This window comes from Carassius carassius, chromosome 26, assembly GCF_963082965.1.
Source record: "Carassius carassius chromosome 26, fCarCar2.1, whole genome shotgun sequence".
In the NCBI taxonomy this organism is placed as follows: Eukaryota; Metazoa; Chordata; class Actinopteri; order Cypriniformes; family Cyprinidae; genus Carassius; species Carassius carassius.
The window spans coordinates 7,063,886-7,124,833 of NC_081780.1; the positions used below are offsets into that span (position 1 = coordinate 7,063,886).

General features: G+C 37.9%; 2 protein-coding genes and 1 pseudogene across 2 annotated transcripts; 1 reads left to right on the forward strand and 2 right to left on the reverse strand.

Moving 5' to 3' along the window:
• Window positions 1-24,402: 24,402 nt before the first annotated feature.
• On the reverse strand, window positions 24,403-32,101 carry LOC132105646 (probable methyltransferase-like protein 25). The gene is made up of 8 exons (XM_059510932.1): window positions 31,853-32,101; window positions 31,505-31,672; window positions 31,255-31,373; window positions 30,572-31,180; window positions 29,785-29,932; window positions 25,812-25,906; window positions 25,549-25,578; window positions 24,403-24,534 (listed from the first exon to the last, which is right to left on the reverse strand). Exons 1-8 carry the CDS (start codon window positions 32,055-32,057, stop codon window positions 24,418-24,420), a joined length of 1,491 nt encoding a protein of 496 aa, XP_059366915.1. The 5' UTR covers window positions 32,058-32,101; the 3' UTR covers window positions 24,403-24,417.
• A 139-nt stretch (window positions 32,102-32,240) lies between these two features.
• LOC132105659 (thyroid transcription factor 1-associated protein 26 homolog) lies at window positions 32,241-36,304 on the forward strand (annotated as a pseudogene).
• Window positions 36,305-40,129: 3,825 nt separating this feature from the next.
• LOC132105383 (scavenger receptor cysteine-rich type 1 protein M130-like) lies at window positions 40,130-57,424 on the reverse strand. The gene is made up of 9 exons (XM_059510467.1): window positions 57,406-57,424; window positions 48,573-48,881; window positions 42,573-42,875; window positions 42,153-42,467; window positions 41,742-42,065; window positions 41,351-41,668; window positions 40,626-40,928; window positions 40,352-40,426; window positions 40,130-40,134 (listed from the first exon to the last, which is right to left on the reverse strand). The coding sequence occupies exons 1-9, from the start codon at window positions 57,422-57,424 to the stop codon at window positions 40,130-40,132; spliced, it is 1,971 nt and encodes a 656-aa protein (XP_059366450.1).
• Window positions 57,425-60,948: the final 3,524 nt, after the last annotated feature.

Sequence of the window (60,948 nt, forward strand, 5' to 3'; positions counted from 1 at the left end):
TAACAAATGGAAATGAAAACAAAATTAAAAAATAAAATAATAATTTTCGTTTTGTTGGGGTAATTTTGTTGTGGTATGTGTTACTTGTGTGTTTCTTTAATTGTTTGTGATGTGAGGGTTTGCAGCATGTTTTGTATTTGGTTTTGTAATGAGTATTTGCAGCACATGTGATCTCAGACTGATGAAGATGTTTTCTTAATTTGCTGGTGCTTTTTCTATTTGCATGTGTTTTCTGAAGTTGCAGCACGTTGAGCTCTCAGCCACCGTAACATTCTAATGTCCTTTAGCAAAATATTATCAGTGAACCATCAGTGAATGATATTTTGATATTTAATATTATGATATTATTAAGTTGAAGATATTGTAATCCATTAATGATGGGTGGCAGCTGAAAGGTGAACAATCTGAACTCAACACAATTATGTTTATACAAAGTTACTGCATGTCAGAAAATGACAGATTTTTGTTCTCTCAAATTTCTAAGGCTACACAATAGAAAAGATTTGTAAAAGCAAAGCATTTTCTTCTGTCAAAAAATTGCATTTGTATATTTCAGTACAGAATGTAACAAAACACTGTTTTGTAAAACACTGATTGCAACTAAAATAAAGGTGAAAAAAAAAAAAAAAAAAAAAAAAAGGTGAAGTGACATTCGGCCAAGTATGGTGACCCATACTCAGAATTTGTGCTCTGCATTTAACCCATCCGAAGTGCACACACACAGAGCAGTGAACACACACACACACACAGTGAGCACACACCCGGAGCAGTGGGCAGCCATTTATGCTGCGGCGCCCGGGGAGCAGTTGGGGGTTCAATGCCTTGCTCAAAGGCACCTAAGTCGTGGTATTGAAGGTGGAGAGAGAACTGTACATGCACTCCCCCCACCCACAATTCCTGCCGGCCCGGGACTCGAACCCACAACCCTTCAATTGGGAGTCCGATTCTCTAACCACCAGGCCACGACTTCCCCAGTAAAGTAAGACTGCTAAAACTTTAAAATATTTAAAAGGATTTGAGGCAGTGGATGTGGTTTGTGTTAAACAGCTCCTGTCTGTTTTCCTGGATCCTCCATCACATCATCATAGTCTGTTATTGATGAACAAGAGAACGATTCATGTATCGATACATACATTAAAATGCATGATAAAAAACTACAACACTAAGACTAGCAGTGAATTTAAATGAGCTTTTATAACCAAAGGAATTGATCAAGTGATTATAAAGACTAAATTAAGGTGTTAATAACATACCAAACATGTCACTCATATATTCTCTGACATTCTTCACATCATCATACTCCTCCTGAACACCCTCTGATATAAATGTAGTGATTATTAATTACATGAACAAATAGACATATATCAGGAGTGACCAATCCTGCTCCTGGAGGGCCTCAGTCCTGCAGAGTTTAGTTCTGAGCCCAATTAAACACACCTGAACCAGCTGATCAAGGTCTTCAGAGTCACTAGAAACTTCCAGACAGGGGTGTTGGGACGAGATGGAGCTAAACTCTGCAGGAAACTGACCCTCCAGGAGCAGGTTTGGACACCACTGGACTACATACTTTATTTGGCACAATAATTTGAAGAAAAATAAATAAAAAACCCTGTTCCAATCTAGAAGGGTGAAAATTAAATCCCACACCTGTTTTATCATTGGAGAACTGTTGTATGATGACGACATCATCTTAGTTTTCTGGTAAGTCATCTACAACAAAATAATGAAAAATGAAATGCATCCATCAAATGAACAACATTTAGGATATCGAAAATATGCATGTATATATATATATATATATATATATATATATATATATATATATATATATATATATATATATATATATATTTATTTATTTATACACACATACATACATAAACCTGTAGCATGTCTCAGTCCAGCGGTGATTACATCATCATAGTTCTCTGATGTGATTTGTTGCTTTTCTAAATGAGTTAAAAACAAAAAGAGAACAGACATTAGTCAGGACAGAAGGGAAAGATGGGATAGAAGTAGGGTGTTCAATGGATTGTACTATATTGTGGATCAACATATTATTTGTTCAACTGATAAAAACATCTTTCCAAAAAACCTTCAGTAATCAAAAACTTTTTGAAAATGATGTGCTCTAGAACCTTTGTACAGTGCATGCCACTGTACACATGCTATGTGAATATTTTAGAAAGTTTTTAATTATATATGCATAACAAAACACACAGTACATAGAGTTTAGCAGTGGGTGACATTAATATATTTAAGTCCTCCAACCTGAAAGATGCTCATCAGCATCTTCATACCCAGAATGCTGTTCTTCAGAAAGGACACTACCTTTTATGGAGTAGAACCATCAGACAGATGTTCACAATCACAAATCTGCCAAACCCCCACTGCCTTTGAATCACTCAACACTAATATTATGATTTCAAATAACACTCAAGGTCCCATAAATAAATCAGTGTGATTTATTCCACTCATCCCTCTGTATGAAGTGATTATCCTGTTGATGACTACAAATCTAATACTATGACAGTTACTCACCCTTCTGAGTGAAGAGACTGTGTCTGTTAGTCGATCTGTGCTGAATCTCCTCATAAACAGCCTCAGTCTTCATCTTCTGTCTCCTCTTAGAGAGAGCTGTGAGTGTAGACAGACAAACCTGCTGTCAGTTCACAACACATGACTGATCACACACTGAATAAGACACAATATGACAGTCTCTGGATCTCTCCTACCTCTCCTCATCACTCTGTTCTGCTGAATCAGTATAAGCAGTGGCACTAAGAGCAGTAAGAGCACAACTCCCAGAACAATCACAAGCACTGGGGGGACGGAGAGAGTTTGTGGAGGAGAGACTGATGTTGAGCGCACAGGAGGAGAAACTGGAGGAGAAGCTGATGTTGTTGTAGCAGGAGTAGAGGACACTGACAAATCTGTCTAAACAGATATAAACACATTAACAATAATGCAAATGATTGATCTAAACACAAATATTATCAGAACTGAGATGGTTAAAACAAACTGACAAACCTACACAGTTGAGAGTAACAAGCTTCTTGTGTGCACAGTCAGTGTGGTTTTTCAGGGAGAGAGAACAGTCCCACAGGTGAATCTCATTCCTTCTGCACTCGACTCTGTTCATCCACACAACACCTTCACCAGCACCAAAGACTGAATTCCCATCAGCCCTCAATGCTGCTCCACAACCCAGCTGCCTGCAGACCACCTGAGCATCGCTGATGTCCCACTGATCATCACAGACTGAGCCCCACACAGCGTTATGATACACCTCCAGCCTCCCAAAGCACCAGCCCTCATGCATGCCATTTTTTTTATCATCTGAGTCACTTTTCAAATGTTGCCAAATATATTTACAAAAAATAGCTACATTTGTTGCAAGGTGCTTGAAAAAGAAATTGCTTAAACTAGCAATAAAATTCAAAATTCAAAATTGAAAATTTGAACAGTCTGAGAGTTTTGTTTCATTCCCGTCACAATCAAACACATCAGCCCAGATTTCACCACTTCCCTCTCCAAACCAGTCTGATCCCACAACAGACACAGCAATCCCACAATTCAGCTGTCTACATAGGACACTAGCAGCTCTCATATCCCAGCATGCATCACACAATGTGCCCCATTTACTGAGGTAGTGACGTTCAACTCAACCAGAACAGGTGTCAGAGCCGTTTACCAGTCTGAGATCAGTGTAACTTGGATAAAAAAACAGAGAGCTTAGTTTAACAGCATGAAATATGAAAAATAAATATGTTTGAAAAACCGACTGGGACATAATAGTCCAATGTCATGTACAGTTGTATTTGAGAGATGATAATGTTGGACAGAAATATATATAAGCTTAATTTCCTCTGCACTGAATCTCTTGTGTCCACATCTGAGCGTCTCCTTTGTCAAAAGCAGCTGCTCCCAGCACCTGTACAGGAGCCCCACAGTCCAGCTCTCTACACACAACCTCTGCATCCTGCTGGTCAAAGACAGCATCACACACTGTGTACCATGTGTTCCCATGAATCACCTTTAAGCAGATTGAATTGGCTCACCTGAGCAGATGAATCCAGCATCTTCACCATAACCACAGTCACTAACAACCCATCCTCCTGAGCTGCAGTTCTTCAGTGTAGACTGTGATCCACTAGAGGACACATCATCCATCAAGGATATGTACTTATCTTGGTCCAAAGTGAGCATCACTCACAGCATCTACAGGTTCTCCACAGTCCAGCTCCCTACACACCACTGCAGCATCAGCCAAATCCCAGTCAACATCAAACACTGTTCCCCACTGACCTCTGTGATGAACCTCCATTTCAGGGACTTTAACTTCTGACCAACCTAACTGTCTCAAAATTTTTATTTGAAAAAGAGAAAAAGATTTAACTACAATAGTAGTAAAGACTTTACAATCATAAGCGGAATATGGCAATGCTGAGAAAAATAACACAGAAAAAGGTTAGTAAATAGAAATATATATTGATATCCCAAGATAGACAATATATTTTCAAATAATCTTTAAATTGTTAGCTTGAAAAAGCTTAAATTGCTTATAAAATATATTGAATAATCAATGACCTAGTGTCACTCAATTTTTTTTTGAGAGAGATTAAACAGGCTTCTATTCAGTTTCTATAGTGATGTGAGGCCACTGTAGATAAACTATTTATTAAAATGTATAATTTTACCTTTTTACGCTGTATGTGCATACTTACCAGATATTGTTATAGTGATTATGAAGGAGTAAAACAAGTGTCAGAAATCCCTCCATCTTCTTCTGCTCAACACACTGTCTGCTTGACTCACAAGTTTCTCGTCTGCTCCTCAAACACACTGAAGAAACTGGCTCCTGTCAGCCCCCTAAAGAGAGAGAGAGACACACAGCTGCCAATGACACTCACTGTTCCCTTATTAGACACAACAGAGGAAATCATCAAACACAATCAGTGACAAATCAGAAAGTAGCATTTAGATTTTCTCCATATATATCAATAAAGTGTGAGCGCTGATGAGCGGGACTCCTCCTCCAGCGTGAAGAGACACTTCACTGAGGACAGACTCGTGTCAGTCAGAAGTCAGTGTGGAGATAAAGTCACACTAAACTTAAAGCAGATTGATACAGAAACACTGCAGCTTATATTCAGCATCAAACCAGCATCACAACCTGATCACTGACTGCTCACTTCACATGATGTGAAATATGTTGTTGCTGCAGATCAAAAGACTTTTGTAATGAATCATGTGAGCAATTAAATAGGTCACTGACCTTTTAGGCCACTTTCATAAGTAACAAAATCATAATATGTAGTCTGTTAATATATAAGTAAACAGCATTATTTACATAATAATATTGGGTCATTAATCAAATATGTAATATAATTGGTTTATTTCACTTATTTATTTAGGCAATAATACATGTAAGTGTAATATATTTACACTTAAATATATATGAACACATCCTTATACAATCTAAAAATACTCACAGGAAGAGATACTCTCTCTCTCACACACACACACACACACACACACATATAAACATGCACCTGCAGTTCTGTGGTTTTCTGTCAGGAATTCTGTGGTTTGAAGCAGGAGGTTTAACAGGACTAATAATAGATGAACATCAACTGTCTGACAGACTCTTATTAATGCTATTAAATGAGATTGATGGCTCATGTCTCACCCCTCTGAGTGAAGTGATTGTGTCTGTACTGAATCACCTCAATGAAAAATATCTCATAATCTCAGTTCTGCAGGTAAAGATAATTTACAAACAAAAGAATATCAAAAGTAAAAGGACATTACCTTGTGTATTGATTAAATTTAGTTATGTCACACAACAGGCAACTGTGCTTGTTTTATATTGATAGATATATAAGATGAGTAAGATAATAATAGTTGATAGTTGATTTTAGTAGATTTGTATTTATTTTCTTTCTATTGTGAAAGTTACTTTTCACATCCCCCAAAAAAATGTAAGCATTTTTTCAGCATTATCCGCTCATGAACTCTGAGCGGAAAGCTGAGCGCCGTTACATCACTGATGGTCATTGTGTTTATATTTAGGATGTTTTTATTGTCACTGTGTTTGTGCTTTATAATGTAAGATCATACATTTGACTTCAGGGATCATGTAATCTCTTATTGACATAAAAATAAAAAATATATTTTTTTATTTGTATTAAAAAGGCAAAACAAATCCTACAAAATCCACAAAGGCATAACAGATTTAATACAGAAAATAGGGAAAAATATAAAAACCTGACAATAACAATATCGATATATCAATAACTCAGCATTTGTTCAGATGTGTTGAACTGAAGCAGTGGATGACATCATGGAGCAAAATGACCCCCTTCTTTGTTTGACTCCTCCTCCACATCATCATGATCTGTTATTAAAAACTAAATCTTAAATCATGTCAAATACCATAATTGAATAAATATTTGAAGTCTAAACAACTGGAAAAATATTAAAAAAATAATAAAATCTAAATAAAGATGTTAATATGAGAACAAAAGTGTTATAGTAACTTACTCAACAGGTTTGTCACATCTTCACTGACATTTATGACATCATCATACTCCTCCTGAACTCTCTCTGATCAAGAATGACATAAAAACATCTCATATCAGTTTATAAAACACTTTATCACTTTTGAAGGACCCCTTTTCCCTTCAGTGACTACACAGAGTGAATATCTGATACTCATGTAAACATGAAAAGGACGATAAAAATGTAGTTCTGTGCATTTCACCTGTTTCCCCTTGAGAGATCCGTCTATTAATGATGACATCATCATAATTCTCTGGTGCGTCCACTACACATAAAAATAGGAGTCAATTTAAATGTAAACCCATTAAGGCAGTAATTTAAAATCTGTAACAATCTTGATTTTGAAGGATTATTATTATTATTATTATTATTATTAATAATAATAATAATATCTATATATATATTTTTTAATTGATTAAGTAAAACCTTTTTTTATATCAGCGTTCTGTCCACTCATCATGACATCATCATAGCTCTCAGGTGTGTCTTCTACAAATTCACACATTCATCACAGAAACATATTCATTACATTAAAAACCAATTTGAAATATTGGTCTTAATTTTATTTAAAAGTATATTCTATGCTGTTGTAGAGTAAGAGAGTGACACCTGTCTCACGATCTGGTTTTAGTCCAACAGTGATGACATCATCATAGTATCCCGGTGTGATTTCCTTCACCATCTCTTCTGCATCAACACACAATATGTTTGGATACAAAACCAAAATATGTTCTTGCTGCAGGTCATGAGAATGAGAGTTTATCAAACATCTGGTAGTGAATCATGTGATTAGTTAAATAGGTTATACTGTACTAAATAGGAAAACTGTTAATATACAAGTAAACAGCAGTATTTTAACAGTATGCAATCATTAATCAAATATATAAAATAATTAGTTCACTTCACTTATTTATTTATTCATTTATTTTATTTATGTGAATTCATTAAAAATGAGCCTTTTTAATAGGAATGTGGAATGAATGTGGACTTCAGCTCTCTAACCTGAGAGAAGCTTATCAGCATCTTCATACCCAGAATGCAGTTCTTCAGAGATAAGACTCACTGTGAAAGAAGAGTAGAAACATGTTCATCTTTACAACAGACTGAATCCTGATTACCTTTGCATCATAAAGAAGACAAAACGGCACAAATATTAATTATTTATATTTAAAAAGCATTATAGGCAGAATTCCCTTTTTTGGGTCTATTAACACACACACAAGTATCCACACATGAACCCATTCCTCCTGATGGGAAGTTCGGATCATTTTAGCAACTCAGACCCTTGAGTCTCGTTCAGCAAATTGAATGAATCTTTTTTCGAGTCATTTCGTTATATAATTAAATATAATTAAAATCTTATGTGTAACTTCCCTAACATCTCTACTAGTACTTACGCAAACGTTGATAACTACAAAGAATACAAAACTATAATGCTATAATAAACAGAAAATATCAATTCATTGTTTACCTGGGTCTTCAGTCTATGACTAGCTCACCTCACCTCTTATCTGAAAAGTCTTCAGGTTTGAGTTGTTCTTTTATCACGTGCAGCCCCATAAACTTTGACCATGGATGTATAAAAGGAGTTACCCTGGCAACGAATCTGTTTGTATATTTTTTTATATAATTTTTTTGTCTTTATGATTTTGTACTGCATTAATGTTTTAATATTTGTATTGTTTAATTAAAAAAGGCTGTATAAAAGGCTTTAACCAACTGTTCATTCTTTTGTCATGTGATGTGACAGCATTGGATAGAGAAATTAATTTACAAGCTTCCTTACAAACAGGTGCAGTCATTATTCTTATCATCATCATTATTATAATTATTATTTACCCTTATAGTTACTGCATTTTTGGTCTCAAATTGAAGCTTTTTACTTCTTACAGTTTATAATTGTGTGAATTTCTGTCATGATGGTTATTTTCCATACATTGAATTTTGTAACAAAGGTACATTTGGTTATTATTATTATTACGCCTATTTCCGGCTCAGACTGCATAGGTTAAAGCTTTTGGGTCTGCCATGTGATGAATGAACGACTCAAAAAACCCAAAGACTCATGAGATGAACTAATCAATTCTCTTTCTGGCTCAGACTGCATTGACTGAAACAGAACTTTGCGCATGCGCGACTGAAAGAATCACTCCCAGAACGTCTTGTTCTTCCCGAGTCACATTAAAGATTCATTCAAAATGAACGAATTGTTCAAGAACGACTCATCACTATTCCTCATGACAATCTAAAAATACTCACAGGAAGAGATACTCTCTCTCTCTCTCTCACACACACACACACACACACACACACACACACACACACACACACACACACACACACACACACACTCATATTCATATATATATATATATATATATATATATATATATATATATATATATATATATATGAATATGAGTGTGTGTGTGTGTGTGTGAGAGAGAGAGAGAGAGAGAGAGAGTATCTCTTCCTGTGAGTATTATATATATATATACATAAGCACGGTCCTTACCTCCACTCAGTCTGAGAGGAAGATTCTCTAAATACAACATTCACAACAAAACACACTAAAACTGAAGTTGGATGCCTTTAAAGCATAATGCATTTTGGAGGTAAAATAATATTTTTTAAAATATGCAGATATTAATAATAATTAATAATTTACTAGGAAAATACACCGTTTACATTATGAAACAATTAACACATTTGTTTAAAAAAAACTTACTTGAACACTGTCTCTTGTATGGAGATGGTGAGGTAGAACATGTCAGACGACTCTGAGGAGACTCGTGTGTCTGATCCTCTGAGAATAAAAATTAAGAACAAAACATTTAATCTCTAATTGAAAACAAATCATTAGTGTGAAAATTGCTAATAATAATAATTTTGCCCCTTCAGCTTATTTCATTAGTTTACTCACCACATTAGACATACAATAAGCAGGTATGTACTATACAAAAAAACAAAGACTCTTGAGATAATATTAAATCATTTAAATATCATCCTACCTGAGCATATGATTTTAGCCACTTCATATTCGTTGCATTTATTTTGTCCCCAGGGTAAAGATGGACACTGCCACAAATTTGAATCATGTGGTCGACATGTAACTTTATCCAGCCAGTTAGGAGCTGATTTCACTCTTGCTGTAGAATCAGACAAAACACCAGATCTTCCACAGTTCAGCTCTTGACAGATCAGACTCACTGTGTCTCTGTCCATCTGGTTCCAGCACACATTACCCCAGGATCCATTGTAGAAAACCTCCACATTCCCTTTACAGCCCTCAGTTAACCTGATCTCTTTAAACTCTAGATGAAATAGGTGCATTAAAACAATTCAGTTCAGGACATAAATCCAAGTCTAATGCATGCTGCAAGCACAAAATGCATCTAAAACATGCATCTTTTAATGTTAATAAAATGTTTAATACATAATACATATAGAAACATCCATAGTAATGTTACTTAATATACATGGATATTTAAAATTATAAAATAATTTACACTAAAAAATCTAAATTTCATGACCAAGTATTTATTTTTTGGGTAAGAACCCACAAACTGTACAGTCAGTTATTATTCCAAAACAAACCCTATCAGTGTGATACAAGACCTCTCCAATCCTCATCACACAGGAGTTTAATTATTGCATATTTTGTGGAAAACAATAAATACATCTTTGATAAAACATACACACTAGTGTACTGTTTACCTGAGCAAATGACTCCTACATCATCCTTGTGTTTACAGTCATGTTTTCCCCAGCCTGAAGAAGAGCAGCTCCACAGGGACGTCTCATTCCCCTCACACTCCACCTCATCCAGCCATATGTGTCCAGAACCAGGACCAAACCAGGCTGGTACCTGCTGGTTATTGAGGGCCACTCCACACTGCAGCTGTCTGCACACCACATGGGCATCTTTAATATCCCAGGAGTCATCACACACTGTCCCCCATGAGCCGCTGTGAAAAACCTCCAGCCTCCCTGCACAGTCTCCCCCAGAACCCACCAGCCTGATGGACCCACGACCTGATATACAGAGACAGAAAAACACATTATTGATAGCGAACAACTGAAGAATCTTCCCAGATGTTGATTTTCTCACCAGTGTTCTTCACTGACAGATGTTGTGTGGAGCTGCATTTGAGAGTTTGTGAAGAGCTGCAGTTCTCCAGATGAGCTTTACTGTCTGGAGAGAGTATTTATTAGTCATTTAATATTTATCTAAAATATATTGTTAAAATGTGTAGATTTAGTCTAAAACCCATGACTTCAGTGTGGTGTGAATGTGCTCACCAGAGCAGACATCCAACATCTCGTCTGTGAGAACATTCAGCTCGACTCCATGAAGAGATGGAACATTCTGAGAGTTTTGTTTCATTCCCGTCACAATCAAACACATCAGCCCAGGTTTCATTACTTCCCTCTCCAAACCAGTCTGATCCCACAACAGACACAGCAATCCCACAATTCAGCTGTCTACAGAGGACACTGGCAGCTCTCATATCCCAGCATGCATCACACACTGTGCCCCACTCATTGAGGAACTGAAGCTCCACTCTTCCAGAACAAGAGTCTGAACCATTCATCAGCCTGAGATCTGTGTAACCTGGACAAACAACTCACAGCTCAATATTTAAACAATATGAAACTAGTGTCCAGATAATTGAGCAACACAACAGCAGCATATTTCAAAGGTGTGTAATTTATCTATAGAGATGACAAATGTTAATACTCAACCAGAACAGATCACTCCCACATCATTGTTATGAGAACAGTTGTTTTTCTGTGAAGATGATCGTGAACAGACGTGTATCTGAGATTCATCTCCTCTGCACTGAAACTCTTGTGTCCACATCTGAGTGTCTCCTTTGTCAAAAGCAGCTGCTCCCAGCACCTGTACAGGAGCCCCACAGTCCAGCTCTCTACACACAACCTCTGCATCCTGCTGGTCAAAGACAGCGTCACACACTGAACCCCATGTGTTCCCATAAATCATCTCCACTCTCCCAGAGCACAAGTGAAGCCTGTCTACAAGTCGAAGTCCTTGTCCTGAGTTATTGAAATATAAGAACAGATTATTAATTAAACTTCTCTTCTTACCTGGAGGACTAAAGAAAACTATCATTCAATTTGGAAATTTTTTATTTAATTAATTCACTTAATCTGCATTAATTTTATATGTATGGTGACCGGGAGTGAACATGTTCGGTTTACTTAGTTTTGTCGTGGCCACATTATTTTGTTTACTATAGGCCTCATGGCTACAGGCCATGTATATTATTGTTATTATTATTATTATTATTATTATGTATTTGATTTATTTTCTCTTAATTTCGATCTCTTTACATTCTGAACAGTTTTGTAAATAATAGCCTACTGTAAATGCCTGACATATGCTCTATGATTTATGGGAATTTGTAATGAAAGTACAGTTTAAAGGTTGAATTTAGCATATAAACTATTACGTTTTATTTCTGCTTATTAATAGACTATAATTATACATTTCCGTTTATGAATTAATCATTCGCGTAGTTTCATTTGTAAATGAAAAACACAACATGCTAATTTATCATCACATATGGGCATAAATACAATCATAACGTCAAAACTTTATTGGTATAATTGTCAGGTATTTACAGTATTTGCAAAATATATGGTAGCATAATAATGCTACCAAAATTATACAGAACATTAATTATGTAAAATGATGCATGAATTGAAATAAGCATATACTGTATAACAATAAATATAAAAAATAGCCGTAACCAGTTAATGTCATAACATTATTATAATATTATTATATTACATTACATTTAGTCATTTAGGAGACGCTTTTATCCAAAGCAACTTAGAAATGAGGACAAAGGAAGCAAAGTCAACAAAAGAGCAATGATATACAAGTGCTATAACAAGTCTCAGTTATTAATGCAGTACACGTAGCAAGCCTATTTTTTAATATATATAATAAAATGAAAACAGATAGAATAGAAAAAGAATAGAGCAAGCTAGTGTTAGAGGCCTTTTTTACTTTTGTTAATTGTATAATAAATAAATAAATAAACAAATAGACAGGCTAGAATTAAAAAAATATTTATATATTAGAGAAGCTAGTGTTACTTTTTTATATTACTGTTATATAATAATAATAAAATACAAATATATTAAATAAAAAGATACGATCAGTTAATGGATTTACAAGACTGCGGGATGGATAAAAATGTTTGATCAATCTTTGATAATCCCAGGTTACGGTCACGCAGGGTATTTATGCATTAAACTCATAAACATCTCATTAATCTCGTGGCCACAATAAAACCTAACATGTCCCCTCCCGGTCATTGTATATGTGTGTAATTTTATCTTCCATCCATAATTCCTTAAATAAACAACGTAAATAAGATTGTTAGATCAGACTGTCTGAATATACAAAAGATATTGATGTTTGTAAACACCTGCATAAAAATGTTCAATATCAATGTCAAGGTCAAGGTAGCATTTATTGTCTCCCTTAGGAGAAATTGGTTTTAGATTAGGGAAACTGCTGACACATCAAGACATAATACATATAACATACAACATATAAAATGAAATAAGAGTAAAACACATTTCAATTCCAAAAACCTACATCATAAAAACAGTACATATATTAATACACAACACAGTCCTCAGTTCCTGCCTCTTGTACTCTATATTACCATTATTTATCTTCCTGCATTTGCTCATTATTTAATTTAATAGACAATGGTAAAAATGAATATTTATGTCGGTTATACTTGCATAATGTAACCCTGTATCTCTGACCAGAGTTCATCAGCGTACATCAGAATATAACTGTAATGATGAGCCAGAGACATTCGGATCCAAATGCAGCGCTTTATTAAAGAATGGTCAAACAGGCAGAAATCAGGAATGGCGTCAGGTGTGTCAGGGATAACCAGAGTCGAAACCAGAAACAAGCAGAGATCGGGGCAGGCAGCAGAGAATCAGAGTCGGAGTAATCAGTCCAAAGATCAAACACGGGAATGACAAAACACAGGGAGAAACGCTCGGAAATGTTAGACAGGCTAGACAAGACTTCGCCGTGAGTGAGAGTGAATGTGCTGCTTTTATGTGTGTGTGTAAATGAGGTGCAGGTGTGGCAAGGAAATTGGCTGATGAATGAGGTGCAGGTGTGGCAGGGTGATTGTGATGCAGTGACTCATGGGTAATGTAGTTCGGGTGTGGTGCAACAGTATGAGAGGTGCTAGTGTCCAAGTGACATCTGGTGGTTGATGAGTGGAATGGTCCTGAGTGGAGTGCCCTCTAATGAAGTTCATGGGCACTCCATCTAATAATCGTGACATAGCCCACCCCCAAAGAAGCGGCTTCCAGACGCTCAAAACAATCTAGGAGGGCGGTGGAGCGGAGGCGGAACAGGGGGAGGGATGGAGGGCCAGGTCCATGAGGAAGTGCAGTGGACTGGGGCAGAGCAGGTGGAACTGGAGCCCTTCCTGGGCCTAACTCAGGAAAACAGGAGCCCCTCCTGGGCCTGGCATAGGAAACAGGGGCCCGCCATGGGCTTAACTCGGGAACGGGAGCCCGCCTTGGGCCTAAATCTGGAACAAGGGTCCACCAAGGCAGAGCAGGGGGCGTGGCAGCCCACCAGAGTGGAGCAGGTGGAGCTGGAGCCCACCAGGGAGGAGTAGAGGACCACCAGAGCTGAGAAGACGGGACAGAAGCCCACCAGGGTGGTGCAGAGGACCACCACAGCAGAGCAGACGGGACAGAAGCCCACCAGGGCGGTGCAGAGGACCACCACAGCCGAGCAGACGGGACAGAAGCCCACCAGGGCGGTGCAGAGGACCACCACAGCCGAGCAGACGGGACAGAAGCCCACCAGGGCGGAGCAGAGGACCACCACAGCCGAGCAGACGGGACAGAAGCCCACCAGGGCGGAGCAGAGGACCACCACAGCCGAGCAGACGGGACAGAAGCCCACCAGGGCAGAGCAGAGGACCACCACAGTGGAGTCGATGGCACCGGACCGCAAGTCTGCTCAGGTGGGACTGAAACAGAGAAAATTGTCAGGTTAATAGCGGCCTCCGTGGCCGTGATGAGATGGTAGCTGGCCTCCTTGGCCATTACAGGGCAGGCGGTTAGTTCATGGAGGACCTCCGTGGCCATGACAGGACAGACAGAGAGTTGGTGGATGGTCTCCATAGCCCAGACCGGAATGAATGAGAGCTCATTGACGGCCTCCCTGGCCGTGACAGGATAGGACGAGAGCTCTGAGATGTGACGAGGCTCTGGGAGTTCGGCTGAGATGTGACGAGGCTCTGGTAGATCTGTGGTGATTTGATTGGGTTCATGAAGATCAGCTGTGACTTGACTGTGCCCATGAAGATCGTTGGTGACTTGACTTTGCTCATGAAGATCGTTGGTGACTTGACTTTGCTCATGAAGATCGTTGGTGACTTGACTTGGTTCCTGAGGATCAACTGTGACTTGACTTTGCTCATGAAGATCGTTGGTGACTTGACTTGGATCCTGAGGATCAACTGTGACTTGACTTTGCTCATGAAGATCGTTGGTGACTTGACTTTGCTCATGAAGATCGTTGGTGACTTGACTGTGCCCATGAGGATCGTTGGTGACTTGACTTGGTTCCTGAGGATCAACTGTGACTTGACTTAGTTCACGGAGGTTAATGGTGACTTGACTTTGCTCATGAAGATCAACGGTGACTTGCCCTGGCTCATGAAGATCAACGGTGACTTGCCCTGGCTCTGGAGAGTTCACTGGAACCTGACTCGACTCTGGAGAGTTCACTGGAACCTGACTCGACTCTGGAGAGTTCACTGGAACCTGACTCGACTCTGGAGAGTTCACTGGAACCTGACTCGACTCTGGAGAGTTCACTGGAACCTGACTCGACTCTGGAGAGTTCACTGGAACCTGACTCGACTCTGGAGAGTTCACTGGAACCTGACTCGACTCTGGAGAGTTCACTGGAACCTGACTCGACTCTGGAGAGTTCACTGGAACCTGACTCGACTCTGGAGAGTTCACTGGAACCTGACTCGACTCTGGAGAGTTCACTGGAACCTGACTCGACTCTGGAGAGTTCACTGGAACCTGGACTCTGAAAATTCAACGGTCAACTGACTCGACTCTGGAAGGCCAACAGGAACTAACCCTGACTCTGGAAGGTCAGCGAAGACTTGACCTGACTCTGGATGGTCAACAGTGACCTGATTGGACTCTTGTTCTGGACGGTCAGTGGAGACTTGACCTGACTCTGGAAAGTCGACGGGGACCTGACTTGACTCTGGAAATTCAACTGAGGCGGCCATCTTGTGCAGCGGCGCTGGGCTGGCGGCCATCTTGTGCAGCGGCGCTGGGCTGGCGGCCATCTTGTGCAGCGGCGCTGGGCTGGCGGCCATCTTGTGCAGTGGCGCTGGGCTGGCGGCCATCTTGTGCAGTGGCGCTGGGCTGGCGGCCATCTTGTGCAGTGGCGCTGGGCTGGCGGCCATCTTGTGCAGTGGCGCTGGGCTGGCGGCCATCTTGTGCAGAGGCTCTGGGCTGGCGGCCATCTTGTGCAGAGGCGCTGGGCTGGCGGCCATAACAGGACAAGGCTCAGGAGTGGTCGATACTGCAAAAGTGCTGTGTTCCTCCTCCACAACACCCACAGTATATGCAGAGCTGCGCAGTTGGAGTGCCAGATCAATATAATACTGCAGAGTCCAGTGAGGATCATGCAAAGGCATGAGTGAGCCAAGCGGCTCAGATAGGCCACCACGAAAAAATATCATCAGGCACATCTCGTCCATGATAGATAAATGGGCAAACTCAATAAAGTTCTTCACATAGTCCTCGATGGGCCTAATTCCCTGACGTAAACGCATAAGTTGGCTTACTGGATTCATGGCTGACCTGGATTTACTCCTTAAAGCTGCTGGATCCTGGTTTGGCAAAGTCTTCTGTAATGATGAGCCAGAGACGTTCAGATCCAAATGCAGCGCTTTATTAAAGAATGGTCAAACAGGCAGAAATCAGGAATGGCGTCAGGTGTGTCAGGGATAACCAGAGTCGAAACCAGAAACAAGCAGAGATCGGGGCAGGCAGCAGAGAATCAGAGTCGGAGTAATCAGTCCAAAGATCAAACACGGGAATGACAAAACACAGGGAGAAACGCTCGGAAATGTTAGACAGGCTAGACAAGACTTCGCCGTGAGTGAGAGTGAATGTGCTGCTTTTATGTGTGTGTGTAAATGAGGTGCAGGTGTGGCAAGGAAATTGGCTGATGAATGAGGTGCAGGTGTGGCAGGGTGATTGTGATGCAGTGACTCATGGGTAATGTAGTTCGGGTGTGGTGCAACAGTATGAGAGGTGCTAGTGTCCAAGTGACATCTGGTGGTTGATGGGTGGAATGGTCCTGAGTGGAGTGCCCTCTAATGAAGTTCATGGGCACTCCATCTAATAATCGTGACAATAACACATGCAAAGAGTCTAATAAAACCTTGTTGGCCTGCTGGGTGAAACAAAGCTCAAAAATATCCTGTAAAGAGCTAATTGTCTGTGTCCCCATGATTTTTCCTGCCACGTTATTTATTTGGGCTCTCAATTTTACTGTTAAACTTCCAAACCAAACAATAATTACATATCTTAAAACAGACTCGATCGTTGCTTTCTAAAAAATTAACATGATTTTACTGCTCACTCCAAACAATCGCAATCTCCGTAAAAAATGTAAACGCTGGTGGATCCTTGTGTACACCCATGATACATGTGTGTGCCACTTAAACTCACTATCGATATAAACCCCCAAATATTTATAAGAAGGAACCTGTTTAATAGTTTCACCATGGACCACAACAGAGCTCCCCCCACTGATCTGGGGTCTATGATGACCTCTTCAGTTTTTTTTACATTGATCTGTAGATAATGGTCGTCTCACCCGCCCACAAACGCTTCTATAGCAGCTTTGTAGTAATCAATACTGCAGTCTTTTGTCAACAATTGCAATATTACTGTGTCATCCGAAATTGTATAGTAAATTGATTTGATTGCTGACTAATGCAGTCGTTTGTGTACAAAGTAAACAGAAGTGGCGAACTTACACACCCTTGAGGGGCCCCTGTACAGTATGTTATTGCTTTAGTGTGAATTGTGAAAGAGAGTGATGAAATAAAAGACTGAGGTTTGGAGCAGCTTACCTGAACAGATGACACCAGCATCTTCATCATGATTACAGTACTGTGCATCCTTGCTGTCTGAACGGCAGTATTTCAGTGCAGTCTCTGATCCACTACAGGATACATCAGACATTAAAGTTGTTCCTGATCCTGGTCCAAAGTGAGCTTCATGTGTTGCTTTAACAGGCGTCCCACAGGCCAGCTCTCTACACACCACTTCAGCATCAGCAATATCCCAGTGATCATCACACACTGTTCCCCACTGACCATTCTTATAAACCTCCACTCGACCAGCACAGGGATTACTGCCATTCACCAACCTCACACTCACACTGTCTAAACATGAGAGAGAGACAATTAATGAACATACCAAACATAGTATCTAGTAAAGTGTGACATTACATGTAAATTATTTCAGCTCATTTTAAAGAATAGATTACCTCTTGACTCTGAGTATGTACCTACCAGAGGTGATGAGTTTTACCATATAACACAGAAACATCAGTATCAGATAGTTCTCCATCTTCTCCTTCAGCTCGACACACACTACTTCATCAACTCAGAGCACAGCACAAGTTTCTCGTCTGCTCCTCAAACACACTGAAGAAACTGGCTCCTGTCAGCCCCCTAAAGAGAGAGAGAGACTCACAGCTGCCAATGACACTCACTGTTCCCTTATTAGACACAACAGAGGAAATCATCAAACACAATCAGTGACAAATCAGAAAGTAGCATTTTGATTTTCTCCATATATATCATAAATCATAAAGTGTGAGCGCTGATGAGCGGGACTCCTCCTCCAGCGTGAAGAGACACTTTACTGAGGACAGACTCGTGTCAGTCAGAAGTCAGTGTGGAGATAAAGTCACACTAAACTTAAAGCAGATTGATACAGAAACACTGCAGCTTATATTCAGCATCAAACCTGAACCTGAACACAGCAGACACAAGCTCTGATCACTGACTTCTGTAAGTCTGAACACTTCAAACACTTACACACACTATTTAGAACCAATTTCTCACGACTAATTTTAATGAATTAATGGATTTTACTCAGTTGTTCTTTATTCTATCAGAAAACAATAAAAATGTGATTACTCCACAGTATTAACTATATTGTTGCTAATTTTATTTTGATTATTATTTTTTTTTTTAATGTTTTTTATTAAATATTATCTACTTTCATTAGGTTTAGCTTTGAGAATAAAATAAGAGCAATAATCATGGTAGTTTAATACTGCGCTGCTGCATTTGTCCAGCAGATGGCAGCAAAACACTTCTTATTGTAAAGAGGAGCAGACGAGAGTCTTGTCTCTGTGTTGCTGCATGAGGAACTTCTCACCAGTGAAAGTATTACAGGACAGACTCTATTATGTGGAATGATAAAGTTAACAAAATAATAAATAAATGAGTATATAAATAGACTAGGAAAATAAATAAAATGTAATAATAATAAAAATTAGAATTATACTTATATTTCATTATTTATTTATAATTCAATTTTTTTCATTGATTTATATATTTATTCATTCTCATATTTATGTATTATTTATATATGTATTTATTTCACATTTTAATAAATGTGAAAATATATAAATGTTAAATACATACATAAATAAGTGAAAATAAATAAGCGTACAGTATAAAAAAATAAATGTAAAAAATGTGGTAAAAATGCAATTATACATATTCAAGTAAATATAGACATACTTAATATTTGTTGTTTTACATTTCTTTGTAGGTGTATTTATTTATTAGATTTGTTTCAAGTCAATGGCTGGAGAACAACGGTTAAATTTCAGAGTATTTTCCAATTTGCAGAGGAACCCGACAAGGCTGCCCTCTTTCCCCATTGTTGTTTTGTCTTGCTTCGGAACCATTAGCCATCTCAAGAAGAAAAGACAATGATTTTTCCGGGGTTGTGGTGGGGGGAGGAGTACATAAGCTTATGCTCTGTGCTGATGATATTTTCTTATTTGTTTCTGATCCTAGCAGATTTATACCCTGCCTCCTTAGAACAATTGACACTTTGTTTCGGGTTATAGGGTGAATTGAATCTTCAGCAGCTTTTCATCCTGGCACATTTTAATGGCCTAAGTTAGGTAGAAGATATTTAGGCATTTTATTTCCCTCTGATTTGAAGGATTTAGTGAGAGTTACTATTATGCTGTAAGTCTTCGACACCTGGCTCATTGGTCACTTCCCCCAGAACGTGCTCCTCCTTGGTATAAGATTGAGCAGTCTGTCTCTTCCTCAGTCTCCTTATTACAGAGCTTGTCTACTAAACTGGTTGAAAAGGTGAAAAATCATCCAGTTATTTCACACTTAATGTGATATGGTTAAAGATTTCACGTCTGTTTAGCTTTGACCCCTACTTAAATGTTAACTCAAGAATATGGTTGAACCCTAAACTGTGTATTAATAAAGCTCCCTTTCTTTGAAAAGAATGGGCAAAGAAGGCCATTGTAAAACTAGATGATCTTTATGAAAATGGTAGATTTAAACCACTTGAACATTTAAAGCAGTATGATCTATCTATGATCTATATTTTTCAATATATAGGAAGGGTCATGAAGCATCCATGTACTACTCCTGGCTGATTCAAAATCTCAGTGATGGAACATCACAGGCTCTTAAGAAAATATGGGAATGAGATTTGAACCTGACATTTGATAACGAAAAGTGGCAGGGAATTTTAAAGAATGTTAAAACGGCATCTGGATGCAAAAATACGCCTTCTACAGTTTAAGATCATACACTGTTTTTACTGAACTCATTCCAGACTGTTCAAGCTTGGGTTAAAAGATACACCTTATTGTTGGAGACCTAAGGTTGAGTATAGTGATTTAGTTCATGCTCTATGTTCTGGAAATGAGTTCATGAACATATTTGCTTGGTTTTACATGTCCTAGACTGTTTATATTAGGTGGGTGGACACACAACGAAATAAAAGACACAAACACAAAATCCTGGGTCCAAACTGCTGTTTGGCAAGACAAATAATTGTCAAGAGTTGGAAATCAGAGGATGTCTCTTCCTATCAGGAATGGGCGGTAGAACTAGAGTGTCTGCATTTGAACAATTGTCTTTTAAGCAAACTCAAGCTAAATCTGTATTTAATTTATTTGGAAAAGGGACATTAATAACCGTGTGTGAGAAATACACTGTTTGTGACTGTAAATGTGATGTGTTATTGATTGAATTTATTTATTCATTTAAAGTAATATATTTTATTTACTTAATTTTCTTTTGATTATATAATGATGGATGCTTTCATTGTATTTAACCTTGAAGCCGTACTTGAGGATTAGTTTGGGTTGTGTTTGTTTTGTGTTAGAACACTAGATTAGTTTCAGGTGACGGCTGGAGAACAGAGGAGCGAGGAAACGAGGGAGCATCAGTTTGAGTTTGAGAAGCACTTTATCTGAACCCAGTTATCTGAAAACAATCATTTATTTAGTCACTCAGATTTTGTTATTTTGTAAATATTAATTTACAGTATACAGGAAATAATTTACTGTATAGCTTTCAGTCTCTTTGGAAATGTTTATGTTCTTTAGAAACAATAATAATGGCTCAATGATTTCCATTAAATTGACTGATTGGTATTTATTTCTCAATGCAAAAGTGTTATTACAAAGTCAGATTCTATTTTTGGATCATATTACCTAAATTCCTTCCACTATTGAAATAATATTTATGATGATTTTAAATGATATTAACACTCCCTCAAAATGTATCCTAATGATTAAAGTTAAATAAATACATAATTACATAATTATTCACATATTTGACCCTGTTAAGTATTACTTCCAAAAATGTAAAAATATCACAACATGACACATCCTGCTCTTTTTGTCAATCTTTGCCTAAAACTATAATATTTTTTTTGGGGATTGTTCTTTCATTCCTTTTAGATTAATATTAAATATGAATTTTTACTGAAGACCTGTGTACTAATATTGCTACACAGATGTCTGAATGCATTTTCCCTCAATTATAGCCATACATTTTTGCCATTACAGTATAATTAAAAAGCTATTATTTTTGACATTTAATATGTTTTAAAAATATAACAACTTTTAATTTAATGTGAACATAAACAAAAAAGCTTTGAGTTCATGTTAGTTTACATGTAAAGCTTTGAGTTCATGTTAGTTGTAAAATCACATGCACTTTTACAGAAGTATTTTTAGCAATGCTTGTCAGGTACAGTATTAGTACATAGTATATTAATAGGTAATTAAAAAAGATAATTAATTATATCTCTGAACTCATCATACAGGAATACTAGACCAAGTTTGCAGCTGCAATTTTGTTTAATACTGCAATACCGATCTATTTCTTTGGGTGGCAGTAAAGCACTGAGATGTAAACTTGATGACTACAGATTTATTTAATAAATCATTGAACGGAATCATTGGAGCTTACTCAGAAACACTGTAACCATATATTAACATCAAGATAACAAAATGAGCCCTTTCTTATAATCAACCAAAATGAAACCTGCAAATAAATAATATCGATGGTCAGCAATAAAGAAGCTCTTAAAATGTTGTGTGAGCTTTGAATGACTCGGTTCTGCAGTGAAGGACAGTTTCCAACCGAAAGAATATTAAAAGTATCAAAAAGCAGCAGTACATTACAATGATTTCATTTATGACTGCAGCAACAAATTTTTGTTGTTTTTATTGATCTTAATTACAAAAACAATACAAATCTCACAAAGGTTTAATACCAAAGGGGCGGGGGACCTGAGAATTAACATATCAGTATCAACATCAATAAAACGTTGCTCAGATGTGTTGAACTGAAGCAGTGGATGACATCATGGAGCCAAATGTCCCTCTTCTTTGTTTGACTCCTCCTCCACATCATCATAATCTGTTATTAAATACAAAATATTAAATCAGGTCAAATGTTGTTATTGGATAATTATTTTAAAACTGGAAAATATTAAAAAATTTAATAAAAATGGAATATTTTAAACTAAATTAAAATAATGTTAAAATGAGAACAAAAGTGTTATAGTAACTTACTCAACAGGTGTCCCACATCTTCACTGACACTCATGACATCATCATACTCCTCCTGAACTCTCTCTGATCAAAAATGACATAAAAACATCTCATATCAGATTATAAAACACTTTATCACATTTGAAGGATCACAAATCTAATACTCATGTAAACATGAAAAGGGTGATAAAGAAATGTTGTTCTGTGCATCTCACCTGTTTCCCCTTGAGAGATCCGTCTATTAATGATGACATCATCATAATTCTCTGGTGCGTCCACTACACATAAAAATATGAGTCAATTTAAATGTAAACCAAAAACCCATTAAGGCATATTATTTAAAGGAATATTATTACATATTGTTTTTAATTTATGAATTAAAACACCTTTTCTGATATCAGAGTTCAGTCCGCTCGTCATGACATCATCATAGCTCTCAGGTGTGTCTTCTACAAATTCACACATTCATCACAGAAACATATTCATTACCTTTATGAGCAAAAATATCGGCGTATCCACTGTCTGTATCAACTTTCAACTTTCTGTAACACCATACAGAGCAACTTCAGTAATTTACAAATGTGTGGATATCATCTGTCAGCTGAAGGTTTTAGGTTCAGTCACTGTTTTAGCAATCACCAAATAGCTCAACTTTGTCTTCAATCTACTGATGATTAATAATCAATATTTTATGTCATTTATGGTGTTTAAATCATACTTGTAAACAGTAAGCTGATTATTTTTTTTTATAATAATCTGGGGGGGGGGGGGGGTAATGCTGTAGTCCAGGGGCCTCTAGGTATCTACATTAGTTTTTCCAGATATCTACATGTATCTAAAAACCATAAAACAGCCTGAGCTACTGAACTACTAAAATTAATAGATCGTGTGGCACAGAAACAAAACAAATCCAGCATGACACAAAATCTCTAATGTACTTTATATGATGGTGCATATGATGGACAGAACAAAAGATGTAGACTTAATGATTTTAAAATATATACACACTCACTTATAAATATAAAATATTTTTAAATAAAAAGTAGTCACAGATATCTAAAGAGAACAAGAGATAAAGACTTAATGATTTTCAAAACACACGTAATACAAAAAAAAACATTAAAAAAAAATTTTTTATGTACTAATTTATTTATATTGACAAAAAATACATAAAAATACATATGTAATTAATAAATATTATGAAAAAACATTAAATAAAAATTAACATTTTATATGTGTGTGTATTTAATAAACACACACACACACACACACATATATATATATATATATATATATATACACACACATGCATACATACATATATATTCATAATTTTACAAAAAAATATTAAATAAGAAATTACACTTTATATACTAATTCATTTATATAGACAGAATATGCATACATATAAAAATAAATACATAAAATTGTATGTATTTAGATGTCTATTTATATGATCTGTGCTGTAAATTAATAAAAGTATAGTGTGTGTGTGTGTGTGTGTATAGAAAGAGATAGATTAAGAGAGAGAGAGAGAGAGAGAGAGAGAGAGAGAGAGAGAGAGTAAAATAAAATAATTTTCAATTTTAAATAAATATTTTACTTAAATACTTATTTTCTGACAAACTTCCGATATTTGGTTATATTTCTCTTTAATCCATGAAGATTTGCTGTAGCAACAATAAGTATAAATACCTTTTAAAGCAATCGTAGTGATCTCGTAAAATAACATGAAGAACCGCCCGATAAAAAAGTGACTCCATAGGCAGCTGTAACAGACAAGAAACCCAGTTAACCACGATCCAAATCATTTTCTTTCATTTCAAAGCTGATTTTGCTTTACTTACAAAACACATGCTAACTTGGTTATGTTTGCTTACTTATTTATATTCTTAATTACTTCATTTAAATGTTTGTACCATTTGTGGCAACTTTGAAAACAGATTGTGTCATATTTTCCATGACAATTATGTCATTCAAACAATCAGACATGCGGAAGATAGAGTTTGTTCCTGCTGACCATTTCACCTCTGTACTTTCAATCGTTTTTAAAAGAGAATAATTCAAATTAAAGCTGTAGTCCATAACTTTTGACGATCTAGCGGTTAATAAACAGAACTGCTTGCGTCTTGCGGAAGAACATTGTAGCCGGAGCTACTTCTCTCTGTTTATGTGTATGAAGAATCACAAAGGTACCGGGTTACTCCGCCGCGTTACCCCCGAAGCAATCTAAAATAGTCTGAATATAAACACTTATTATAGATGTACCCTAGTGATTCAGGACAGGCTAAAAACACGGTTTGGAAAATGGATTCATGGTGTACTCACTTATTATATAAAATTTGTAAATCTTGAACACAAAAAAAGTTACGGACCGCATCTCTGATTGATTGTTTCTTACCGGGAGCGGTGAATTTCTGCAAATGGCAATAGGAGCACTGGGAGGAGCCAGAGGAGCTTGATTTTTTCACAGATTATCTGTCTCATATTCTACTGTCAGGACATAATGACAGGTTTCACAAATACATTTTTACAAAACTTACCTACTTCAGCTTTAAAACACACAGTGCTTCCAGTTGAATTAGAGAAATATGCATAGGTGCATATGCTGTTCATTCTGGTATTCAAGCTTGAACAACACATTACAATCAGCTGTGCAAACAGCCTCGGTCACATGAGATTGAAGTCTTTATTTGCAAATCCTGCAGGGGAAATGAGTTTATAATTAAAAAAAGTGAATATTGATAAGATACATGAGTCAGATGACACAATCAGATACTCACCCCTCCTCCAGCAGACACTCTCTCCAGAGCCTGAAAGGGGAATAAAAAGCTTGAATTGAAAAAGTAGTGATAACTCAACACAAATTATCATGGTTTGATAGTAGCCTTCAGTTTAATGGCATTATGTTTAAAAAAATAACACCCAAAAGATTATGTATTTATAGTTAAAACCTTATGCAACATGCATCAGCTAATAAGCAAAGGATGTGGTTGAAGATACGTGGGCAACGTGATGTTATTTGTGACGTGTGAGGCAGACTTACGAGACACGCTGACATCCTGGCATTTCGACCACAGAAACACTCCTGAGCCTTCAGATACTGACTCACAGGGAAACCACACACACCATCAACACACCCTGAACAACAACCACAGAACAACACTGAGATGAAAAACTGTACAGCTTAAGTTTTAACAAAGTACTGTTCAAATGTTCAGGGTCAGAAGATCTTTTAAAAATAAATTATACTTGTAGAGAGCGTTAAGATTTATCAAAGATGATAGTAATACATTTATAATGTTATAAAAGATGTCGAATACAAATAAATGCTGTTCTTTTGATTTTTTTTTCCATCAATCTTGTAAAAAAAGTTTTCCAACTGTTTTCAACCTTGATAATAATAATGATAATAATAATAAATGTTTCTAAATCAACAATTCAGTATATTAAACTTATTTCTGAAGGATCTTGTGACACTGAAGACTAGAGTAATGATGCTGAAAATGTAATAATATTAAAAAAAATTACAGTTTTTTTAATAGTATTTTTTATCAGCGTGAGTGTAAGAGACTTTCAAAAACAGTAAAAATCTTAACAACCCCAACATTTGTATTGCATTTTAAAACTAAACACCAAACATTTTGGATGAGAACCTGTTGAACACGTGTCATTCAAACAAGACCCACACTGCGGCTCGAGGTCTATTCAGTGCAGACAAACACTGTTTACTCCAGCTATCATACTAATCTAAACCACGCCAAACTGAACAGGATCCAGAGTCCAGCACAGGCCTGAAAAATGTGTGTGTGATACAGAATGAGCTGTGCGTAAGAAAAATGCCTGAGAGAGGGACAGTGTACAAAACAATATCAGTGATTTCATTCTAAAAGGTTTGACTCATTGCGAGTGAACTTTAACACTGTCTTGAGGTGAGCTGCTGAGTCTTCAGTTCACGTTTTATAATACAAAAATGTAAAACTGAAGAGCTTGTTTTTTTTTTTATGAAAATACAAATGTAATGCACTATAAATAAGCGACTGCTTAATGAATGATGTTGGTGGGCGGGACTTCCTGTTTTCTGTTTAAGTAGGACACATTGCGGGGGGCTCTACTGAATTGTGTCAGCAAATGCAGGGCCTGAGAAGAGATTTCGTGGAAGAGTATTACGCTGTCAAAATGAAAAGACCATAGCAATAAATTCTGCTATGCAAGTGAAATTCTATGCACAATTATGGTGCGAGTAGCACAAAAACTACACACTTCACCTTTAAACGCACATCATGCTGTAATTGTACAGAGTTTTTGAGACACATATGAAACTGCATTTGTTTCATTACATTTTGTTTCTTCTGCAGAACAAAAGTGCTTGTAAAGTGAACCGCTGAAGCCCTGAAAACACTGACATCATCAGACTGAAAACACCACATGCTGTACTCTTCTTGAGTTCATGAGATCAAACAGAGAGTCTGTTGAAGGGAAGCGTGTTTGTGATGTCAGTCCAGCTTTTGCACACACTTCATGTGTTTTAGCTCTGTCCCTGCAGCAATCGAGGGTCTGTGATGTGATCAGCAGGCTTTAAAAGACACTGAGATATTATTGTAGTCCTGCTGTGCTTCATAACGCAGTAATTACGTGATCAAAATATCAGATTTTGTAGGCACTCCAATCGTTTCTGCTCAAAGAGAACGTGTCTTAGAGGCAGAGAGAAACCAAATGCTCTTTTAAAGCTAACAACAAGTTAGAAAGTCCACCTAAAAATAAAAACTGTGTCATCATTTAATTATTCTCATGTTGTTCCAAACCTGTATTCGCTATGAACATAATCTGAAAAAAGTGTCAGTGCTTTTTGTCCACACAATAAAAGTCAGTGGGGCCTAATGGGGTTGTTTTGGAGACTTATAAAATTATAATTAAATTACAGTAACACAACAACAACAATAATAATAATAAATGTTGAATTAAGGAATTTAGTTAACAAACAACAATTTATTATTTATTCTAAAACAATGTATTATTTGTTATAAAATAACACAACATAATAATAAGAATTTTGACTATTATTAAGTTATAAAATTTTTAAATGAATAATACATTTATTATCATTGTTGCAGTCATTATATTTACTAGATTACTTAAAGGCACAATATGTAATTTTTCTGCTTTAAAAATAGCCGATATGACTATATCTATGTTATATATATTTTTTAGTTGTGTACTTACATTATCCCGACAGTTTCCACGAACTTTCAAATCCGGAGAAAATTATAGTTTAATTAGAAGACACGGCACGTTTCTTTATTTCCGTTTTGTCGCCCGTCTATGGCGTCATATAAACTTTGACCCCTCTAGTTTATCTAACTTCCTGCGGAACCGCCAAATACAAAGGTGAACAGAAGCAAAGACGAGACGAAGAAGAAAAAGTAGTAGCTAGTCTTGATCGAGACTATTATATTTTATATTTATATTGTTTATATTCGTATTTATACTTAAATCAATAACTTAGTTATGGATCATGATTATGCTTTGCCTGCACGTTCTGTGAAGCGCAAACGTACGGGTGAAATAAATGACCTGAGAAAGTTTTGGGACAAGAGAACAAACAAGACACGGGTAAATATTGGAGTTGCATTTCCAAGATAGAGAGAGCTTCATGACAAGCTGAAACTACAGAGAGATGTTTGCATTCTAATAAACAGGTATGCATCCATTCAGCTAACTGTATCTATCCGTATATTTGTGAAACGATGATGTCTTGTGTAAAACGCAGACGGACTAGCTCTCATGTATAGTATAATGTAAATCTACATGTGTTCTATATCTAGCTGGATAAAGTAGCTTTTTTTAACATATATTGTGTTTTATACATATATTACTACTAGCTAGATGGAATATTGATTTGATAGGGGTCTGATAATTCATATATCTCTCCGTTCGAAAAGACGTGATTGTCAAAATACTAGGCTGCTGCTGCTGTAGGCTCTTGTCTTAATGACAACAATATCTATACTTCATGTTGAACATAAATATAAAGCCTACTGATAAAGGACACCGTCAACAGTATTGACGGCAAAATAGACGATGTTTGACAGGTGCAATATTTGAAAATCGATAATTATTTATTTATTTTTTAAATTACATTTATATCTGAATTTATGTCAACCTATAGACTTCAAACATCAAAATGTCATGAATTAATATGTATTTGTGTACAAAATTACATATTTTCCTATTATATTTTGCCTGGAAACGCTTCCAGCACGCGTGCGTGTCGCGTGAAAAATAGACGTCGGTTCTATTTCTAGCAAGCACGCGTTTTCCGCGCGCCTTGAGTCTGCAAGCTCTAACCTATTAACATGGGAGCCAAATTAAAAACTGACACGCCACGCAGCTGAGACGCTTGCGCCACGCATCCAGTGTGTCGCCGGCCTCCGTTAAAATGAGTGAGGAATGTGGGGAGCGACAGAGCGCGTGTTCCAATGAACAACAACTCCCATGAGCCTACGCTCTTTCCCGACGTCATCAAAGTACGTCTTATGTTATTATTTTGATTGATGACCCCTGGTGGCCAAAAATTCCATACTGTGCGTTTAATTATATTACATTGTATATTGTATATTATATTGTTACAATTATTATAATTATGTGTTCACTGAATACACAGAGTAATAATTAATATTATAGTGTTATATATATATATATATATATATATATATATATATATATATATATATATATATATCTCATTATATATTTTATGTATTATGAAATAATCTATTTATTTACTAAACAAATCAAGAAAAAAATATTCATTATAAAATAATCACACATTTTAATAATAATAATAATACATTATTGCTTTTATTATTATTACAAATATGGGTATAGGGCTGCACAGTGCCGGAAAAAAACATTTTACAGAGAAATGCATTTCCACAGAGCTTGTCTTGTTTGAAAACTTGTTCAACCGTTCTGATAGAGACTGATCTGCCCATGTGTGTGTGTGTGTGTGTTCTTACCCTGTCTGTCGTGATCAAACTCTTCAGAGAGCAGATGGTAGCAGCAGCCCACACTGCAAACGGCGCGCAGCTCCTGTTTGGCCCTGAACATCCTCAGAGTGCTGGGGGCCAAATCTCCACACGTATGCAGACCAACCAGAACTGCATCCTGGGTACCAGCCAGAGAAAAGAGAGAAGGAGAAAGAAAGAAAGAAAGAAAGAAAGGGGGTAATTAAGTGAAATCAACACAGACTCTCATTGATCATAAATAATGTGCTATGGACACATCCAAGTCCCTCTCCATTCTTGAGCTCAATTTCACCTTATTAACACGATTAGGATAATCACAGGCGTCTCGTTGAGCTGTAATAGCAATGATACAACTTCAGCTCAATAATCAGAGCCAGCAGCTGGACGACTACTGCAGCAACGTGCTTTTATATCAGTTTAGTATACATCAATTATTTGATCCTGAATATCATATCAAATTAATGCATAGTGCATTTACGAGGACAAAAATAAGTAATACTTTAAATAAAAAATATTTCACACCCACTTATTAGCACAATATTATATGATGATATATTATAAAAACGATGTCAAATTATTTTATTCATTAATTATAATGATGATAATTAGTATAATTGTAATTATAAAAATGTCAATAATGTTTGTATATTATATTAGTAATAGTAGACATTAAAATGATTACAATTACATTTTAATAATAATAAAAATAATAACAATACTACTATTATTATTTATTTATTTATTTATTCTCCCTTGGACAAAACCATCATCTCTTGACCTCCAGCTCTGTGATCAGCGTCTTGAGCTCAGTTTCTGCGGTGACATATGAGGTCAGAGGGGAAAACAGGCCGTCGTCTCTGATGTTCCCCCTTCCTTCTCCAGCTTTCCTCTCCAGATTCTCTCTCTTTCTCTTCTCTCTTTCCTCCAGACTCAGCTGGCTGTGGTTGACGCGGGGAGAGACGTCTTCTGTGACGTCTAGAGACAGCATACTGAGGAAGCTGCTTCCTGAATCTAAATCATTCAGGTCTAATGGACATTCTGCAGCATTATCTGAAGCAGATAAATCATTGGGGACTTGTTTTGATAAAGAACTGCTATCCGCTCGAGCCTCAAAGCTTTTCTTTTCCTCAGTTATAAAGTTTCTGATGCCATCACTGTTTTCAAAGTTTCTGCTGTGTTGTATACTCTCATCCTCACGGTCCAAAGTTTGCTCCCTAGTGGCTTTGTTCGGTTTCTGATAAGCTTTGGAGAACTTCTTCAGTTTCCTGTTCCTCTCCTGAGCTCCATGTGTGTTGGTGCTGGAGGAGTCGATCCCGAACACTTGCAGGTTGAACCGCATGGACAGATAGGAGCACAGGTAGCCTTTGCCTGAACCCACGTCTATCACCTGAGAAGCAGAAACATGATCAAAAGACTAAATTCAGCTTGGTTTAACTAAATTATATTTGTAACATTTTCTACCGGTTTGACTCGGCAGTATTTGGCCAAACTAGCCACAACCTCAGACATTGCCTGCACCTCATGGGCCTTCTTACAGTTCATAAACTCATCCGGTGTTACTGCTTTGTCTGATGACTGTCCTATGGGAATTACAGACAATGCATGAAATATGACCTTCTAATAACCTGAATCTGACATGCATAATAATCACAATAAAGATCCAGTGGAATCTAAATGTGGTTTTCAGTGCTTCTGATCTGACTGCAGTTACCTGCTGTAGTGTCTCCAGTCATCAGTCTCAGATTCTGCATCAGATCTTCCAGCTGCATACAGACCCCCAGACCTGGTAAACAGTGGGCTTTCGCTGCCCTTAGCAGGTCTGATATGTCCACCAACTTCTTTGAGGCATTGCAGAAACCAAACGTAGTGTTTTCCTTCTCTAAAAAAAATATAATAATTATACACACACACACACACACACACACATATATATATATATATATATATATATATATATATATATATATATATATATATATATATATATATACACACACACACACAATTATAAATATTATATTTAATTTTTCTTATGTAAATTAGATGGAGAGTATCTTACCTTCTATCGCTCTCATGCGGTCTTGTGTGGAACTGACAGCACACAACACTTCCTCTGGATTCACACACATAAACGTGCTCCAAACATCACGCGTGTAAAAGTCCACAGTGTGCGCATTTGAGATACTTAATGATATGGAGAGAAACCGCTTAAGTTCATTTATTTTTATTTTTAAAGTGTCGACGGGTATGTCATTAAATGCCATTGTTTACGAGCACAGAAAAGTGAGAATATTTAGCGAGAGTTGCAGCTGTTGACACAGTATTTAAGACGTAAGTAGTCGAATCAGGAAATGATTCCTCTGAGCGACCGAATGCGCGGCCATGTTGAGTGTACCAGTGTGCGTTTTGTTGAATGGCAAAATCGAATATGTTGCCCTCACACAAATGGTGTTTCTTTTGAATAGTAATGCCTTACTATCATCATTACGTCATTAATGTGCGTCTTTCTTTACGCGAGAAACAAACAACCGTTTTGTCCACAAATTAGAATATGTTAACGTGAAACATGGCACCTTTAAAACAAGAGGCAAAAACTAAAGGTCCGATTAAAGGAAAATACTTAAATAACACATGTCCACATGGTGGTTTAACACACAACGGCAAAAAGAAAAGAAAATGGGTTCCAGAGAGCAAAGTTTTTGATGGTAGTGTAAAAGAAGGTGAGTAGTCCACTTTAAACAGCCACCTTTTCAGAAAATGCATTTTAGATAACAATGAATAAACAAATCTGACATAGGGTCAATGACAAATAAAGACGTCCGGAATGATAGAAATCTTTGCACGCGCCTAGTTGGTTACATTTGGGAAAACATTAATATCATGTTATACAAAAAAAAAAGAGAGAGAGAGAGTTAACTTGCGTATTTTTCTCATATAAATTACATTTTTTATCAACGTAATAGATCCAGAAAAAAATGGCATCATGTGATCGACCAATATAAACAACAAATATTTAACTTGGACTAAAAGTAGAGTGTGTAAATTACTGTTTGAAACTCATCTCCCTCTCAATCTTTCTCAGGTTAGGGATTTGCCTTCAAAAGGAGGGAGAAGATAAAACATGATTATAACAAACTTCTCAGAAAGGAGAGGAAGAAAATCAAGCATCACCAATCCAGTCAGAAGAGGAATATCCTGAGCATCTGAGACATCTGTACCTGGCTGAAAAAGAACGACTAGATGAAGCAGAACAAGAAAAAAAGAGGAACGATGTAAAGGGAGAGCAGTAGATGAAGAGACAGAGGTATATGATGAACTAAAAACAGTGTTGGATTTACCTTTTACTAAGAAACACATCTCAAACACAAAGCCTGACCAAACAACTGCCTCTGATTCAGCCAATGAACCAGCAGAGTCTGACAGGTACAGTAACAGATAGTAAAAAAAATTAATTTATATATATATACACACACACACACACACACACACACAAAGCCACATTTCTGATTTGTGTCTTCAGCTCCCATAAGACTCCAATCATCAGAAGGAAGCAGAAAATGTCATCGTATCAGAAGACAAAGCAAGAATATGAAAGGATAAAGGAGGAATGTGCAAGAAAACGAGAGGTGAGGAAATAAAAACTGTCAAATGTATTCTCAGTGCTAGAGCCATCATTATGATTGAATTGTTGTACAGTTTTCAATTTCCTAATCAATCTCTTTTGTGATGTCATTAAGGAAGACTCGTTATGTCACGTAAACCAACACATTGTAATCATCCTTTACATTCTTTGGCACATGATTGATGTATGTTTTATTATGTGTGTCTGTAGGTATTTTTGGAAGACAAAACTCAGCGAGAGGAGGCTCTGAAAAAAATATATGGAGAAGAAAATAGCAACCTATTAGTTGTTGAAGAGAAAAACTAAGAAAGGTCAGCCCAACTTCAATCTGGATATGGAGCTATTGCTGCAAAAGATTCTCAAGCTCAGCGCAAATAATTCACCATCAAACATAAAATGAGACTGTTTAGAGTTAAAATAGACCATAACACAATAAACTCTGCAGTTTGGGTGAGTGTTTTTTTTTTCGATCACAAGGATGTGCATACCTTTGTCTTTCCCTGTAATATTTCTTGTAAACTAAATTTTAAATTGTTTTACTTGAGTTAATTCATGTTTGTGAAAAAACATGATGCTTTATAATATATCATTTTGTTATATTTAGCTATAAAATGCTTTCAGAAGCTGAACTGCCTAAAAGTGCTTTCTTAAACATTTATAGAATTTTGCATTATTCCTCTTTTCTTTTAACCGTTCTTTTAAAAATATATTTTTGAGACATGATGAATGGCATATTTTGTTTATTAGTTGAAAAGAATTGATATCAAAATAAAAGGCCAAATACTAAAATACAAATACTAAGATTTGTTGATAAAGCATTTAAACTTTTATAAAAACAGAAGACATTGATGCATTAGTAGCAATATAAGAAACTCCCATCAGAACCAGTAACTGTAATATAGTGCTCCTAATAATTTAATATATAATATAGTGTTCCTGTAGCTTAACTGGTAGAGGATTGCAAGCGCAAGGTTGGGGGGTTCGATTTCCCGGGAACACATGAGAGGTGAAAATTGTTAGCCTGAATGCACTGTAAGTTGCTTTGGATAAAAGCGTCTGCTAAATGCATAAATTTAATTTTAATTTAATTTAATATGATTGAAAGTAGATTATGTAAAAAGGTTACAATAACCAACCCAGCATGTTTCTCTCATCTTCCTGTCTGCTCTTCACATCATCATCATCATATTCATACTCCTCCTGATCTCTCTCTGATACACATGTGAAATAAAACCTCACAATGTAATGTGTAACACAGCTTGTGTCACTGATCTCTTTCTCTCATCATGACTGTCTGAGACTATTAGATTAAACCTGATAAACCTATGATGATTCAATGATGGTTTTAATGTTCATTATGTAACATGATATATATATATATATATATATATATATATATATATATATATATATATATATATATATAATACAGTAGGTTATAAAAAGCAGTTCTGTGTGACTCACCTGTTATTAATTCATGACACTTTGATGTTTGAAAGTCTATAGGTTGACATAAATTCAGATATAAATGTAATTAAAAAAATTAATAATTATTGATTTTCAAATATTGCACTGGTCAAACATAGTCTATTTTGCCGCCAATACTGTTGACGGTGTTCTTTATCAGTAGGCTTTATATTTATGCTCAACATGAAGTTTAGATATTGTTGTCATGAAGACAAGAGCCTGGTCTGTCGGTGGTCTCCCTGTCACCTACAGCAGCAGGCACGGCACGATTCTGGTGAAGCAGGCCTACAAGCTGGGATTGGTAATGCTGCACTGTAATCATAGCTATTTAAATTTTCATTATATTTTATTATATGATATTGGTTTGAGACTGAGAGTATTTTATTTAGTGGAGAACTTTGCAGCGGTATTTTATTTCTTATACTTTTTTTATTTTATATATATTTTATTAAAAAGTATTTTTAAAAAAAGTGTATAGTAATAAACAACCTGCAGTTCTTTCCCTTACTGTACTGAAAATGAACCGAACCGTGACTTTAAAACCGAGGTACATACCAAACCGTGATTTTTGCGTACCGTTACACCCCTAATACACATATATACACACAAAGTCTGATTTCTGATTTGTGTCTTCTGCTCCCATAAGACTCCATTCATCAGAAGGAAGCAGAAAATGTCATCGTATCAGAAGACAAAGCAAGAATATGAAAGGATAAAGGAGGAACGTGCAAGAAAACAAGAGGTGAGGAAATAAAAATGGTCAAATGTATTTTCAGTGCTAGAGCCAACAAATGCACTTCTTTAAGCTCACCAGTATGATGGAATTGTACGGTTTTCAATTTCCTAATCAATCTCCTTTGTGATGTTATTAAGGAAGACTCGATATTTCACGTAAACAAACACATTTTTATCATCCTTTACATTCTTTAGCAAATTATTGATGTATGTTTTATTATGCATGTCTGTGTAGGAATTCTTGAAAGACAAAGCTCAGCGAGAGGAGGCTCTGAAAAAAATATAAGGAGAAGAAAATAACCACATATCAGTTGTTGAAGAGAAAAACCAAGAAAGGTCAGCCCAACCTCAATTTGCAAATGGAGCTATTGCTGCAAAAGATTCAAGGTCAGCGCAAATAATTCCAATCAACCATAAAATGAGACTGTTTAAAGTTAAAATAGACTATCACACAATAAACTCTGCAGTTTGGGTGAGTGTTTTATCAATTTGTATTTTATTTTTTTGACCACAAGGATGTGCATACCTTTGTCTTTACCAGTAATATTACTCGTAAACAAAATGTTAAATTGTTTTACTTGAGTTAATTTAAGTTTGTGAAAAAAAACATGCTTTATAATATCTAATAAGTGGTAGATCTATATTTTATTATTATATTTAGCTATAAAATTCTTTCAGAAGCTGAACTGCCTAATAGTGCTTTCTAGAATTTTGCATAATTTCTCTTTTCTTCTAAGCGTTCTTTTAAAAATAAAAATATTGGTGACATGATGAATGAATGGTATATTTTGTTTATTAGTTGAAAAGCATTGATATCAAAATAAAAGGCCAAATACTAAAATACAAATAGTCAAATTTGTTAAAGCATGTAAACTTTCATAAAAACAGAGAAGGCATTTATGCATTAGTAGCAATATAAGAAACTCCCAGCAGAACCAGTAACTGTAATATGATTTCATAAACAGTCTCCATAGAGTCAAATGGCTCCTCTCTCTTTATTTGACTACTCCCCCACATCATCATAGTCTGTTTTTAAAATAACAAAAGCATTTTTTTTCATTATTATAATTATATAATTAAGTTTAAATTGGGTTTAAATGATAAATATAATGATTGAAAGTAGATTATGTAAAAAGGTAACAATAACCAACCCAGCATGTTTCTCTCATCTTCCTGTCTGCTCTTCACATCATCATCATCATCACACTCCTCCTGATCTCCCTCTGATACATGTGTGAAATAAAACCTCACATTGTAATGTGTAACACAGCTTGTGTTATATATATAAAATAGAGCAGGTGATGATAAAAAGCAGTTCTGTGTGACTCACCTGTTACACATTTAAAGTTCTGTCCAATAATTATGACATCATCATAATGCTCTGATGAGTCCACTACACATACATGAAGATAGAAACAAAATAAATGTTATCATATCAGTACTGAGTATTACATCAAAAGGTGTTATGTATGGCGTTATTTTTTAGTCAAAAGTTATGAGCGTGTAAGACATGCTCGTGAGCACATAATGTTATTTCACACGCGCAAAAATGGACCTTCAGCTGGCATGATAAAAGTACTCGCGCACAAATTCAACAACCGAGAGGTGTACAGGTAGCTGCGAGCGAGCGCCTGGCATACTCTCATAGGTTAACTCTGCTAGTACAGTGGAATCCTGCTCGCGGAGTGCTGTTTTGCTCGTGCAGTGGATTTCTGCTCGCTCAGCTGATTTCTGCTCCCTCGAGTCTACATGACTTTTGACAATTTGGGGGCGGAAACCAAGGAGGGCACTGACCCTCTTATGATTGGTCACTTTCACACAGGGACATCCTTGTACCTTGATTGACAGCTCTCATTACAGGAAGCACGGAGTTGGGTTTAGTTACCACCGAAGAAGAGTGGGAATGAAAATTAGTTTTCTAATATACATACAATGTTTCTGCACGCATAAAATGCTGCGCAGATCATAGTTAAATCAATTACCATCGATGTATATATTTGCGAACGATGAAGCCTAACATTAATGTTACATATTTTTTAGCAACAAGTAACGTAACTAGCTAGCCTATTCGTTCTGTAGCTAACGCCTTAGCCAACACTTGTGATGCTGATCGCCCGACACTCATTTTAAAACTTTTAATCTTTAAAAACTGCATCTTTAGACAACTAACGTTAGGCTAAATGAATCATAACAAAATAGTTTTCACATGTAAAAGTACATCGTTCGCAAATATATACATCGATGGTAATTGATTTAACTATGATCTGCGCAGCATTTTATGCGTGCAGAAACATTGTATGTATATTAGAAAACTCATTTTCATTCCCACTCTTCTTCGGTGGTAACTTAACCCAACTCCGTGCTTCCAGTAATGAGAGCTGTCAATCAAGGTACAAGGATGTCCCTGTGTGAAAGTGACCAATCATAAGAGGGTCGGTGCCCTCCTTGGTTTCCGCCCCCAAATTGTCAAAAGTCATGTAGACTCGAGGGAGCAGAAATCAGCTGAGCGAGCAGAAATCCACTGCACGAGCAAAACAGCACTCCGCGAGCAGGATTCCACTGTACTAGCAGAGTTAACCTATGAGAGTATGCCAGGCGCTCGCTCGCAGCTACCTGTACACCTCTCGGTTGTTGAATTTGTGTGCGAGTACTTTTATCATGCCAGCTGAAGGTCCATTTTTGCGCGTGTGAAATAATGTGCTCGTGAGCATGTCTTACATGCTCATAACTTTTGACTAAAAAATAACGCCATAATTATGTTAAACAAACACAAAAATGTAAAAACACATTAATATTAGAGTTCTGTCCACCTGTCATGACATAATTATAGCTCTCAGGTGTGTCTTCTATAAATGTATCATGTGTAAATACATGTGTACTGTATGTATATAAAACAGAATGACACCTGTTTTACGATCTGGTTTCAGTCCATCAGTGATGACATCATCATAGTAGCCTGGCATGATTTCCTTCATCTCTTCTGCATCAAAACATGTCATATGTTTGGGTGTTTGTGGAATATTTTTAAAAACAAAATGTAAACTGTGCTGTTGCAGGTCTTGAGACCTGGAATGGTTGACATTATGATAATCTACTGCCTTTTATTTTTTTTAATAAGATAAAAGTTTTAGTTTTATGAACAGCCTTTGAGTCTTTGGTCAAATATTTCATTTAGTGATAGAATTACATTTTATGTGTGAGATTTTATAAGTGTGAATTACATTTTAGATCTTTCTTGGAGTCTGACCATTATTTATTTTAGGTTTTATTTAATTATACTTTAGCTCTCTAACCTGAGAGAAGCTCATCAGCATTTTCATACCCAGAATACAGTTCTTCAGAGATGAGACTCCCTGTTAAAGTAGAGCAGAGCAGTCAGAAACATGTTCATCATTACAAACAGAATGAATCCTCATTACCTTTGGATCATGTAGCACTGAATTAGTGACACACACACAAAAGCATCAGTAACAGAAATACCATGTTTTTTGTTGGGCCTATTAGCAAACACACGTAACCTTGCATGAACCCGTTCTTAACTGCATTCCAAAAATACACACACACACACACACATACAAACACACATATAAACATGCACCTGCAGCTCTGTGGTTTTCTGTCAGGAATTATTTGGTTTGAAGCAGGAGGTTTAACTAATAATAGATGAACATCAACATCAACAGACTCTTATTAATGCTATTAAATGAGATTGATGGCTCATGTCTCACCCCTCTGAGTGAAGTGATTGTGTCTGTGATGAATCTCCTCATAAACGGCCTCAGTCATCGTCCTGTGCCTCCTCTTAGAGAGAGCTGTGAGTGTAGACAGACAAACCTGCTGTCAGTTCACAACACATGACTGATCACACACTGAATAAGACACAATATAACAGTCTCTGGATCTCTCCTACCTCTCCTCATCACTCTGTTCTGCTGAATCAGTATAAGCAGTGGCACTAAGAGCAGTAAGAGCACAACTCCCAGAACAATCACAAGCACTGGGGGGACGGAGAGAGTTTGTGGAGGAGAGACTGATGTTGAGCGCACTGGAGGAGAAACTGGAGGAGAAGCTGATGTTGTTGTAGAAGGGGACACTGACAAATCTGGCAATGTAAACAAATAAGTAAATACAATTCATACAAATTTACTGAATACACAAATATTATACACTCCAAAATAATCTAAAAATAAATATTATTCCTCAGTATTTTGTTGTGACCTGCACAGGTGAGTCCAGCGTGCTCTTTGTGGGAGCAGTCAGAGTGGTTTTTCAGGGAGAGAGGACAGTCCCACAGGTGAATCTCATTCCCTCTGCACTCAACTCTGTTCATCCACACAACACTTTCACCAGCACCAAAGACTGAATTCCCATCAGCCCTCAGTGCTGCTCCACAACCCAGCTGCCTGCAGACCACCTGAGCATCGCTGATGTCCCACTGATCATCACAGACTGAGCCCCACACAGCGTTATGATACACCTCCAGCCTCCCAGAGCATGGGCCCTCTCCTCCACTCAGTCTGAGAGGAACATGATCTAACACACACACACATCAACCAGCACTGAGCAGCTTTACCAACATTCACAACAAAACCCACTAAAACTGAAGTTTGATTGCTTTAAGGCATAATTCATTTTGGAGGTAAATAATATTTGTTAAAATATGCAGACATTAATAATAATTTACTAGGAAAAAACACATTTGTTGTAAAAAAAAAAAAAAAAAAAAGAACTTACCTGAACACGGTCTCTTGTATGGAGATGGTGAGTTAGAACATGAAAGACTCTGAGGAGACTTGTGTGTCTGATCCTCTGAGAATAAAAATGAAAAACAGAATATTTCATCTCGAATTGAAAAAAACAATCATTAATGTGAAAACTGCTAAACATTAAAAAAAAAAAAGTTCCTTCTGCTTCATTAGTTTACTCACCAAATTAGACAGAGTAAACAGGTATGTAAAAAAAAACATGACTCTTGAGATCATATTAAATCATTTAAATATCATCCTACCTAAGCATATGATTTTAGCCACTTCATATTCATTGCATTTATTTTGTCCCCAGGGTAAAGATGGACACTGCCACAAATTTGAATCATGTGGTCGACATGTTACTTTATCCAGCCAATTAGGAGCTGATTTCACTCTTGGTGCAGAATCAGACAAAACACCAGATCTTCCACAGTTCAGCTCTTGACAGATCAGACTCACTGTGTCTTTTTCCATCTGGTTCCAGCACACATTACCCCAGGATCCATTGTAGAAAACCTCCACATTCCCTTCACAGCCCTCAGTTAACCTGATCTCTTTAAACTCTAGATGGAAGAGGATGTGTAAAACAATTCAGTTCAGGTTGTGTTTGACCTAAAATCTTAAAACATCCCCAAAATTACTTAATACACAGGCAAAAAGTGCAAAATGCATCTTGTAATATTATTAAAATGTTCATTACATGATACCATAGAAAATATCCATTATAAAATTACAAAATAAATATTGTTATATTTAAAAATGATAAAATAAAAATCAAATATTTCATGTCTAAGTTTATTTTTTATTTGATTTGTTTTATCTTTTTTTAGTAAGTAGCCATGAACTATACAGTCAGACATCCATTATTACAAAAACCCTGTGCGATACAAGACCCCTCCACTCCTCATTACCCTGGAGTTTATTACATATTTTGTGAAAAATAAATACATCTTTGATAAAGCATGCAAACTACCATGCCATTTACCTGAGCACACAACTCCTACATCCTCCTTGGGATTACAGTCATGTTTTCCCCAGCCTGAAGAAGAGCAGTTCCACAGGGACGTCTCATTCCCCTCACACTCCACCTCATCCAGCCATATGTGTCCAGAACCAGGACCAAACCAGGCTGGTACCTGCTGGTTACTGAGGGCCACTCCACACTGCAGCTGTCTGCACACCACATGGGCATCTTTAATATCCCAGGAGTCATCACACACTGTCCCCCATGAGCCGCTGTGAAAAACCTCCAGCCTCCCTGCACAGTCTCCCCCAGAACCCACCAGCCTGATGGACCCACGACCTGATATTCAGAGAAAAACAAACACGTTATTGATCATAAACAACTAAAAAATCTGTCCAGATGTCGTTCTCACCAAGGCAGGTGATGTACAGCTGTTGTGTGGAGCTGCAGTTGAGAGTTTGTGGAGAGCTGCAGTTCCCCAGATGAGCTTCACTCCCAGAGCACTGGAAGCCCGTCACACACTCATGACTCTGTTCAAGAGTGGATGAAGTGGAGCCGTAGAAGTTCAGCACAAAGCCACAGCCCAGCTGTCTGCAGACCACAGAGGATTCAGTGAGACTCCAGGAGTCCAGCAGAACTCTCCTCCAGACCTGATGGATGAAAACTTCCAGCTCCCCCTCACACTGTCTCTCTCCAGATAACCGCACCAGACCATCATGAAGAGCCAGAGAGGAACCTGAAATGTGTTAGAATGTAATGAGATGTTTATAAAATACATTAAAAAAATTTCAGTAACATAACGCTCAACGCCAAAAAAGTTTACCAGAGCAGATGACTCCAACATCTCGTCTGTGAGAACATTCAGCTCGACTCCATGAAGAGATGGAACATTCTGAGAGTTTTGTTTCATTCCCGTCACAATCAAAGACATCAGCCCAGGTTTCATTACTTCCCTCTCCAAACCAGTCTGATCCCACAACAGACACAGCAATCCCACAATTCAGCTGTCTACAGAGGACACTGGCAGCTCTCATGTCCCAGCATGCATCACACACTGTGCCCCATTTACCGAAGTACTGACGTTCAACTCGACCAGAACAAGAGTCTGAACCATACACCAGCCTGAGATCTGTGTAACCTGGAAAAAAATTGCAGATTTAGTGAAGCAGTAGCCTATGAAACAGTCCACAAGTAAAAGAAAGATTACATTTGAATCTTAAATTGAAATATGGTTCTCCATTACCGGAACATGACAGTCCGACATCATTCTCATGGGTACAGTTGTATTTGACAGAAGATGATGTTGGACAGATAGATATATAAGACTCATCTCCTCTACACTGAATCTCTTGTGTCCACATCTGAGTGTCTCCTTTGTCAAAAGCAGCTGCTCCCAGCACCTGTACAGGAGCCCCACAGTCCAGCTCTCTACACACAACCTCTGCATCCTGCTGGTCGAAGGCAGCAGCACACACCGTGTGCCATTTGTTCCCGTTAAGTATCTCTAGTCTCCCAGAGCAGCGAGAGCTTCCACCCAGTCTGATTCCTTTAGCAGAAAGATGGGCACACTTTTTTTATTCGCTAATAGTGATTCTGATAGATATGCTAGCACATAAAATCTTATTATAAACAAAAAAGATAACTTTAACTTATTACTTGGAAAATATTAAAGGAGTGGTTCACATTTTTTTTTCTAGCCTTGATTGTAGTGCTGGGCGGTATACCGGTTAATATTGAAAACCGGTGTATATTTTCGCTTATGATATAAATTTTTTATATAAAGTACTGCCATACCGATGTATTTAATTACTCAACGTTCAGAACGAACGTTATGCTGCGCCGCGGCCGTGCAACACTTTTTCAGACTGACCCTTTACAATGTTGCACTTCTAAGCAGCGACTGCGAGGCGTGGTGAGGGTAAACTCAGCTCTGGGGCCTGTTTCACTAAGGAGATTCAACCAAGTTTAAACTTGAACTCTGAGTTGACTTACCCCGAGATGGGAAACTGAGTTTTTGGTTACAGAACAGCTGAAATTAGTTAGTTTAATCAACTCTAAATTGACTGACTGAGTTAAGTGCGTGCACCACAACTATAAAAAGCCATTATCAATGGAGCGCCGATATTACGATTCACCATGGCAACAGCTCCTGCCAAAAAGCCGTCTGCATACTTCAGACTCGATACAAATGTAATTCTTCTCAGTGTTATAATATCACAGGTGAAAACTGGCAGAACGTTAGATTAATGAACTAATAGCTAATCATGTTATGGTATCTCATGGGCAAAAAATATATATATAATAATAATATTAATAATATATAAGTGCAATTTACTTATTTTACAAATGATCTGTCAATAGAGTAAGAAAAATACGGCAGTGGCTATTTACAATAAGTGGAATTAGCATACTTTTTTAGCGATAGATCCTATTTACAGTAGGCTAAGTGCAAGTAGCTCTAGATGCTATTTACAGAAAAATTGTACAGTGCAAATCGTGATTTATTTTATTTACAATGTAAAAGTAGCAGTTCTTTGCAACAGGCTAAGTGTAAATAATAATTGGATGCTAGTTATACTTTATACTGGCAGATACATAGGCCCATTTGCTCCTCACTATTGTTTTACATTAACAGGATGCAATAATAACAGATTGTAAATTATTATATTTATTACAATTATAAATAGTTGTATCATTATTAAACACTCGTTAGGCAATTTACTTCCAATTTTAGAAAATTTTGTTCATTTTTATTGAAAATAAATTCTAATGTGACATGTGATGGGAAAAGTGAGAAGAACGAGCTTGGCAAAAGACCGACTCTAACCCAATCAATCACGTTACAAGCAAGTTTTCCGTACCCAAAACATTACTGCCTACACCATTGAAGCCATTATTCACATGTGTAGTATTTTAACCTTATGTGTCGATGGAGGGCGGAGCTACAGTAGATTTGCACTTAGTAATAGACACTAAGAATATTTTTATTACCACACTGGCATATAATTTTACTTAAGTAAACAGGAAACAAGACTAAGTATCTTATATCATTTTCTTATATAGAAAATCAATCTTTATTTTATTATTTTTTTTTATATATTTGCACTTGAAAAAAAAAAAAAACACTTAGTAAGAAGAGCATTTTTCCAGCGTACATTAATGAAGTGTTTAAAAAGGGTGAGGAGCCCTAAAGAAACTCTTGATTTATCGAAGAAAACCTGCTCCTGACCAGGTTAGGTTCATAAAATAATTTACTATGGTAACTGACTCTGAGTATAAGTTACCTCTCTTTCAGAAACGGGCTTGACCTACCCTGCTTTCTCGGGTTTGACAAGCCTCCCATTCTGAAACGGAAAACCTTGAGTTCCCTTCATTTCAGGGTAAACATACTCAGAGTTTTCACTTATCCTCCTTTGTAAAAAGGGGCCCCTGGTGTTACGTTATAATGCCTGTTTCACACATACTCCATCTGCAGTGCGTATTAACGGATTCCAGCTGCACGAGGTTGCGTTCCGTCAGTGCGTTCAAGGAGCAGTGCGTCTGCAGCAGTGCAGCGATTGTTAACGTACTGAGTCTATTTTTGCTGTGCTGCAGGCACTGAATTAAAGTGAAAGTGCATTGTTCGCGGGAAAAATGAACATGGATTCACATGGAAACGCAGTCATTAAAGCCTACTGTGTTTCACACGCAACGCATGGGTTTTTGGCTAGGTTTAAAACAAGAAAAAGAGCACTTTTAGATAAACAAGGAAAACAATATATGTTCACTTTTATGGAAGCAGAAAAACAAAGTTCATTAATACCCGTAGGATTGCTTGTGATAAAGATTTAAATGCACGAGACTGTTTCTGTCTGTGGTGTTTAATTTTAAATATTTTAACAAGAAAAGTAGGTTAATTATTGTGTTAAAATGTTTTGCCACTTGCATGAGCAGCTTATTATACAAACCTAGAAGTAAAATGCATGAATAATGCGTTGTTTATATTTATTGAGTTTAAACTAATGTCTAGAACTATGAAAGATTGTTACTGTTCTGTGATAAAAGACTCACAATGCTGAAGAAAAAAAAATATTTTTTTTACATGATATGAAATCAAAATAATGAACAAATGTTGTGTTTGTGGACTAACAGCTGCAGATCAGTAGCGGATTGCAAACGCGTCCTGTGTGAAAGCACAATGAGTCCGTACTGCGGACTGCATATGCACTGCAGACGGAGTGTGTGTGAAACAGGCGTTACAGCCAAAAAGAGGAGCCGGGTATTATGTTTGGAGGCATGTCTTAGAATATCATCCAGCAGAAAATGCATTGTACACCTGATTATGCATGAAAAAAAAAAAAAAGTCAGAAACCGGAAAACCGACATAATAAAAAAAAAAAAAATAATAATAAAAAAAAAAGTGATAAAATTTTTTGGTCAAACCGACCAGCACTACTTGATTGTGTTTATGGGGTGCAGTCTAACATGATGATTCTTTGTTTAACAAATCGAAACGCATTATTTTTCACATAATTGACCTTTATTCGACACCGCTCTCTCCCTTCTCTGAGAAACGCACTGATCATTTCATGCCAGAACCGGCCCAAGGCATAAGCGAACTAAGTGGCTGTTTAGCGGCTTGCAGTTTTGGCTTATGACCACATGGCTGGGGCAGAGTAAATTGCTCTTACACCATCTACACCCGAAGCGAAATTGTCGAATGAACGGATGTAGTCTGATGCATATGGTACGCAAAAGTGGAAACACTTCAGGAATGTCGAAGTCGTTATCGGATTGGTTGGTCAAATGGCCTCATGGGTGGGTCTTGGCCAATAAAAGCTGCCATGAATTCCAGACCTTTGGCGTGAAGGTCTGGCTACGCAAGACTAGACCAGATGTGAGAAAGCAACCATTGGAAATCATCTGAACTTTCGTATAAATACATCATAAATAGAACGAGGCAAAAATAGAACCACTCCACATCCAGTGTAGACAGCATCGCACTGATTATAATGTGTAACTATAGTGGAGCCGGACTGATATGTTTTTTTGGGGGGCCGATACCTATAGCCTAGGGAGTAAAAAAGATATAAATATATCAGCCGATATTCTTTATCTGTAGGCTATATTATAGTACAAGTATAGTCAAAAGTTTGGACACACTTCCCAATCGAGTGTTCAAACCAGGGGCCCCCAAGAGTGCATGAATGGCTTGATTTTTTTTTCAGAGTATTAGCCACCTTTTTCCTGACGTAAAATGGGCACTGCCATTTGTAAATTCTATGAGTCTAGCTTCTGGTCTCATTTGCGTCCAGCTATTTTTAGATGTACAAAACAGTTTGTTTTGCTGCTTGATATTGACAATTGATGTGTCCTACATTATTTTAATTTGTTATCTTAATTAAGGACAAAATAACGGAAGTGAAAGAAAAGTGTTTATTACTTTTGAAATATTGATATTTTTCTCACAAAAACACATGGATTCGCTACGGGGCCTTTATTCATCCCCCGGAGCCATCTGCTGCTCGTTTTATTATGAGCTTTATTGGAAAATAATGTGGACTGTTCAACTGCAACACCCGCTGACTACAACAATATAGCTTGGAATAGCCAGGATCATTTTTAATATAACTCCGACTGGATTTGTCTGAAAGAGGAAAGTCATATACACATAGGATGCTTCGAGGGTGAGTAAAACACTAGCTAATTTAAATTTTGGGGTGAACTAACCCTTTAAGTAATCCTTTGACCATGTTCTGGCCCGTCATCTAGTTGCGAATCTTTTTTTTTTTTGCCCGATGCCAAACTTACTTGCCTACCCCTGTCATAAACCATTTTAAAAAGCTTTGATTAATGAACCTTTTTCCGATACAATTGTGATAAAAGCTTATCTGATTCAGAACACTTCACAACGCCATCAATAGCCAGCAGCCAATAGCATTTGTTAACACAACAAGCATACGTTTGTGCCCCATCACCTGTCTGTGAAAACTCCCTGCGCATGAAGGGTTCAGCTCGCGCATATGTTTAGATCTGTGCCTGGTCACAGAAATGACTTGCGTGTGTGGGTTCTGCTTGCGGTTTTTATTATTTGTCCTTGCAGCGTGCTGATGGGTATACACAATCATATTTTTTGTGCTCGAGTTAGGAATCTGCCATTTCCTCAGGTTTACATTTTTACGAGAGACTGAGAGCTTTGTCACAGTCCAGGCAGTAGCTAGCCTACTAGGGGTGGCACGGTTCGCTGAAAAAAACCCGAACCTTTCGGTTCACCACACACGGTTCGGCACGCGCTGGGACTGCGGTTCAACTTAAATCTGACAAAGCATCTGTAATATGGTTTGCTATAAGTAAAGTTTGCACGTACAACAAACATCGAAAACATCGAAAATACATTTTGGTCCAAAAATACCAAAAACTACGTATGTATCTCTTTTTTTTATTTTTATTAATGACATTTATAACCAGGGTCCAGGGTCACATATGCAGTTTAATTTCATATTTTCCTACTTTTTGGTTGACTTTCTATACGATCCAAGAATGTTTTGTCTGTGGATCACATCTTAGATACAGACTTGGGGAAAGTATCTCATTGGTAGGCTACTGCTAGATCTTCTGCTGTTTAAGGTTGCGACATCCCTCCTCATTCAAAAATGGTAGTGATTGAGCAGCGAAAACTCTATATACCGTACACTGCCCATCCCCAGAAAAAAAAAAGTCTAATATTTAATTGGACCACCTTTAGATTTAATTACGTCATTCATTCGCCGTGGCATTGTTTCTGCATTGTAACAACATTTATTCCCATCCAGAGTTGCATAATTCTTTTTTGTATTATGTATTGATGAGAGAGTCAGAACACTGGAGGGGGCCATGACAAATATCTTTCTCAGTCGTGTGTGTGTGTGTGTGCGTGCGCGCATTACAGTACATTGTTTGATTGCATTATTGTCTACAAGTATTTAAATAAATGTTGCTCCTAATCAATATTCGACTGCATGTAGCATGATTTGCATCATTTCACACGATGAAAGAAAGTCGAGGTTGGCAAGAGTTTGATCATTTCATTGAGAATAAACTCATCAGTTTTGAATTTTCATAAAGGACAACGCATAATGGCAGAAAATCTCGTTTTGAAAAGAAATTTTACAACACAAAACTGTATTTTTGGGGAAGTTGTGGCCTAGTTGTTAGAGAGTTTGACTCCTAACCATAAGGTTGTAGGTTTGAGACTCTGAACTATTTTTTGTCTAGGAAAACTTACCAGAGCAGATGACCCCAGCATCTTCAGCATGATTACGCTTATATTTTCCCCAACCATGTGATCCACAGTTCTTCAGTGCAGACTCTACTCCAGTACAGCTCACAGTAATAGTCCAGATTGGTCCTTTCCCCTGGCCAAAGTGGGCACGCTTAGGTGCAGCTACAGCCTCTCCACAGCCCAGCTCTCTACACACCACTGCAGCATCAACCAAATCCCAGCCAAAATCATTAACTGTTCCCCAACGTCCATCATGAAGAACCTCCACTCTACCAGCGCAGGAACTACCACCACCTACTAATCTTACTGTTTCTAAGAGACACAACACAACATACAAAGAGAATGAGAGGGGAATTACAACCCGAATTCCGGAAAAGTTGGGACGTTTTTTACATTTTAATAAAATGAAAACTAAAGGAATTTCAAATCACATGAGCCAATATTTTATTCACAATAGAACATAGATAACGTAGCAAATGTTTAAACTGAGAAATTTTTCACTTTTATCCACTTAATTAGCTCATTTAAAATTTAATGCCTGCTACAGGTCTCAAAAAAGTTGGCACGGGGGCAACAAATGGCTAAAAAAGCAAGCAGTTTTGAAAAGATTCAGCTGGGAGAACATCTAGTGATTAATTAAGTTAATTGATATCAGGTCTGTAACATGATTAGCTATAAAAGCTTTGTCTTAGAGAAGCAGAGTCTCTCAGAAGTAAAGATGGGCAGAGGCTCTCCAATCTGTGAAAGACTGCGTAAAAAAATTGTGGAAAACTTTAAAAACAATGTTCCTCAACGTCAAATTGCAAAGGCTTTGCAAATCTCATCATCTACAGTGCATAACATCATCAAAAGATTCAGAGAAACTGGAGAAATCTCTGTGCGTAAGGGACAAGGCCGGAGACCTTTATTGGATGCCCGTGGTCTTCGGGCTCTCAGACGACACTGCATCACTCATCGGCATGATTGTGTCAATGACATTACTAAATGGGCCCAGGAATACTTTCAGAAACCACTGTCGGTAAACACAATCCGCCGTGCCATCAGCAGATGCCAACTAAAGCTCTATCATGCAAAAAGGAAGCCATATGTGAACATGGTCCAGAAGCGGCGTCGTGTCCTGTGGGCCAAGGCTCATTTAAAATGGACTATTTCAAAGTGGAATAGTGTTTTATGGTCAGACGAGTCCAAATTTGACATTCTTGTTGGAAATCACGGATGCCGTGTCCTCCGGGCTAAAGAGGAGGGAGACCTTCCAGCATGTTATCAGCGTTCAGTTCAAAAGCCAGCATCTCTGATGGTATGGGGGTGCATAAGTGCATACGGTATGGGCAGCTTGCATGTTTTGGAAGGCTCTGTGAATGCTGAAAGGTATATAAAGGTTTTAGAGCAACATATGCTTCCCTCCAAACAACGTCTATTTCAGGGAAGGCCTTGTTTATTTCAGCAGGACAATGCAAAACCACATACTGCAGCTATAACAACAGCATGGCTTCGTCGTAGAAGAGTCCGGGTGCTAACCTGGCCTGCCTGCAGTCCAGATCTTTCACCTATAGAGAACATTTGGCGCATCATTAAACGAAAAAATACGTCAAAGACGACAACGAACTCTTCAGCAGCTGGAAATCTATATAAGGCAAGAATGGGACCAAATTCCAACAGCAAAACTCCAGCAACTCATAGCCTCAATGCCCAGACGTCTTCAAACTGTTTTGAAAAGAAAAGGAGATGCTACACCATGGTAAACATGCCCCGTCCCAACTATTTTGAGACCTGTAGCAGAAATCAAAATTGAAATGAGCTCATTTTGTGCATAAAATTGTAAACTTTCTCAGTTTAAACATTTGCTATGTTATCTATGTTCTATTGTGAATAAAATATTGGCTCATGTGATTTGAAAGTCTTTTAGTTTTCATTTTATTAAAATCTAAAAAACGTCCCAACTTTTCCGGAATTCGGGTTGTATTTGGCATAAAACAATGGTTTATTTTATTTTGAATCAAAGTTGGGTCTACCAGAACACACAAGTCCAACATCACTGTTATAGGAACAATTGCTGCTTGAAGATAATACTGGACAGAGAGCAAACTGATATTCATTTCCTCTGCACTGAATCTCTTGTGTCCACATCTGAGTGTCTCCTTTGCCAAAAGCAGCTGCTCCCAGCACCTGTACAGGAGCCCCACAGTCCAGCTCTCTACACACAATCTCTGCATCCTGCTGGTCAAAGACAGCGTCACACACTGACATCCACGTCTGATCATGAAGTATCTCCAACCTCCCAGAGCAGCGAGAACCTCCAACAAGCCTAACTCCTAAATCTACAAAAGATATTACATGTAAACACATTTTAAAATAAAGCCTTGAAATATGACTTGTTCTTGATAACTTCATTGTTAATTGAATGTTTTGTTGTCTAATGCATGCTTTTCTTTAACTGTAATTTTTATAATCTGCTTAATCTTGTAAAAAAAATGGTGTGAGCAGTTTAATGCATTAACTTACCTGAGCAAATAACACCAACATCTTCACTATGTTTACAGTTATGTTCACCAATTTTTCTTTTGGGGCATTTAAATACGGAGGACTCCGATCCACGACAAATCATATCATCAATCCAGATTTTTCCTGACCCAGGTCCAAAGTAAGTAACACGCGGTCCTTTTGTAGTACAGCCCAGCTCTCTACACACTACTGCAGTGTTTGCCAAACCCCAAAAATCATCACACACAGTTCCCCATTCTCCATTATAATAAACCTCCAACCTACCAGTACAGGAATTATTACCACCCACCAGCCTTACGTTTCCTATAAAGATATATATAAAACATTTTTTTTAAAAGTACATAAAATGTGTGTCTGAGATGAACATAAACATTGAGAAAGAAAATAGAAAATATGACCATGAGAGAAGTAAATACACTTTTATATTAATGCAAACATTACACATACACATGAACTATAAATTATGGCCAATTCGTAACAAACACAGGGTCAATCATTATATAACATGAACTAACACAATGTGACATAACACCTGAATGTATACATACCAGCTGTGGCAAGTTGGATCACAAAAGACAAAAAAAATAGAGTTAGACAGCTCACCATCTTTACTGATTCACTTTGTTCGATCAACTCTAAACTGAAAGGATCAAGAGAGACAGAAAGCTGAACAACCACCAAACAAGAAGCCAATCAAAGACACTTTTACCTTATTAGACGGAGGAGAGGAAATCATCAAAAAGTTTCACTGACTAATCAGAAGGCGTATTTACGATTCTCACCATATTTATTAAAAGCACATCAACATTGATGAACAGAACTCCTCCTCCATCACACAGCGACACTTAACTGGGGAGAAACATACAAGATAGAGGGGTGACAAAGTCAAACATACAGGAAACTGATTTCAGGGACAGGAAACATTCCAGTTTATTTACAACATCAAAGCTCAGCACCTGCAGAAATGCAAGCGGCTTCATGCTTCTCACTCTGAGTTAATGTTATATAAAAAAACTAAACAAAAAAAAACAACATTCTTAATTACTGTTATTCAGGAATATATTTTAGCAAAGTTTGTCAAGTCACAGTATATATAACTACAAATAGTAATACATTTAATTATACATTTATTAATACAGTTATTGCTGCTGGAAGCAAGTACAGCAACTTACTGCCAAATGTGCCAATGTACATGGCAATACGGTGCTGAGATTATTTAAGACATACTGCTGATGCACAAATAGCATAAAATAACCCCCAAAAAAGCTGGAAGAAGAAAACAAAACAAATATGTAATGTTATGCTGCTGCTATACAATAATATGCTTAAAACAATAATCCCTACAGGCTGAAGAAATATAAAAGGTAAACCCCCCAGAACAAGCAAATATATTGCTGCTGCTCTGGAGAGCTAGGTGTTTGCTATGTGAGCCTAGGCCTGCTTTGCCAAATGGCTTAACGCTAGTGAACTTTTGCTGCGTTTAACTGACCGGTTGACCAGATAGCTTTATAGTAACCTGAGTTAAGTGTTTCAGGGCTAATGGAGACCAGACAAATTTACTAGTGGCTTAACAATATGAACCTGGGTGCCGTACCCATAGGTTTATTTAACTAACCTAAATAACCTAAAAAAATAAGAATGTTTGTCTGAGCCATAGATCATAAAAACAAAAAAGATGGACAAAACGTCTCCACTTTCTTCCACTATAGAAAAGTAAAGCCACAGCATCTCAGTATGGCCGCTGCTATCTTGATTAAATTAAGTATTTGGAGCCAAGTCTTCACCATACAGTCTATGGACTACACACTAGAGATTTGTTTGGAGCCAGAGTCTGCGCCATAGGTTATACTTTCCGCGTCCGCGAATCCGCTAGTGTCTGCTGTCAGTACACGGCTATGGTACACGTGACATCATCAGAGAGTGTGCGCCGAGGCTCGGGGTGGACGACCGCATGCCTCCCATTTATTATGACCGCACGCAGTATGCTTCAAAATCACAATTACACATGTGTAGGCAGTGTGAAGAAGCCCATTGCTACTCGAACCTGTGCAATCCGTCTCCTGGATATTGGTTTGTTTTAACTTAGAGGGAGTGTCAGCCACATTAAAAAAGTTAACAGCTTAAGTAATTTGTGGATTAATGCTTATTGGAGATGCAAACTTTTTCAAACGATTCAGATGGATTTGGTGAACTGGTTCAAAAAGATCCAGTTATATCGAATGATTCATTCGCGAACCGGATATCACAAACTGCTTTGTTTTGAACTCGCTCACAACAGACACGGAAGAGAAGACAATGCTGAATAAAGTCATAGTTTTTGCTATTTTTGGACCAAAATGTATTTTCAAAGCTTCAAAAAATTCTAACTGACCCTCTGATGTCACATGGACTACTTTTGGAACGACATGAGGGTGAGGGGGACATAATTTTCCTTTTTGGGTGAACTATCCCTTTAAGTGCATCGTAAGAAGACAGATTTATGCAGTCACCTGCAGGACAATCGGCAGATTACACCTTTAACTTTATTCAAGTGCAATCCCAGCAACCATTGGTCCGACGGCGACATCGTGTCCCCGGCCAAAAATATTTGCGGTAGGACGGCAAAAATCTGTAGAAATATGTAACAGAACATTTCCTAAAAATGCATTCAGATACGTTTTTACATGTCTATAGTTCTATGGGGCAGCATGTATAATTGTTACTTTGACTTTTAGCTGTGTGTATTTCAATATATACCCGTGTTGTGAATCGGTTGTGAGAGGACGTCACTATGAGGTGTGATGTGTGCAAATTTTGCTACTCACTTATGAGGTGTGATTTCTGACAGGTCGAAGGTTTAGCAGGAGAAGTATGGCTAGTGGAATGTAACAGGATTATCTATGGAAGCGTATGAGAAGCAATATTCAATTTGGGATGTTATATGCAAAATGACAATGCAATATGTAAAATGACAATGCATTTCTATATTTACATTTACCAATACATTTGTGCAACGTTTGGTGCAAAATTAAAATTAAATTACACAATTTTCATTTGCCATTTCATACACCAGTTTTAATATGTAAAATAAACTAATTTTAATGCTTTATAAGTTGCAAAATTAAAATGAAAATGTATTACAGAAATGATTAGATATGTATAACATGTTCAAGCAAAAACTGTGGCAAAATTATCATTTAAATGCTATTTTTCTTAAATGCATTAACACTCACAGTCAAGACACTTACGAATGCATTTTCATTCAGTGTCCCGCAATGAATGTAGCAAAATTCAATGTGCACACTAGAAATGCATTCCGAGCCGATCACGTGTCCGCCCCCTCCCGCCATGTCAATCACTGCGTGAACAAGTCGGGGCTTGCAGAAGGTCAGAGACTCAAATCCCAAGAAGAGGACTCAAGTGAGAGAACATGAACAAGACAGTTGGTCCATGTACGTTTTGATCATTTTAGTTTATGGCTTTAATATTTCATTCGCACTTGTGGGCGGAGCTGAAACGCTGCTTCCATCTGATTGGTCGAATCGCTCCACCTTCAACTCGGTCTTTTCTTTCAGGCAGAATAAGAGTCAGTGTGAGTGGGACACTGTAATGTCTGAAACCACCGCTCACTGTTAATTAGTATAATATTTGAATCAGATGTAGCTGGGCACATAATTCGTGCTGCTGAGACCTGCAAATTATTTCTAGGTTGTAGTATTGTATGAATATTGTCCCACTGATAAATACAGTGCAAATAGTTCTGTCTCTTTGGAAAAAAGTGAAGTGGAAATAAAAATCAATAATAGACTGAACAGTTCCATGTCTGTAACATTTACCACTCTCATCTTTTAAGTCATAAGGCACTAGGTATGTGTGTGTAACCCCTCTCTCCCAGGTCCTCTCCGCCGCTCCTCACACTCGCTCCGAGCGGGGCTCAAACCCGGGTCTCCAGCATGGGAGGCAGTCGCACTAACAAGGAGGCTAAATGGCTACAGCCACTAGTGTCAGTCGCTAGTGCGTCTCTTGAGATCGGGGAGTGAGGTTTTACCTGCACAGCACTACTCGCTGGCCTTCGTTACACTCACCCCCCTAAACCTCACTCCCATCCGGGTCACGGCACCAATGTAACCCCTCTCTCCCGGGTCCTCTCCCCCGCTCCTCACACTCGCTCCGAACGGGGCTCAAACCCAGGTCTCCGGCATGGGAGGGGGAAGCACAAACAAGAAGGCTAAATGGCTACAGCCACTAGCATCTGTTGCCAGTGCGTCTCTTGAGATCGGAGAGTGAGGTTTTACCTGCACAGCACTACTCGCTGGCCTCCGTTACATGTGTGTGACATTAATAAATAATTGTAAAAATTAATTGTTACATTTCTGAAATAAAACTAGTAAAATTAGCTCTATGCTGCTCAGTGCTCCTGTAGCCTACCCCAGAGCGCCCTCCCGCGGCTGTAGACGGTAATGTTTTCTGAATAAATGCGACTTATGTTTTTTTCCTCGTCATGACGTATTTTTGGACTGATGCAACTTATACCGAAAAATACGGGTAACATTATTATTATTTATTATGAGAGTAATTGACACAGACTAGAACTTTAATGTTTCACCAAATTCAGCTCAGATCTTCAGACTCGTGTTGCTGTATAACTGGCCAGACTTACCTTTCCAAAACAATCCTATTTAATTTTATTTCATAAATTTAACTATATTTATTTCCACTTCACTGTTATCCAAGGAGACAGAACTATTTGCACTGTTTTTTATCAGTGGGACAATATTTATACAATACTATAACCTAGAAATAATTTAACAGGGTCTCTTGCAAGTCGCAGCAGCACGAATTATGTGGCCAGCATCATCGGATTCAAATATTATGCTAATTAACAGTGAGCGGTGGTTTCAGACATTACAGTGCTTCACTCGCACTGACTCTTATTCTGCCTGAAAGAATGAAAAGACTGTGCTGAAGGTGGAGCGATTCGACCAATCAGATGAAAGGAGCGCTTCAGCGCCGCCCACAAGTGCGAATGAAATATTGAAGCCATAAACCGAAATGATCAAAACGTACACGGACCAACTGTCTTGTCCATGTTCTCTCACTTGAATCCTCTTCTTGAGATTTGAGTCTCTGATCTTCTGCAAGCCCTGACTTGTTCACGCAGTGATTGACATGGCGAGAGGGGGCGGACACGTGATCGGCTCGGAAGGCATTTTCAATGTGCACATTGAATTTTGCTACATTCATTGCGGGACATTGAATGAAAATGCAATCGAAGTGTCTTGACTGTGAGTGTTAATGCATTTAAGAAAAATAGCATTTAAATGATAATTTTGCCACAGTTTTTGCTTGAACATGTTATACATATCTAATCATTTCTGTAATATATTTTCATTTTAATTTTGCAACTTATAAAGCGTTAAAATTAGTATTCATTTTACATATTAAAACTGGTGTATGAAATGGCAAATGAAAATTATGTAATTTATTTTTCATTTTCATTTTGCACCAAAAGTTACACAAATGTATTGGAAAATGTAAATGTAAATACAGAAATGCATTGTCATTTTGCATATTACATTCCAAATTGAATATCGCTACCCATATGCTTCCATAATTATCTGCCAAAGTCGACAGTCGTGTACTTTTGCGTTTGAGAAGGGTACATTTCCTCAACTGACGCGTGATAAGTACGTCGCCTCATCTGACGCGTGATAAGTATGCATCAAGGACTATGCTGTAACTTTGGATTACTTCATGATATTACCATGAAATGTAATTCACATACAGCACATATGTTTTAGAACATCACCAAAAAAAGAAAATTTTCTCCTACCTTATTTATCTTGTGAGATATTAAATGCCAAATAAGAGAGATATAAAAAAAATATCCCTTGACCATGCAAATTTCTCTTACATTTTATCATCTATTTCTCCACATGAGAATATTCAGAGGGCAAAGTATAGAAAAAATATAGAAAGATTTCTATCAAATGATACCAACCTTTTGACTCTCCTTGCTACAGTTTTTGAAATTATGAGTCATAATTTTGTGTATGTCAAAACAAAAACAATACCTTCACTGAGGTGAAGCATCAGGGTTTAAAGGGTTCAAACTGTTTTGAAACAGTCTATACTGTAAAAACTAAAGGTTCCTGGAGGCACCTTTTGGGGTTCTTCACTTCGCCACACCGGCAGAACCCTCTGTTCTCCACATGAGAATATTCAGAGGGCAAAGATTTTTTCCCCTAAAAATATGAGAAGATTTCTATCAAATGATACCAACCTTTTGTTTCTCCTTGCTACAGTTTTTGAAATTATGAGTCATAATTTGTGTATGTCAAAACAAAAACAATACCTTCACTGAGGTGAAGCATCAGGGCTTAAAGGGTTCAAACTGTTTTGAAACAGTCTATAGACGGTTTCAACGGCAACAACATAAACAAATGTTACTGCGCATATGCGCTTTTGTGGCCCTAACTTAACTTCCGGTAGACTTCCAAATAGAATCAATAACAACAGCCAAGTCCCTCTAGAGTAGATTTTTTTTTATAACAAACAAAATATGTTTGTTGCGTAAATCAGGTGGACTTAATGTAAATGCAAATTAATTATTTCAAAGCAGGAGATGCATAAAGCGCGAGAAATAGAGGTTTCCCCAGTAACAGCAGTAAACAAAGCAAAGCTATGCTCACAAACGCTGCGTTATCAGGCATATAACATGCAAGTCTTCCTTCAGAAATAGTGATATAAAAACACCCGTGCCTCGTTTTGATATTTAAACATATAAATGGAAGGAATTATTATTATTAAACGTGCAGTACGTAACGTTACTCATGTTTATTCAACGAAGCCTTTGGAAAATCGATCAGTTTTAAAATCATGGCGAATCTTCAAAAATAAATAAATGTTTGGGAAACACATCCCACAGCACAACCACCTGAGCCCAACTTCAGTCTGCTCATCACCTTGACTTTAACTGCGTTTGTAGAAAGCACCGCAGCCAGACCGATATACACAACACAGACCGGAAGTTAACTTAGGTCCAGGCGCGTGCGCCCGATGAAACCGTCTATAGACAAACCAATATCCCGGAGTAATTCATTTACTCAAACAGTACACTGACTGAACTGCTGTGAAGAGAGAACTGAAGATGAACACTGAGCCGAGCCAGATAATGACCCGACCCATTGTATGTACAATGCAATTAATAGTAACATTTTCTTTCCTGTTCTAAATAGTGGTCACTGATTGGGAGAATTCACACAGGACATTTTGTAATGATCGGGACACAGGAGACGAGAGATCCAAGAGCAATGTGTGTTTATTGGGTAATCCAAAAATCTGAATCAAACAAGCAGGGGGTCATAGCCAAACATCAGTCCAGAAATAAACAAACAGAAAACAAGAAACTCGAAACTAGAGGGAACATGAGGAAACCAGGTGACGGAAAATAAGGACATCCAAGACACCGTGACATTACCCCCTCCTCTACGGAACAGTTACCAGATGCTCCACCTGAACAGAAGAACAAACCAAGGAACACAGAGACCAGGAGGGAGTTGGACCGGTGGAGGACCAGGGGGAGGGACGGAGGGCCAGGTCCACAGAGGGAAACAGAGACAGGAAGTGCAAAAAAACAAAAACAAGGAGACCAGGAGGGAGGTGGACCGGCGGAGGACCAGGGGGAGGGACGGAGGGCCAGGTCCACAGAGGGAAACAGAGACAGGAAGTGCCAAAAACAAAAATGAAACAACAACAAGGAAACCAGGAGTGAGGAGGACCGGCAGAGGACAAGGGGGAGGGACGGAGGAACAGGTCCACAGAAGGAAACAGAGAGAAAACAAAAAAAGACAACAAAACACAAGACCAGGAGGGAACAGAAAGTTTGGGGCCCAGGGCCGAGCCGACAGGGCAAGTATCCTGGGTGGATCAGGTGGAACTGGAGACGTGCGGTCAAGAACAGAAGCCCACCAGGGCAGCGCAGAAGACCACCACATCCGTGCGGTCGAGACAGAAGCCCACCAGGGCGGCGCAGAAGACCACCACATCCGTGCGGTTGAGACAGAAGGCCACCAGGGCGGTGCAGGAAACCACCACAGCCATGCGGTCGAGACTGAAGCCCACCAGGGTGGCGCAGAAGACCACCACAGCCGTGCGGTCGAGACAGAAGCCCACCAGGGCTGTGCAGAAGACCACCACAGCCGTGTGGTTGGGACAGGAGCCCACCAGGGCGGCACCGAAGACCACCACAGTGGGATCAATGGCACAGGAGAGCAAGTCTGGTTAGGTAAATCTGAAATAGAGAACATGAACAGGTTAAGGGTGGCCTCCGTGGCCCTGAGGAGAAGGTAGATGGTCTCCATAGCCATGACAGTGAGTTCCTTGACTAGACTTTGCCCATGAAGAACACTGGTGACTTGGCCCATGAAAAACACTGACTTGACTTTGCCCATGAAGAACACTGGTGACTTGACTAGACTCCTGAGGTCTAACTGTGGTAGTGCTTAACTCATGAGTGTTAATGGTGACTTGTCCTGACTCTGGAGTGTTAATGGTGACTTGACCCGACTCTGGAGTGTTAACGGTGACCTGACCCAACTCTGGAGGGTCAACTGGAACCAGACTCGACTCTGGAGGGTCAATGGGAACCTGACTCGACTCTGGAGGGTCAACGGGAACCTGACTCGACTCTGGAGGGTCACCTGTGGCTGTCATCTTGTGCAGAGGCGCTGGACCGGCGGCCATCTTGTGCCATGGCTCTGGGCCGGCGGCCATCTTGTGCAGTAGCGCTGGGCCGGCGGCCAACTTGCGCTGTGGCGCTGGGCCGGCGGCCACCTTGCGCCGTGGCGCTGGGCTGGCGACCACATTGTGCAGTGGCGCTGGGCTGGCGGTCCTCCTGTCTGTAGATCCCAGTCTAGAGTCACCTGGAAAGGCAGGTGTGGCTGGGGTATCCCACTGAGACTGATGTTGCAGGTACAATATGAACTAGTGATGCGCGGGTTGGGGCGGGTTAAGAAATTGGCACTTTATAGCGGGGCGGGTTGGGGCAGGTCACTAAAAATTAAATTTTTTTAAATCTATGTTGCATGGAATTTAGTGGTGGAAATTTTGATTCTTTCAAGAGATTTCTAGAGATTCGTTGATTTTCAGTTCGTTCACCAAAATGATTCATTCACTGATTCGTTCAGTGACCATTTCTTCATAGTACACAAATACGCCAGCAGTTGGCAAAAAAGAGTGTCTTATGTGTTATATCTTAAGTCAATGAACGTATTTACTTGTGATTTGGCATTATTAAAGTGTTTGCATTATCGCATTAAATAAATTGTTTAAATAAATTGTTCAGATTAACAAAGCACAAGGTTTTATCGGGGATTAAACGTGGAGTTATGTTCTGTATTCCCAATATGAAAACAAGCGTATGTGCACCAATAACTGCGCTTTGTATCTGCTGATTGCTGATCGAGATTTACATGCTTGGCCGACTGACCCTGTATAGCCTACTGTCATTCATTTCATTCACGAACGAGATGTATCAATTCATTCAACTCTTTCACCTACGAGAAGATCGTATTCGTTCACTACATTCAACAAGTCACATGCTCCGTCACATCTTGAGTAACTCTTTGACAGGATGAAACAGTTCACAGAGCTGTTCACGAGCTGCCCATGCACTGCTAATAGCGCCGCGCTCGCGCGCTGCTGTGGGAGGAACTTCATTGAACGAGAAATTAGTCTTTTACTGTCTATGGTCAGTGGATTACGTAAACGAGAATGATTCGTTCACCTAAAAGATTTGTTCACGAACGAACCATCATAGTGCAATTACCTATAGCCTATATTAAATATCTGGAATATATATTTTCATATTTTATTAGGTTCTTTGATAAGGTTATAA

Excerpts from the sequence above, each read along its gene's own strand:
- LOC132105646 (XM_059510932.1), bottom strand. The coding sequence starts at position 32,057 with ATGGCATTTAATGACATACCCGTCGACACTTTAAAAATAAAAATAAAT. Across the intron at positions 31,181-31,254 it reads AATACTGCCGAGTCAAACCG|GTGATAGACGTGGGTTCAGG; the intron begins GTAGAAAATGTT and ends TCTGCTTCTCAG. Across the intron at positions 24,535-25,548 it reads GAGTGTCTGCTGGAGGAGGG|CTGCCTATGGAGTCACTTTT; the intron begins GTGAGTATCTGA and ends TGTCTGTTACAG.
- LOC132105383 (XM_059510467.1), bottom strand. Across the intron at positions 40,929-41,350 it reads TGTAGGAGTTGTGTGCTCAG|AGTTTAAAGAGATCAGGTTA; the intron begins GTAAATGGCATG and ends TCTTCCATCTAG. Across the intron at positions 40,427-40,625 it reads GGCTAAAATCATATGCTTAG|AGGATCAGACACACAAGTCT; the intron begins GTAGGATGATAT and ends TTTTATTCTCAG.